We start from the raw sequence: 60,948 nt of genomic DNA, 5'->3' as shown, positions 1-60,948 counted from the left end.
AAATAAGAGAAAACAAAAGAAAAATAAAATCAGGCAAATGATGGAATACTGAAAGAAGAAAAATAAATAATATCAATATAAAAGGCTGGATTTCCAACCCCCGCTCATTATGTTTCTCGTCTTCTAAAAAAACAAAAATATATTTTTGTTACATATTGAGTAAAAATCTCTTATTAGTTATATTTATATCAACAGCGCACCACCCCACCCTGACCCGCCTCCAAAAATGTCTCCAAACACATTAATTCATTCACACCTTCATTTCCCAGGGTCCGATCTAAAGGCGGCACATTTATACGCATAAAACAAAAAATAGATGGAAGGCGTCGTGATGAACGATAAAAACGAGCGCACTGCATTCTGTCAATGGTGAGGAATTCTTATCCTGCAGTCCCTTGAATGCATGACAAGACTGATGAAACTTTTAACTCCTGTTTACATTTCCAAACGAAGATGTTCCGATTGTTTTTTTATTTTTATTTTTTTTAATCTTATTATGTGATCCTCTTTTGTATTAAACAATTTATTTCTTAATTTTTCACTTATTATTGAGACTGGGGTTAATATTTTGTTCTATTTTTTCTAATTTTCTTTATCATATTTCCAAAGGTTTCTAAGTAACTGTTATTCTCAGCTGTGCATTTTTGATTTTGCAATTTTTGGTTGATTTTGGTCCTTTTTCCCTGGGTTTTCCCAGAATTTATAGGTTATTTATTTTCTATATTATGATAAAAATAATTAACATAAATATGAATGATTCTTTATGTCAAATATAACTTTTTTTCTTTAGGTGTGTGTGTGTGTGTGTGTGTGTGTGTGTGCATGTCGGGGGTTCTCAGGGAAAAGCCAAGAAAAGACAGAAACAAATACGGCCGATCCCTTCTGGAAATGCCCCTCCTTTAAAACCCCGAATAAAAACTATAATTAGACGGGGCCCGTTTAGGCTGAAGGACCAGCCTATAGCAACCTGTGTGTTTATGTGTGTGTGTATGTGCGTGTGTGTGTGTGTGAGTGTGTGTGGTTGGGGGTCACACACTCCTTTTGGTTCAACAAATGGCGACGAATATAGATTGTAGATGTTTAGAGAAAAAGAGAAAAAGGTCTAGGACACATATGATGCCCGGCAGCCTATAGATGCCTTGTGAGTGTGTGTGTGTGTGTGTGTGTGTGATCAGGGCGGTGTCTGGTGGAATTTTTTATTTTTATTTTTTTTTTTATAGCGATATGTATCAGGATATCAGCTCAGGCGTGGTAAACAACACGTCAACACGTGCACGCTTTCAGTAAACGCAATTTTGGAGGTATATTTAATTCTCATTTTTTTTGGTCACCTCTTTTATCTGGCTGATTTCTTGCTTTTATTTTGCTGATTTCTTGCTTTTATTTTGTTGGTTTCTTGCTTTTATTTTGGTGATATCTTACTTTAATTTTGGTCAATTCTTGCTCTTATTTTGGCAGTGTTTTACTTTAATTTTGGTATCTCCTAGCTTTTATTTTGGTACTTTCTTGCATTTATTTTTGTAATTTCTTACTTTAACTTTGGTTATTTTTTGCCATTTTTTTGTTGTTTCCTGGTAATTCTAAAACCCTTTCAGAGGATTTCAGATTATTTCTTTATGTTGATTTCTTGATATTTTAAAATAAATTCTCTATCTGGTTTTGGGGTTACTGGTCTGAGAATTTTAAGGGACTTTCTGCTGTTTTTAATAAATATTTTGGAGCTGAATTACTATTAAATAATATTTACTATGTAAATTTATTTATGCATTATCAACATTTTTTGGGAATTTCATGCTGATTTTAAGGTAAATTGTGTATCACCTCCCAAGGTCATTCTATTTTCAAATAATCCAAAGATTTCTTATAAGTTTCACTGCATCGTCTGCGAAACGTCAAATCTTTTTCCTTGTTGTCGCAGACTTGACTTCAGCGAATCACACACACACGCACACACACACACACACACACACACACACTTAAAATTTCTGGTTGATTTTAATGTTTTTACAATTTAACTCTTTGTTCTTGCAAAGCTGACATGAGGTAAAGTTGTTTGGTTTAAACCTTGCCAGTAATCCGGGTTAATCCGGCAGTTTGTGTGCGTGTGTGTGTGTGTGTGTGTGTGAGTGTGTGTGAGGGGGGGGGGGGGGGGCACGGTGGCATGTTGCGGCGGCGGAACCGCCCGTATCAGTGTTTGCTCCGGTCACATGATCAGGGTGAAGGTAAGGTCTGCGACACGCGCCGACTCGCACCCTCAGCTCCACAGCAGCGACACACTCAATCGAGTGTGTGTATTTGCTTGCACAGATGCATGATATGATCCATGGAAAAATGGAAATAGTTAATAAAAACAAAACAAATAAAATAAAATAAAACAAAATCACCATAGACACAAACAGAGGGAGTCAGGACTGGGAAGTAAAATAATATAAAAAATACAAAAGTTAATAAATTAAAATATCTGTAGACAAAAAAAAAAAAGGCACGAACAAATAAATCTTTATAAATTAGAGTAAAATAAAATGACCAGAGTCATCAACACAGTGAGTTAAATTCTGGGAAGTAAAATGAAAAGACACAAACAAAACAAAACAAAATAAAATAAGAGAAAACAAAAAGAAAATGTCTGACAAAAAAATCAGTTTAAAAAAACGACTGAAAAAAAAATTACATTTTTAGCGTGACCTATAATAATATTGATAATGAAAATCAGTAAGGCAGTTACTTAAGATATACTTCTGAAGGTGTGCGCATGTGTGTGAATGTGTGTATGTGTGTGTCGGTGCACATTTGTACATATAAATACAGAAAAACTGATTAGATTTGGCATGACAAAAATACTCATTATAATAATACTGACATTTTAAAGAGATACTTGCATAAGTGTGCATGTGCACATTTGTACATACTAATACAGAAAAAAATGTATAAAAACAATAAGTAGTGGTTACTTGAGAGATGCCTGCATAGGTGTGCATGTACATTTTTGTCAATATGTATATAAAAACAAAAAAAAACATCAAATGTTTTGCATATAGGAACAACAAAAACAACAATAAGAAGTGGTAGTTATTCAATGGATACTTGCATAGGCGTGCTTGATGTGTGTGTGTGTGTGTGTGTGTGTGTGTGTGTGTGTGTGTGTGTGTGTGTGGTGTGCATGTAAAAAAAAAAAAAACAAGACAATTGTCATTATTATATTTGATATGATCAATCTTGTGATTATTTCCCCACTTCCTCTATAACACGCTTTATCCTCCGGACCTATTTTCACTTCTTCCGCTAACGCTTTGTTCCTCATCAACTTCCCTGTTGCCACAACAAGACAATAAAGAACACACACACACACACACATACAAGTACTCCGTGGTCTGAGCGTGTTGTGAGTAACTTCTTCCAGCCACTGAGGGCTTTTTGTATCATCTGCACATTCTGTGTATTTTTTTTTGTTTGTTTTATTTGGGGGGGGGGGGGGGGTGTTAATAACTGACCTTCTCTAAATTGTCATTTCTTGCAAGGCTGATTTTTATATTTTATTTTTATTTTTATGAATTTCCCAGCTGACAGGACAGAAAGTCAGATAAAACTGGTTTCCACCCCCGCCCCGCATTTCCACGCAGACAACCCATGTGACCGCCCCCCCCCCCCCCCCCCCCCCCCCCCCCCCACACACACACAAAAACAAACAAAAAAAAAAAGTAATGGAGGAAAAGCAGCCTGTCGACCTGACCTACGTCACTGAACGCATCATCACCGTCCTGTGCCCGCCCGGCCCCTCCCCGGACACACACTCCTGCGTCCTGCAGCAGATTCTCCTCATGCTGGAAACCAAACACGGGCAGAACTACCTGGTGAGACCCATGACTGCATGTTTTACGCCATTAACAGTTTTAATATCGTCATATTTCAATGAATAAATTCAGTAAAATGATGGAAAAGTTCTGGTAAAATGTGTCGCGCCGTCTCTGGTTTTTCCCACAGCTCTTGAACGTCTCACGGAGGAACGACACCCTCGACCGGATGAACCTCAGGGTAAAAACGACGGCAGGTCATGTGGCCTGTCTGGGAGTGCGATCTTTAACAACCTGTGTGTGTGTGTGTGTGTGTGTGTTAGGTGCTGGACACGGGTTGGACGGACCTCCTGGCACCCAGTCTGGATAGGATCACCAACGTCTGCGCAGCTATGGAGAACTGGCTGCAAATACATCAGAAGCACGTCCTGGTGCTGCTCTGCCAGGTCTGACCCCCTCCCCAACACACACACACACACACACACACACACACACTTTTACCCTGAGGTCTTCACTGGTTTTATTTGTGTGTGTGTGTGTGTGTGTTCTCAGGGAGATGAAGGCCTGGTTGGGGTCCTGGTGGCCTCTTACATGTTCTTCAGCAGCATGTCAGACAGGTAACACTGATGGGTTGGACTCTGTAGGAGTGTGTGTGTATGTGTGTGTGTGTGTGTGTGTGTTGTGGGGATGGATTTGTGATGTGAAGCTGTTAGCTTTTAGCTGCTGGCTAATGGTGAATGCTTAGCTCGAGATAGTAAAGCTAACCTGGCTTGTGCTATCAGTTGAAGTCATGCTGATAGCATTAGCTTGTATGCTGAAAAAGCAATGCGTGAGCTCATGCTAAGCAAATGTTAGCATTTAATATCACTTCCTGTTTCCGCGGCGCTGTTGGAGCAATGGAAGGAGAGATGACGGATAAAGGGAAATTTGAACCAGTGCGGCGGACGCGGAGGTCACCCGACGTCATGAATGGAAGTCGACTTCTGAGCAAACGCGGCGGTTTCGGCAAAATCGCGGCCTTTTAGTCACGGGAGGATGTGAAAGAACGATTGGGGATTTTGTCTTTTGAAAAAGAGGAAGATCGCTGGTGAATGAGTGGCGCTCCTGCGCTAAACGCTGACTCACCGCTGCCCCAGCAGCTGACTGTGCGAGTAGGGGGTTCACATGGCTCTGGCGCCGGTATGTCCGAGCTCTGGGTGACCTCTGCAGTTTGGAGGTCCATCTCTCGACTCCGCCCCTTTTCTGGAAACCCTTGGTCCATGAGGTCATCCAATCTCGGGAGACTTCTGGCCAGGTGGCGATGAAAAAGATTGTTCGCCGGTCGGTTGATCTCCCGTTGGGGAATGGAAGGCGAGGCCAATTTGAGCCCTTACTGGTCGATGACGACTCGATGTCACTGCTCCGATTTTTCGGAGATGTCTTTAGTTGCCCTGGATGTCTTCACAAGGGTGTCACTTGGACATCTAGTTGGTGTGCTGGTCTCCAAGCGCCGTTCAATCGACTCCAAGATGCTTGTTGGCTCCTTCGTCCGTTTTTGGTCACTCCTGGCCTTCCTGATCTCCTGGAACACCTTAACCTTCCATTGATAGGAGTAGCTGGTTATTGCTGATTGGTCAATCTTTCCTTTGCCACGACCTTCCCAAAGACCACCAGGTTCTGGTACCTCTCTGCCACCATGGGTTCCCTGCCGTCCTCCCGACAGCCCAAAAAACAGGTTCACTGTAGACTCTATACTCCAGGTGTCGGATGTCCAAGGAGTCCTACTGCAACCTCAATGGGGTCATTTCAGATCAGCAGTTTTGACACCCAGTTCCTGTTCTTTCCTTCCTTCTTCTCCACCAAGAAATGACGTTTTGCCTCCTTGCCCGACTCCTTGTTCCACCCTCCACCCTTGTCCAACTTTATGAGCATCGCTTCTCCATGTTGGCTCTGTCCTTCACGCCCTCACAGGGGGGTCTCAGCCCACGCCCTCCCCCCCATCGACTCCACCCTTCGTCGAATGGTGGACGAGGGGTTGTGGTCCCCCCTCCACCCGCCCGCCCACATCACGGACTTTTTCCATTTATACCCAACGAAAGGCTGGGAGGTCCCAGAATAGAGGCCTTTTTTCGAAACGCAAATATTGCAAATGGCAATTAGACCTTCCGCTTTCGACGCTGAGTGGTCCCGACAGAGCCGTAATTTTGGTTGGCATCAAAGCGAGACGATTGAAAGGCCCCCGGGGGGAGCTGGGATGTGGGGGGGCCTGCCAGCGGACCCCGGGGGAGACGTTGGCGACCGCTGCGCCAGAAAAATGAACTTTTTCATAAACACAATGTAGTATGTGAATAATTTAGACCGACAGCCGCGTCGCAGCAGGAAGAGAAAGACAGCGGCAATAATGTCCACAGACATGATGCTAACATTAGCGGCTACTCCTGGTGTGTGAACTTGTTTGGATGTCAGCTACATTCGTGTCTTCAGCTACCGGTTGATCACTGTGCCAACCGGTTACAATCTTGTTTGTCAGGCGGATCCATGATAATATTATTATTGTTATTATTATTTTCCCATCAGTCTGCTACTCAGACCAAAGTCTCTCTTCATCATGTTCCTTCCCATTTGTTTTGGGAACAAATGGGACATTTGTTTGGACATTGTCTTTCTTGATGGCAGTTCATAATTCCAATTAGCCAAATCGACCCTTTGGCGCCTCCTGTAGGCGATTTGATTAATTGATTTTGATTGATCGATTGGTTGATGTTGACTGGCAATACTCTGTTAGCTGGTACTAGCAATAGTGTTATCTGTCACGGCGAAGTCGGTATAAGTGACCTAAGTGCCAACAGACTGGAGGGGTTCCTGCGCTACGCTAACTCCTTCCCATGTAAAGCTTGTTGCTACTTTCGTTGAAAAGTGGAATCTGTCTCCCCCGGCGCAAATTAAATTAATTTTCTTCCCCAATAATTTTTTTCTGATGCTAAAAGTCCCAACCCTTACAATCGTTATGTTCCTGGAAAGTTTACATTTTTCCTGAAAAAAATAAATACATCTGCATTTGCACTCTCCCAGCGCAGGCCTTTCCCTCGACCACTTTGCCATGAGGAGGTTCTACAACGACAAGCTCTCCGCTAAGATGTCCGCCTCCCAAAAACGGTAAGCACCGACAGATTAAAGTTTGGGCTCTGATCGTCGGCGGATAACAACAAATGATCCGCCGTGACCTTTGAACCCCAGACTGCCATCGGATCACCTGATTTGTCACCGGGTTAAAGAGACACCGTTATTGAGTTTGGGATTAAATGATAAGAGGGAACTTTCTGAAGGGGACAAAGAAATCTGTCTCATCAGACAAAGTCGGGAGGATGAAGTAAAAAACGGTTTGCTAACGGTCAAACATTTTCGGAACCAGTGAGTTCAAAACAAAAGGTCATACTACTTCAGTTAGCAAACCGCTAAGTGTAAGGCAAAGAAGAACCATCTAGATCTTCGTCACTGCGGCATCCCTGATTCCTCTCCGTTGTCCAGGTACGCCTGGATGTTCGGGAGCTTATTAAAGGGCGGACTGAGGATGTGTCCATCTCCATCCTTCCTCCTCTGCATCGTTCTTCACGGCCTCCCCAGAATAAGGCCAGATGGAGGTGAGCTAATCATGACATAGTTAGCAATTATAACAAAACAAACTCTAGTAGTAAGTGAGCACATCTCAGTTTATCCAAAAGCGACCAAATGACGTCTAGCGGCGAAGCTGCAGGCTGCGACTCTGAACATGTACTTCATCCGAGAAACTGAGTGACATCTTACATCTTAAGAAAACTCGAAAATCCCATCTCAAAATATTAGAATATCATGAAAAAGTAATTTTTGTTTTTTTAATCGCATCACAGAAGATAAAGAAGTTAATCACAATATTCTAATTTTCTGAGACAGTCCTGCACAAGCTTGTTTGGAGAAGGTGAACCCTTCAACTTGATAACACTGCTTTCAAAAAGGGCAGGGATGTTTTCGTTTTGCTGGCTCTGCGTTTGCGAGGAAAGCAACAACGGCCTCTGTGGAGGCACCCCATTTTAGGCAGTACTTACTCTGAGCTGCTGAACACCATAGTTGTAGCTTTATTAACCTCTAGGGTAAGGGAAGGGGGGACAGAAGGAAGCTAGAATCAGGTCCTTGTTGGGGGGAGTCGGGGTGGCTGCTTCTCGGCGGCCTAACGCCTGGAGTCCATCGTGGACAACGCGTGCATCTGGAAACTAAAGGATGTTCCCTTGTCCGCATCGGCTTTTGTACTTCTGAGAACAACAGTTGCAGTTTTTCTCCCGGCAATCTTCAACTTTTGTTGAGGTCAACCCCGAAGCCGGGAGCGGGCCTCCTGCCCGACACATGATTTGATCACTTTGCACATGGTCTGTTTTCAATATCAACCTTCTGGCGTTCTTCCTAGAGTGCTGCCTCTTCCTGCGAGTCTACCAGAACCTGCAGCCTGTCTGCACCTCAGCCGTCTAGTAAGAAATACTTCATCCGCCCTCCCGCTCGCGACAGCACGATCACGCCGCGGGTTGTTACGTAACGGCAGGTAATGTGTTCCCGTCCACCTCAGCTGCGCTAACGTGGTTCAGAGTGATCGGCTCTACATGGTGCTCCAGCCGGCCCAGCTGCTCCAGGGCGATGTCATGGTGAGGAGAAGGCCAAGCTAAAAGCTTACAGATAGCTGTAGTTGTTGCCTGATCGAAAGAGTCGCCTCCATGCCGGCATCAGGCGGACACTCCTCCGGTACTGCCGAGAAACGTCCATTCCATACGCCGACTCGTAATCGTCAGCCCTGAAACGCAGCCCCGCTGCTTCCCGGCTAGCTGCTTTATCGCTAGCTAACACTGATTAGCTGAGATGTAAATACTAATAAGTTGCAATTGTATCAGTTTATGTGAAGTACTTTTACGCACCTTTTATGTATGCCAAAAGCGCGCTAGCTCCGTTGTCAACGCTCGCCTCCTCTGCCTCCCCCCCGATCGCAGGTGGTTTGCTATCACAAGAACAACCTGCTGCTGAGACGCCAGGTTGTCTTCCGCCTCCAGTTTCACACAGGTTTCATCCGTCAGCACACGCTCACTTTCACCAAGGCGGACCTCGACTGCGCCAGCAAAGGTATTTATTCCGCCGGTTACACATTAATAACCGCCGTGTCGTGAGAAAACTGTGCCTGCGTGAAGGCCCGATATTCCTTAGAGACCCGTTATCGGCAGCGCAGGTGTGTTAAACCCGCAGGGATTAACTAGCCAGCTCTCCCCGTTTCTCCGTCCAAAAAACTCCAGATCCCCGATTCCCAGAAGGCGGACGAGTGGAGCTCATATTTTCGGACAGCCCGGAAATGTCAGCAGGTACGTTTGGCTGTTGGACCAAGATAATGTGTTCACGGCGTCCCAATGAAAACACCTCTTAGGGGATTTGTTCAGGCCCGATCAGGATCCGGTTGGTCCAAACGATAGTCATAGCCATGAAATACGCCTCGAATTGCTAATCCACCGAGGGTCGCTAACTTTCTGGCTAACAGACACATTGAAACACTGCCAAAAGTTTGACCCATGTGTCAACTGTTGCTACAAGCTGGACCATCATCAGATAAACTACTCATTCATTCGCAGTGGAGCTGGAGTCGGTCCCACATGCTATGAAGCAAAAAGCGGGGTTTAACCTGGAAGAGGTCACCTGTCAATCACAGACATCCAAGCATTCAACCATTCACTTATGTCCATTTTAGAGTTTTCATTGAACCTACTGACTGCTGGGGTGGGAAGATGGGAAACCGGGAGAAAAAACAGTCCTGCAAACCGGTGCGGCGGCTGCCACTGTGCTGCCCACCCTTAAAACAAACAACATCTTCTATTTGTGAAGGAGTGGACATACAGTGTGTGTTCTGTATTTTACTTTCTTGGTGTAGAAACACTTCTTTAATACTTTGGAGTACTTGGACATCCGTCCTGTTTGGGGATACAAAGACCCGTTACTCCATCAGGTAAATAATCAAGGACTGACGCCCTCTGTTGAGGTTAAATTCTGATCTGTGCAGACAAAATGGTTTCCAGTCTAAAAAATTACGACTTTGGGAAACGGGGACTCTGGCGCCGGGGGACGGCGCTTTTGCAAAAGATATTAACTTTATTTTGTTTTATTTCCAGGCGACATTCGGAATTTGGAGAGAAAAACAGACGATAGGCGAGCGTTGCCGAGTCAAAGTAGAGAGACGGCGCTGAGAACAAATAGCGACGGTGTTATTTTCCCTGCTGGTAGTCGAGCCTCCACATGTGACTATTTGGTTTCCGCTTGGTTCCATTTCAGTTCCGACTGCTGTTGGAGAAGCTCCAGAGAGCCTGTGTCTTTAGCATCTAGCTAATGCTAAAGCTACCCTTGAGTCTGACCGAAACTAACTAATTGAAACCCCTATTCGAAGGGGCCCCAAACAACATTGAGCAAAGGAATGTCATACCCTGAATTACACATTGGGTACATTGTCTTTTGGCTAGCTGGCTACGACTGTATCAAGCTAGCTACGACTGTATCAAGCTAGCTACGACTGTATCAGCACAACGGGGCGGGCCATTCCTTGGTCTTTATCCGCGGAGGCTCTCCGGCACCAAAGCGACCCCAGACGATGGGGATCTGCTCGCTAACCGTTCATTTTTGGACATTTAGCATCCCTGGTCTTTTGGGACTTTTTTGCAGTACCGAAAACCTTTTCAAGAGCCGGGCTGTTTCTTTGAGCTATTCGGAAAGCAGAGGCATCGGGGACAGTGGACCTCAGTCCCTAGAACCGTTCAGCTTCTCCTCCGAGGAAGGGTTTTCTTGTAGTTCTTAGGAACTACAAGAAAACCATTCCTGAAAACTATTGCGGTCACTGGTCGGCTGTTTACTTGTGACGAAAAAAACAGACCGACGAGGAGGTCCAAGCTCCTCAGGCCTGGGGGTTTCCAGGGTTCTCAGAGGAGCATAAACATTCTGGTCAAAATAAGTACAGAGTTAGCTAGCGGTGGGGTACTTCACACGGGGGGAAAACAAAAACAACCCTGCCTCCATCCAGCTTTGTCTTCTCTTGACACTTTCTTGGGGATTAATCATTTTCCTTTTCCGCCAAAGTCAGCTGTTTTCTCAAACTCTTGGTACAATGCTACAAGGCGGATGGTGTTCAGACACCGGAAGTCACCGGGACGAGGGCGGAGTTGCGTCCGAAAAGACGCCCCCTCCCCCCGGCCCTTCAATAGGAACCAGCATGAGGGGTTAAAACACACAGACATGCTTGTACTTGCTACAAGTACTTGTACCCCCCAACATAACAGCCGAGACCCCGGCACCCATCCAAGAAGTACTCGGCCCCATTGCTTCAGTAAAAAAGTAAACACATAATACCATACTTTACTACTTCAAGTACATGAAGTAAAAATAGTCAAATATGTATTACAGATGCCTAATGTACATGCGGTATTCCTACTGCTTGAGGTCAAAAGTTTGAAGTACCGTCATTTCCCGACTGTAAGCTGCAAGTTTTTTCCTACCCTTTGAACACTGTGGCTTAAACAACGATGCAGCTAATTTATGGATTGTTTTTGCGACATAGAAAAAGACGACTTTAACGGTTTCAGTGCCCAAGAGGAAGACCGAGATAGCGATCAGCTGGAACAGGACAAAGCGGGGATAGAAAATGGATGGCCAGATTGTATTATTTATTATTAATTTACCAATTACCAGTACGTATTTGTGGATTTTATGGGTGTGTATTTAAATCAAAATTCAAAAAAATGTTTCTGTGTCTACCTCATGTTACAACGTAGACACCCGTGGCTTGTATGTACGTATATATTTGTTTATTTTTTGCCGGTGCGGCTTATATTCAGGTGCGCTCAATAGTCCAGAAATTACGGTATTCTATTGACTGCTGGGTATCTAGTAAACATACCTGTCACTCACATGCGGTGTAGCACAAATTACCATATATAAGGTCAAAATATATATTCATATATTTTTAGGTGTTAAGAAACAGACAGAATATATTGTCTCATTTTTAATTGCCGACCCCTAATGGACCAATCAGAGACCGGTATACTGACCACAATTCCGTCCCCTTTCTGACTTGCTGCTCGTCACTCAAGTGCACAGCTTTACCGCAGTACTCGAGTACCGTCCTGAGATTAAAACACACAGATCTAAAGTGTGATCTATAAGGAAAGTGAAGGCGCTGCACCCAAGTTGACCTCATCCTGCAGGTGGAGAATCGAAGCGTACGAAAAAAAAAAAAATGTTTCCATTTGAAACCGGACTGGGCACTTTGCAGTCAGCTGATTGTTGTGTGTTCATGTGTGTGTCACCTAACCCGTCTGTCACCTCCACCCCACTCAGGTAAAGAGCAGTGGCACAACGGACCCTCGGTGGCGGTGGACTACGACACCTCGCACCCTCTGGTCCGGCGGGACTCGTATCAAGACGCCTCCTCGACGGGAGCAGGTAAGACATTTCCGGACGAGCCGTACATCCGGGCGGGTTTACCTGCAACGAACCGAATCACTTCGAATCACCTTTTTTTTTTTTTATAGTTGATTATCGTGGGATTTCTGCGGAGCAACCATGATAAAACCTTCCACCTCGAGCGCATTTATCCCTTCCCCCTGGCCACTTCCTCAAAACCCACCCAACTGATTGGCTGCACCTGTTTCTTCATCCGCCCGCCGAACCTTGGTGTTTTTAGCTTGTTTTGTTTACCACAAGCGGCAAAAAAAAAACCCCGAAAACCCTCCTTCACTGTTTTTTTTTTTACTGTTTTAGCACGGCGTGGGTGCAGATCCTCCGCTGCGGTCGGGCCTTTGCGCGCGATTGTTTTCTTGTTTTCGCCCGTCAGGTCGTCGTCTGAGACCTCGCCGGCGTCCTCCCGGGAAACGACACTCATCTGGACGGCAGGCGTGCATCTTCGCCTTGTTTTCCCTTCTCAAAGTTTCCACGCGTAGCTGGGAAAAGCCTCTGCGCACGAGAAAAACAAGCAAAAACGTACACGAGGAGAGGACACACACACACACACACACACACACACACACGTATCCGGACATCTGAGTCAATCACGTGAAGCAGCGGGTTGAGGTCGCGACTCCAGCTGTTTTAACGGCGCTGCTAAATCTGCTCGGAGGCCCCGACGTGTAATTTAGACAGACCCGCTCACAAACGCACTCGCACACGGCTATTACGCCAACCGCCGCTCACACACACACACACACACACACACACACACACACACACGCACGAGAGGAGGTTCGCGGCGAATCGGCAACACACTCGTTGGCGAGAAAGTCGTCTGCAGCCACAGGTGGTTCTACTTTTCCCCTCCTATCGCCGCGTCTCCTTTTTCACCCCCCCTCCCTTCGCTCCAGGTTCAAGTTGCGGGTTGCAATTTGTCCGTGTCTCCTCGTTATTGTCCCGGAACCCCGGCCCCACCCCCGCACACACACACACACACACACACACACACACCAAAAACACACCCCTTGCTCCCGCTTGTTTACATTCCCTTCTCCATAGCTGGCCGACCTCAAGCTTCCCTGTTGTTGTTTTGGTCTTCCACCTACATGCATGTTGATTTGCACACACACACACACACACACACAGTGCTTTCTACCTGAACGCGTCTGGGGATAGGATGCACGAGTGGAGCGCTGGAAGAGGGGGGGTTGAAAACAGCGAAGGCGGGGATTTGAAGCAGCGGAGGAGGAGGAGGAGAGTAGGTGGGCGGACACAGGGGGGGCTGTTAGCACCTTAAGAGAAAGAATTTAGCTTGTTTTCCTGCCCAGGAGAGAGAGAGAGAGAGAAAGAGGGAAAGAGGGAGGGATCGAGAGATCGAGGAAGAGGGAGAGAGTCGCTCCGAGCCTCCTCATCCTTCCCATTCTGTCCTCGTCCTTGCCCTTCTTTTCCTTCTCATCTGTTCCTCTTCTTCCTCTCTCTCTCTCTCTCCGACGGGAGACTCCGGCTACATCCTGTTTCTGGTCTGCAGAGGCGACAGGGAAAGTGACCGCAGGTAACAAAAAACAAGAAGCTTTTTATAAAAACGATTAGCTTTTTATATTTGAAGTTAAGACTGTTTGTGTAGCTTGTTTAAGTGAAGCGTTTTGTGTGTGTGTGTGTGTGTTTGTGTGCACATTCTATCAGACCAGCTGTGTAGCTTTGACCACGCACGTCTGGTATTTGTGTTTTTACAGCCTCTCCGGGCTGGAGAGGCAGCGCTCGCTCCGCTCTTAACTTAAATCAGAGTGAAAAAAATCCCTTATCTTAACATTCTGCCTTTTATTCTTTTATTATTTCACCGTAACTCTCTCTTAGTCTCTTTTTGTCTCGACCGACCGCTCGCTGCCAGTCAGTTAAAGAATAACAGAGTGATTGACCTCAGGTACACCTCTTGACAGACACGTCCTTTACGTGACACACACACACACACACACACACACACACAGACACGCGTGCGCGCACATTCATCCGCCTGCAGCCACAAAGGACCCCTGTGTTATCTACACGCCGTGCGTCCGGACAGGTGTTGTGCATGTGTGTGTGTGTGTCGGAGTGAATCATGCGTACTATGGCGAAGGTATGGAGGCACGCATATCCAACCATGAGGGTGGAATTCGGATTCTTAAGCGTTTTTTTTTTTTTTTTGTTTTGTTCAAACAATAGAGATGAGCTGATAAAAATTCTGCTCAGCTGCATTTGTTGTAAAAAAAAAAAAAAAAATTATTTTTTTTATTTTTTTTGGCCCTTTTTTTTTCTAGCATGACCATTTTTTAGCTGTTTTTTTTTTTTTTTTTTTTTTTTTTTTTTTTTAGCACGACGGTCCTAGTAGTCACCGAAACCCGGCAGATAACAGGAAGTATGTACAGCGTCGACGGGGAAAGGGTTAAATTTTCTCAACTGTCCCAGGAGATCCATTTGTTTGTCGTAAAATTCAATCCTGCCTCGGCGGATGACGATAATCACATGTCGGGCGATCGGACGCTGACGCTGTTATTTCTATTTCCTCTCCGCAGCCTCCTCGCCTCCCGTCCCGGACGGCGGTAGCGGCGCTCTGTACACCCAAGTGAGGAAGAAGAGCGAGGAGGAAAGGCCCTGGTCGCCTCTCGCCGCCGCCAGCAGCGACTCGGGCCTGTCGGTCGGGTCTCGGGACGAGACCAGAGCCCGGCTGAGAGAGGGGGCGGCGCAGGACAGGTGCGCCCAGGTGGGGAGGCCCGTCCCCGGGGTCCGGTTTGAGCCGGTCCGGCCTCTCCTGGAGGTCATGACGGAGCTGGCCGCCGCCGGGAGGGGAGAGGGGGCGACGTCGGGATGCGAGCCCGTGCCGAGACGCAACGGGGACGCTTCGTCCGCCGAGCGGGAGACGGACATATTGGAAGACGAAGACGAGGATGCGCCGATTTCCGGCGTCTGGACGGAGAACCACATCAACGGGGAAAACGGTTCGCCTAGGGTGAGGAAAGAGATGACAGCGGTTGCCCTGGATACGCCGGACGGCCACCGCCCGTTTGGACGCGACAACCACTCCGGTGGCGAGGAGAACTTGGAGTCTCTGACTACCGACATGGACGAGTCAATGGAGCAGCTGAACCAGCTGATTCTGGAACTGGACCCGACCTTCGTTCCCATCTCGACCCGCTGCGCCCCCCTAAAACGGTCCGCCTCCGCGCACCCCAACGGCCTCAGCAACACGGGAAGCGCCCATCAGTCCGGTAAGGCGCCTTTCAAAATAAAATAACGCGGAGAAAGTCACGGGTGCGGCTCTGGAGTCAGGGAGCGGTGCGTTTTACTGCTCGGGATATAAACATTTAAAAAAAAAATTACATAAACAAACCTCAGGTTACCACGGCGACACACAGGCGTCCACTGTGCCGCCTTGACACACACCTGAGTCAACCGGCCCGAGCCTGGAAACGCCGGCTCGGCACAGAGAGCCTTTTATGATTTATAACCCCCTCCACCCGAGTGAGTGAACCGAACTGTGGAAATCTCCACGGTTGCTTCTAGAAGGTGTGTGTTTGCGCGTGGTTTTGGAAGTGTTTGATTAAAACGTCGCGCGGTGTTAGCGGCCGCCGCATGAGGGTTTATTTACCCCTCCGTTTGTCTTACAAGGGTGGTGGAAATCCACGGAGTTGGCGGGACGGAGCGGGGCCGGGCGGGGCCGGGTGACGTGGCGAGCGGCGCCGCTGGTGCACGTGTACGCGCACGGGGCCGTCGGCGAGACGAGGAAAACGTGACGAGGAAAGGCGAAGATAATCACTGCCGGTGGAGATGTGTGGGGATGAAAGGTTCCTCTCTTATCTGTAAACAGAGTCGTCAACCTCCATCCAATAACGTGTTTTTTTTTTTGACAATTCACACCCTGCAGGGCTTCCGCCTCACAGCGAGAACGTACTCCGGGTTCCTCACACCGTCCAAAATCACGCAGGAGACCCCGATAGGCTCCGCCCCCTTCCCCCACGGGATTAGCACAACAGATAATGAACGAAAGAATCAATATACGACATCATCGTCAAGTTTCGTGCCGACTTCGTCCGATCGGCGACCCAGATTCGATCGGATGTCGCTCCGATCGACACGGATCAATTATTCAGTCGTATATAAAATAACCACTCCCTTATCTTTGCCCCGGTTTTATTTATGTCTGCTGTCATAAATAAATAATCGAACCGGCGCCGGAGGCCACAACTTGAACCTGAAGGCGCGACCTCGACGGGGTCGTAGGCGTCCCGGCGACGTCACGGCTCCGGCGGCGTTTCGCCCACGGAGCAGCTGCTCCTTCAAAGCAGCTCCGCGAGGCGGCTCTGGACGCTCGCAGGGGTCGGGGGGCGGCCCCTGAATCATGGCTGTCAAGGGGGGTCCCCTTTGGGGCGGAGGGGGTATTTGACCTTTCACCCCCGTGCGTTGCTAGAACTCGTCCTTCCATTGTGGAAAGTTTAGCGCAGGAAATGGAGCGTATGTAGGTCACTGAGGGTGTCGGTGGGCGGCGGGGAGCCGGGGGTTGGTTCCCCGGGGGCCACAGCTGAAGCACCGGCGCTGATATTTCACAGCTTAGCTATCGTGACAGCCGCTGTTTGTGAGTCTGTTTGTAACATGTGTTTTTGGAGGCGGCGCTCTCGGACGAGGAATGCTTTTGAAGTCGACGTGATTGTTTACTCCTCGCCGCCGCCAGCTCTGTCGTGCTCAGGCAACGCCGAGAACCGAAGATCGAGACGCGCTTTTTACAGCAGGTGCTTTTGACAGATGGATCAGAACCAGCATCAAACATACCACAAGTAAACCCTAAAAATACAGTAAAAATACTGTAAATACCATGGGATTGGACTCTATCAGAAGGAATAAAATGTCTTGTCAAACCAAAAAATTCTGGGAAATATGTTGGACCTGGTTGGCTGGAACCATCGCAATACCAGGGTTAATGAGCTGAAAAAAAAAATAATTAAAAATAGATACCAGGATATTAGACTGATCAGTGCTATCAATCGCCTCTATCGGACAGCTAGAATTTGGTTCCAGGAAGTAGCCTCCTCTGAAGCTTCCTTTTAGTTTTGCGTTCCCCCGGGCAGTAAGGGGCCACGGGAGGGCAAGAGTCTGCTCCGTGCACTTTGAGCACGACTCAACAACAAACTGACGCAAAGAAGAGTACGACGACACGGATCACCGTGGATTATTCGCCCGAAAAAACCCAAAGCTAGCTAATTCTGGATGAATTTTAGCCAAAACGATGTAGCATAGCAGGCCAGGAGACTTCAGATCTCTCCGTAGCTCCGATTCTCGCCGGTTATTTCCATTTACGAAAGGTTTTAAAAATGGCACTCTGGAAGAAGTATCCAATAATGGTTGTGCCTTATGAGTTCCACCAAGTAACTGCGTCACGTGCGTTCCTGAGGAACCGTAAAGTGGTTCTAGGTGCAGAAGGTCCACGGTCCCTGGTTCCTGAAAGTTCTGGAAACTCCAAAATTTTCCTACAGCGCCTGAGTTTTCACCCCGGCTGCGGAATCAACGACTCAGACGCCCGACTTCCTCCTCCTTGTTCTTGCTAACGGAGAATGGAGAATGGACGGCCGTGACCCCGACATCTTCTCCCGAACCGTGGTGCACATTTAACTCCTTCTCTTCCCGCTGTTTTGGAAATGATTCGAAATAAACCAGAGCTGAGCCGGCACATTTCCTGATCGGACTCTGACTTTGCTTCGGCAATAATTAATCCGGTGACACCGTGAACGTGCGGTCGCTAAAAAAAAAAAAAAAAAAAAGGGAAACAAGCCTGTGTTTGGGGTTGGGGAGTCCAACGAGGAAGCGATGTAACCTGCGGTCCGGGGATATCAATGCTTGCTGGGGAAATCTAAAAACCATGAGTGCAGTGGGGTGGAGGGTGGGGGGAGAAGAGAGATGGACTGATTGTTCCGGCAGATGTTCTTCCGAGAATACGTGTCGGCGCTGCGCCATCCGGTCACACCGGCGTCCCGCTCGAGGCCCCGATGATGGGAGCCACGCAAAGCCATGCAGGCGCCGATAGACGCCTTTGTCCCAGGCCAGACGCGGCAAACAACGGGGTAAACTCTTAGTTTTGCTTTCCCGCGGGCGGTAAAGGGCCACGTCTGCTATGTGCACCTTGAGCACTACTCAAAAACAAAAACGATACGGATAATCGTGGACTATCAGACGGGTTGGAGGTGTTTTAACTTTCTACCCTGCACTGCGAAAAGCGCATTGTTAGCTAATGCCGTACTTATTTTAGCCAAAATGTTGATGTTACACTGCAAGCCCCCTCTGGCCAGAAAACCCCGGACCTCATCGTAGCTCCGATTTTTGACGGTTGTGTCCATTTTGTCGCAAATAAAATGCCGATCGGTGGCTGCGGTAGTTTTTAAAAGCGTCCGATAATAGGTGTGACTTATGAGTTCCACCAAGCACCCACGTCAGGTGAGTCCTAAAGAACCGTAATGTGGTTCCGGAAACTCCAGGGAACTCCAAAAATTTCCTACCGCGCCTGAGTTTTTTCCCGTACTGGCTGTTGAATCATCAACTCAGACGGGAGCCACGCAAAAGGAGCTGATAGACGCCTTTGTCTCGGGCCAGACGCGGCAAACAAGGGGGGCGCGGCATCGGCGTCATCCGCCGCCGCCGCCGCCGAACGCGACTTCCGAGAGACAGTGGATTTAATTTCACAGGAGGAGGAGCTGCAATCCTTTGTCTGATTACACTTGAGACGCTAATCTGTCCGTCTCCTCTTCGTGTCTCCTTTCCCCCCGTCAGGCTGGAGGCAGCGGAGGCAGCTCACCGACGTGACGGACTACGCCGGCCTCCCCAGTCCCGGCTGGAGGGCGGGTTCGAATCAGTGCTTCGGAATCTCTCCCATCCACAACCCCACCCTTTCTCCAGCTCAGGTAATCTTCCCAGACAGCAAAATATCGCACTTGGAATGTTCCTACAACATTTTCTGGGTTCTGTTTCAACCGGCCCTTGATTCGGGCACATCGGGGATACATCTCAGAGCGCTTTCGGTTTCGCTTTCACAGGGAATCAACTCGGGTGCAGCCGGGATGCTAATGCTAATGCTCGAAGCAGCCAGAAAACAGCGCCTCTTGGGAGCCTTCGGGTCTGATCTGGGCCTGGAATCTCTATATTTTCAGTGTTCAGCGGGGAGTTAAAGCTGTTTCACGCCGGTGACTTGTAGAAATGCGGTGTGGAGAACGTGGAAAAGCAGAAGAATGCGTCGTGTGACGGCGAACAACACGGGAAGTTTCACAAGCAGGCACAACTCCTTCGCACAGCAACGGCCTCAAAGCGAAATGGTGTTTATCTTGGCTAATCAGATCATAGACTTGATGCTAACACTAGCAGTCGGGCCTTCTCTCTGAATGCTAACATGCTCGCTACCTGTCAGGACCGAAACTCAAGTCAGATTTATCATTGCACAACCAACAAACAAATTGAATAAATCAATAATCTCCAAAAAACATGTCATTCCTGAAATACAGTGTGTGCAGATTCGCCAACAGATCCCCCTCTGCTGGAGCTCTTAGTGAAAAATACCAAGAAAACACATGAAATCAAGTGAAATTCACAAGACTAATGTTAGCGACACAATAGCATCCGGGCCACAAAGTCAACAATTTGACCAGGACATAATGTTTTTTTTATTACGCTTGAAGACGTCGTGCTGTCACACAGACAGCACTTGTTCACTCAATAGCTAGCTAGCTAGCTGTTAGCCACCAGCCGGATTCAGGGTCGAACGCAACCGAGGCTAATTGGAAATACGATTACCAATCCCTCTTTCTTGAGCCGGCAACTCGCCTTTTATTTCCTCTTTTATTTTTTATTTCCGACCAAAAAGTGCGGAACCCTTGTGGCATCCGGCCGTCGCCCAATTATTCGGATGTTTTATTCCCAAACAATTACCTGCCATGGGAATGAGATGTCTCACTACTAATCAATATATAATTAGTTGTGTTTTCTGAGGAGACGCCCGGCGTCTCAGACAGGGGAAACCGCCCCCGTTGGCTAATGCCGTTTGGAAATGCTTGTGGCTAACGGTTGACGCACATACGCCCATCCCATTGGCCCGTTTCAACACACACACACACACACACACACATACTTGATTTACTTAACCGTTACCGACAGCGACGAGATCAACGGGGATCTGAAACGCGCCCGCGGGTCCGGTCGGGTCCGGTCGGGTCCGATCCCGCCGTCACGCGCACAAACATCCTGCGGGGACGAAACTACTTTTCCTCCACTTTTTCCACTCCTTTTTTTGTTTCATTTTTTTTTTAATTCTTGCGTTCATTCTTCTGGCTGGGTGGCATGAGCGGCCCGGGGTGTTTACACCAAAACAAAGGCTGCAGCCGCACACAGATCACAAGACCGATATCTGGTGGTGTGTGTGTGAGCGTGTGTTTGTCACATTAAACCGTAAAAAAAAAAAAAAAAAAAAGCTCAATACATCTCCTTGTTTGGTTTCCTTCTCACTTCTTCCTCTCCATTGTTTCAGAAGCATCAGCAGCTCTGCAAGACCAACAGCGAGAACCGGCACAACGCCGTCCCGCCCACCCCTGCCTTCCCGGTGTCTCCTCCGACGCCGTACGGTGAGAGATGACTCTCCACACACACACACACACACACACACACACACACACACACTTTCCCCCCTGTCTTATCTCCCTCCCTCTTCTCTCCCCAGTGAAAAACTTCTCAGAGCTTTCTCAGCTGGGCGCCGGCGGCCTATGGGACAGCGGCACGCAAGGTACGCTTCCCCTCCCCCGTGTGTTTGTGTGTGTGTGTGTGTGTGTGTGTGATCGTCTATATCTGCGCTTCCCGCTTCATCTGCGAGAAAGTCTTAGCCGAGACGCTTGCTCTCAATGGGGTACAAGAGCCGGCTGGAATGTTCCCCCCACACACACACACACATGCATGCACACACACATACACACCTGGCCGGTCCGTTGTCGCCGTTGGCTAGTTACAGAGGGCACGGGTCTGTTTTTGGCAAATCAAGGTCTTATTAAATGATTCGCCTCGTGCACAGGACTGGGTTTGGACATCCTATCAGCTGATGCGGCTAATAATAGTCGAGGGTGACTAAGGAAGGCCGGCGCTCGCAGGATGTCCACCCGCGTCCTGTTCAGGGAGGGGAGGGTCTTTTGTTGCCGGGACATCCGGAGGGGGGAACGCAGGCCGCGGAGATACACAGCTGCACAACTTTTTTTTTTTTTTTGGCTGAAGTGTGTGCAGGAGGTGTTCCGTGGCCGTCACATTTCATTCAGTTTTTTTTTTTTTTTTTTTTTTTTTTTTGTCATTAAGCACATTGTGCTCTGGAGCCGTGGCCGCGCTCAGAAGTCAGAGGGCTGGGTTTCTAACGTCAGAATCGGGGCGGTAAATGCGATCCGTAAAAGGGAATTTGATCTTGGCAGAACATCAGCGACACCCCTGGGTTTTAAAATCCGAGATGGCCGAGCTGGGCGAGAACACACTACTGTTTATATAAATATAAACCATATACATATATGTATGGGCACTGATTTCTGGTTATTGTTATCTGTAGGCCGTAATCATCAAAACTTAAAATAAATAAATCAAGGCTTGAATTATTTCACTCTATGTGTAATTAAACTATACAATATATAGATTTCACTTCACTGAACTGACAAACAATATTATTCTTATATAAATCTCTATAACATCCTTTTTTTTTTCATGGTGTTAATTTTTCGAGCTGTACCCGTGTATGAAGACGTACTGTCTTCAGACGTGTAAAAAGAATGCCGCGTTCCTGACGTGTAACGCTGTTTAATTTAAAACGCGGCATTAGCATGCTAGCCGGCTAGCGCAACAAGTCTCACTTGTCTTGTAATACTACTTTTCGCCTGAGGGTGGCAGTAGTGAGTCACTGCAGCAACAACAACAACAACAACAACAAAACCAAAAAAAAGAAAACACAGGCTTACTGATGATAATAATTCTTAAGAAAACACTGTTGTTGCTCAAGGGGTTATGTATATTTTCCATAAAAAAAAAACAAAGAAAACCAGGAATTACATAGGAAACACACAACATCCTTCACTTCCGATCAGCCGAAATCAAAAAGTCACACTGAAAACAAAACTAAAAGTCAGAGAAAAAAAAAAAAGAAATCAAAGTTTATCACCTTGTTCTACGTTGTTTTCCCCTTCCGGACGCGCACGTAAGCATAACCATTGACCTTTGCGTCCGGCCGGCTGTTTATCGATAACAAACCCGGCTGATATTCATGATGGTACTATGGTGTGTTTATTGTAAACAAGTTTAAGAAAAGAGAGAAGGCAGGATGGGGACGACCCTAACTTCTGGAAAAACACCTTGTTCTTCCCCGGGCCTGGTGGGGGGTTGGGGTTCAACATCCCACGGCGGTTCTCCCGTTTTTTTTTTGTTTTTTTTTCGGGGTCAGACGGCAGTTTCCTGTTTCCCACTTGAAAGCCAGCCGACGGCCTGGGAAAGAATGCGCCCCGTCGGCGCAGTCGGATTCCTTGTTTCAATTATTTTTATTTGGTGTTTACTGTAATTACAGTAATCACAACTTGACCCGGGGCGACGGGGATTTGCGGAGCGATTGCAGACGGCTGAGCCCGTCAACGTGGTCCTCCTCAGCGTGTGTGTGTGTGTGTGTGTTATCATCGGGCGAATCATGCCAGGCGTCCCGGGGTCCTGGTATGTTGCGTTTGTGGTGTGTGTGCTGTAGTCATACAGACCGAGAGCAAAACAGCTAACAGGCGCTAATGTTTGTTAGCTTCTTCTTGTACCATCTGTCATTTCATAGTTCTTTGCGTTGATTTTTAGCATTTAGACGCTAATTAGCGCCTACGTTGCGAGTGGCTAACAAGGGGTCAAAGGGTTTAACAAATTTTTGTAGTTGAGGATGAGCCCTTGGTGGCACCAGCCTTTGTTGCCATGGCGAGGGCGAGTCATTTTTTGTGTCGCATTATCACATTTCTGGTTCCTTCTTGGGTTACTTTGATGAAGGATTCGGCTTCTTTGAACCTGTTATGGCTTATTTGTGCACACAGCTACATCCGCGGAGGCTCCGTTTGTCCTCTGTGTCTAATTGGAGCGAATTTCTGTATGTTTTTGTGAAGCGGGTAGTATTTGGGCAGAAAACATGTGCTATCCAAACGTTTGTCAGCCCGACCCCGTTGGGTTTTTCTCAAGCAGAGGAGCAGAAAAGCACTTTTCCGGGTTTCTGTCTCGTCCGATTTTACGGACAAAGCGACTTTTCCTACCTGCTCGGAGCAATCCCCTCTCAAGGGAAGAGGGTTGCTGGTTTAACTCCGGTGGGTTAACTTTCCGCTCATGTTATTAATGCGCATCTTGGTGGACGAAAACACCAACACGCAGTTGGTGTTTGACAGTTCGGTCGCTGCCATGCAGGAAAACTAGCTCTCGGCGTGTCAAACACAAGTTGGGAAAATCCTTTTCCACTTTACGATGAGGGATTCACCCTCGGCGCGGCTGTCGACTAGGAACAACAAGACTTCAGAAAACTGTATCTGGAAAAAAAACAGTTTGTTTTTTTTCCCCCCGGTTGCCAACCCCACGACGAACCCCGACCGCCGTCTCTCCGCGGGACGGTTATGTAACGCCGCTTCCGGTGTGTACTCGTGGCCACATCAAAATAAACACGCCAGCGGAAGCAGCTCTCGGCCAGAGGAATGCGGAGAGGCCGAGGTTTTAGCGGGTTGGGAGGAGTGGGGGGGGGGGGGCAGATGGTCCGCCCAGACAAACACTTGACTGTCTCGACCCCGTGGGGGGGGTCAAAGGTCAGGAGAAAGTAACAGAGGAGTGGCCGAGCCCCCGCCGCCGCCCCGTCAGATGTCTGACCAGGTCTCAAAAGGAAAGACGAGGAGGATCTCAAAGGCTACCGATGCGGTTTTGTGTGTGTGTGTGTGTGTGAGTGTGAGTGTGAGTGTGTGTGTGTGTGTGTGTGTGTGTGTATGTGTGTGTGTGTTGGGGATATTTTATAGTTTAATTACCTCCAAACATGTGGTTAACGCTCGGGGGCGCAATCTGTCATCCTAGTGTAAACAAAATGGGCTGGAAGCTGCTGCTACACACACACACACACACACACACACACACACACACACACACACACAGCTAGGGACCAAAACACACTGATGTTGGGGTTACAACTTCTCCTCGCATTCTATTTGTTTTAAAAAGTGTGAAAATACAACAAAAAAAAAAAAAAAATTTTTTTTAATTTTTGGAAATATTTCCAAAGTTTGTCACTGCTGACAATCAATCATCATGACAATCAATACCGGAATCGTCAATAAGCGACTTTTAACAAGTCTAATCGACATTTAATCCAAATACCTGCGATATTAGTATAGCTTTTAATCCTATTAGACATACTGAAGGAGCATGTTAGCTTAGCATAGCTGTTTGTTGACATGGCATTAGCTTTGCTGCGACGTGCATAGACACAAAAACATCACAAAATCGCCCATTTTAGCTCAGCAAGTGGAAATATCATGTGGATTCTTGAACTCTCTGTGACCATGCGTTGAATATTTCACTTATATCACTTTTTAGCTTCTATCAGACCCAGAAGCTCATCAATAGATTTGATTAACAGAACGATTTGGTGCTTGTTTTTTTTTGGACAGTAAACAACGTTTTTAGTTTCCCCCCTCATCTAGAATAAAAACACATTGATAAGAAATTGCGAAATGAAGTAGCAGCGTGGGCGGATGGATGGACGGAGTTGCTCGTTTCCTGTGTGTACGTGTGTGTGTGTGTGTGTGAGTGTGTGTGTAGTCATTTACGACATGCCAAGACGGGACACATGGCCACGGATGGCGGCCGGTGCGTCTCCACATGCCATTGTCTCTGCATTTGTGGCGAGCAGATGGTGGGAGTGGACACACACACACACACACACACACACATAGAGACCCCCCCCCCTACTTTCCACCACCATAAAAGGCCACATGTGACCTCTGACCCCCTCCCTCTCCACCCCGAAGTCCCGTCTGATTGGGTGGAAGAGCTCGCGGCGGCCCCGGCAGGAACAATGCTCAGTGGTCAGCGAGAGGAAGGGGGAGGGAAGGAGGGAAGGAGGGAGGGTAGAGGATGGAGGAGGAAGGGGAGGGGGTCCGTCTCTCCCTCCGTTCAGTCCCAGCTTTCATACGAGCCCAGAAGTCAAACCGTGTCACAACAAACCGGTTGCTTTTTTTTTTTTTTTTTTCTCCCCCCCCCCTCCGCGGGAGGTGGACAGAACCCGGTCCGGCATGGCGGCACCGACGTCCGGCAGCTCCTGAGCGAGCGAAAAAACTTTTCAGCGCCTGGGGAAGCGGAAGACAGGAGTAGACCTAAGAAGGGAGAGGAGACCGAGAGTTTTTTTTTTTTGTTTGTTTTGGAGGTAGGGGGACGGACGACGGGGAAACCCGGCAGGTTTTCTCCGTCCCAGAAGAGTCATGACGGCGTCCCTGGGTACGTACACGTGCCGGAGCAAACTCTTTTGTTCTGCGCTTCTTCTTCTGCCTTTCCTTCATCCCTTCTCTCACCGTTGACCCTTCTCTCTGCATTTCTGCCTCCGCCGCCTGTTGTTTATACAACGTTACCCCCCCTCCCCTCCCATTTAAGGAGTCAATTCATGCTCGGGAACACACTCCTACGTGCCGACTTTCTGGAATTCCTCCTAATTGCTTTCGCTTTTAACAAAACACACACCCGCCTCAGGAGCGCCACCCCGACCCCCCCCCCCCTCCCCCTTGCTTTTAATCATGTTCTTTTATTCCGTTTTTTTTTATCGCCGTCGAGCTAACGGCCTTGGAAACCGCGACCTCCACCTCCAGACATCTCGCCCGGCAAAGACGGTGAGGTGGTTTGTTCCACTGCTGCGTTCGTTTTCATGATCTCATCCTCCTTGCAGGCGTTCTGTTGGCCCGGTCAGGGGGAGCTGATGTATTGGTGTTGATCGCACCCTCGCCTCCCCCTTTTCCTGCACTAATGACCTGAACTGAACCAAAAAAAAAAAAAAAAAAAAACTCTTTGAAAACTTTTTTTTTTTCTCTCCGGTCGGTGATGCTCATACTTCTGCTAGCATAGCAAATAGAGAAACAAATAAATAAACACACGCTCCGCGATGAAATAGCTCCCGGTCGAAGCGCCGGTGCTTTTTCCGGATGAAACAGAAAATAATCTCTCTCTCCGAGTTAGAAAGAAAAGTATAAACTACGATTGTTTTTAAATGCATGTAATAGCTGTGTAATTACACCCTAATTAGCAACGATACCAAAACAAAAATTCACAACCGCGAAACAACAATCCGATCGATCACCTTCGTCGTTCACGACATCTGTGGCTGGAAGGTGTAGAACTCGCTAATAACGATGGGTTAAAGCATTAGCTTCTGACCCGCGAGAGCCTCTGTTAGCGGCTAACGTCCGCACAATGGCCCGTTTGTTGCGGGTCCGGCGGTCCGACGGGGGTTTCTCTCCGCGACGGCAGCTCGGCCAAAGTGAATTAACGCTTCGTGAAAGATGAAAGTGAACACCGAGCACATGTGCGTTTTTCCCTAAGTGAGCGCACGCAACAAGAATGTTTGCAAAGAGTTGAGAAGCTGCAGACCGGCCTCCGAAGGGGGAGAGACTCGTTCGTTTTTTTTGTCGGGCGGGAAGAAAAAAAAAAAAAAAAAAAGAACAATGATGTTGCTAGGTGACAAGATGCTATCCAGTAATAGCATCGTCCATTCATTGAGGGTAAAAAAAAAAAAAAAAAGACTACATGGCCTCAAACACCTGACTCCACTACCCCGAGTCGGACCTGTTTCCTGCGTCCAGCTAGTTTCCCATTGAGACGCGGCGAGCGGCGGCTCATTTCCTGCCGCCGCCGGATTACGGAGGCCTGATGGAGCGGCATTCGCTTCCTGGTGTTTGTTCACAGACGGAGGCAGCTGTTCGGCGGGGGGGGGGGGGGGGGGGGGGCGAAGATGCGGTCGGCAGCTGCAGAGCCTCGTTTGAACATAGATCGGATTAAGAGTCAAATTCAAGTCTGGGAAGACTCAAGCGATGGACGTCAAAGTCCGACGACGTTTCCTTAAATTCTGGAGAATCTGAGAACGTCAAAAAGTTGGCGAGGGTGTGATTGGACGCTTTTGACGCTTCATTTTGACATTCCCGTTTGGATGGACGTTATTTCGGCGTCGGGAGCCAGCTGACTTGACGGTCTCCTGACGGCGTGCCGCGGGTTGGAAGCGCCCGGTGACTCGCGGTGAGCCGAAAAGGAAGCCGCTGTTGTGGCGGTCGCTCAAGTGGGAGTCGGCTATTCGGGAAGACCGCCGTTTATCAAACCGGAGGACGCGCGCTTGGTGATATTGAACTCATAACGGCGTTTTTTAACAGGAAATCCTTCCCGATACGACGCAGTTGTCCGATGACACAGGTCTGGACCAGCGTTCTAAATGATTCGAGCCAGCACTTTTTGCGGGCGTCTTTCCGCCTCGACCCAGACAGAGAACATCATCGCCGTCAGCAGAAATGCGTCTCGTGCCGGTTCAGGGTGGAGGGCTTCCGCAAAAACCCTCGCTGGCACGCGTAGAGGAAGCCGATGGCCGGGAGCGATGGGGATTTACAGATGCTCCGCGGACTGACGCGTAACAACGGCTCGCCTTTCGCCCGGCTGCAGGAAATTAGGAGCCGAAAGAGGCAGGAAATCTTGAGGTATTCTGGCGACGGGAAGCGCTGACATGGCAGAGGGCGCTTTCGGGCCACGGCAAGTCGAGGGGATCACGAGGCCGTGCCGACGCGGGGGCTTAGCAGAACATCAATTGTCTCACCGGCCTCATAAGATCGTCTCTGACATAACCGGGGTCCGGTTCAGCCGGCTGTTACATAACCAGCGGCCCGTCGTTTCTGAGCGGTGAAAAGCAGCCGCGCGGGATCGATGCTATACCTCGGCGGTATCTTTTGACAAGCGCTTCCCATCATGCACTTCCTGCAACTTCCAAGAATATGAATGAGATCTTTTGTCTTATCACTCTGCACTGCGTGGGAAGCGGTGCGGCGCCGCCATCAGATCTGTAAAATATTTACTTTTTTTTTTTTTTTTACAAACCAATCTCATGTTGCAACCTTACCTTACTACTATAAAAAAAAAAAAAAAAGGGTGTTACATAATTCCGGCTTTACCGCCGAATGTAAACATCCGTCCTTGACTTCAAACGAGAGGAGGAAAAAGCGGGAGCTACCTGCGAGCGATGGCGAAGGAACCCGGGGACGGTCGCGATAATGATCTCTTCCCCAGATGGCTTAGGAATGTCAGATCGTCTGCAGTGCGCGATCAAATATCGCAGACATTTCTGCTGTTCTGTAAAGCGTGAACGATATGGTCTGTTTTTTTTTTTTTTCCCCGCCTGTATTTTGTCTGAGGGTAGGGTGGGTGGGGGGGGACTTGGGGCAGATGACATAAAATCAGCGTTTGACAAATGACCTCGTTTTATCCCAGTCGGACCGCCATTAAGCTGTCACCCGGACGCTTTTCGGGTCGGCGATCGCAGCCGCAATCACCTTACGGGTTTCCCGTAAGCGGCCTTGTTTGCCGCCCCCCCCCCCCTCGTTTCTCCCTCTCGCCCCTTTTATCGTCCCTCGCTCCCACGCTAGCCGGCGCGCAGCTCGGCCCCCTTGCTCCCAGCGCGCCGCCCGGCTGTTAAAGCTGTCCGTCCAAACACCCCAAGAGGTCGGGGGGAGGGGGGGGGGGGGGTGCTGATTTATGGTGGACCGCCAACTAAATCCCCTCTAAGTGGAAAATAACAGCAATAAAAAAAAACAAAAAAACATCGCTCACACATTGAGAGGTGGTGAATGGGAGGAGGAGGAGGAGGCGACGCACTGCAGGGGCGGCGGGTGATTGATCGCCATCTCGGTAAAAAGGAGGCGGCCGACGGGATCGCATTCTGGAAGCGGCGGCGGCTGACTCCGGGGAGAAACGGGATTCTGCAGCCGAAGCGGTTTCTGATGATTTTTTTTTTTCCGGGGGGTGGGGGCCGTATTTCATCGCTGCAGCGTCGATTAGCGTGCTAACTGCTACTCTGAAATTCATACACCACTGAGGATTGCACTGCGAGGCCATCGGTTGGGTTGGGAAACAAAAAACAAAGCTGCGACTATTTGAAAACAAAAAAAATAATTTCATTCATCGTCCAACGACAAACCGCCATGTTTTATGCCCAGCTCTTCTTCAACTGATATTTATCAAATTCCAATTCCTTGTCTCTTGTCTGCAACATTTCATCGTCCGCTCGCATCTCCTTTAAAAAAAAAAAAACAAAAAAAAAAACACCCATATCGAGATTTTGTTTTCCCCCTTCCCTAAAAACAACCCGCAGGCTAGGACTACTGATCTGGAAAAAGAAAACAAAAAAAAAAAAAAACGGCATGCAGACCAGTTGAAATGGAAGTAAACAAAGTACCGGCGCCATTTGCGAAGGAGGCAGACAAGCGCGGAGGCCACTTGCTTTCCATAGCGTCCTCACCTGGCCCGTTTCGCCGTTTCGCCGTTTCGCCGTCGCCCGCCTGTCTGTCTGGCCCTCCGGTTCCATTAGGTCTGCCAGTCGCCAGTTTGTTGGCTGTTTTATGTAACAATAAACCCCCCGGCTCATTCACTCCGGGCCAGCTGTTCCCATGCCAGCTTCAATCCAGCATGTGATTTAATGCGACTGTCTGATGGACATCTGATGGAAACGTCCAGTCAAAAGGCTGCGCGCTTCAACACCAAACAAACAAATAAATACTATTATGATGAACTCTGAGCATCGCGCGTGAGTTTTCAACATGTAAGAAAATATCAATAATCTAAAAACAGCAATATTTAACGAAATGAAAAAGTAGCTTAGCACAGTATTGAGAGAGCCTTGCTAGTTTCCTTTATCCGCTAAAAAGGAACGCGACATTAGCTTAACGTTAACTGCGACGTGCGCGGACACAAAAACGTCACAAAATCACCCAAATTTTAGCTCAGCAAATGGAAATATCACACGGATTCTTGAACTCTCGGTGACCGTGAGTTGAATATTTCAGGGGTCGCGCACATTTGCGGAGCCATCTTTTGTGTCCCGCTGCATGCAAAGCCACACAAGACAATGTTTCACCAAAGCCTGACTGAAGTCGAGAGAGACACACATTTGAACGATTGACCCGGGAAGAAAAAAAGGGAAGCGGCGGCAGACGCGAGGTTTCTTGCATGACACGACCAAGAAATTTTGCTGATTGCGATTCTCGAGTTTTTTTGGGGGGGATTTTAGGTGTCATGTACAAAATGCACATTTAATTGGGGAAAAGAAACACATTTTTTTGCCACTATGAATATAAATAGGAGACTTCCTTTTTGGTATCTGACTGGTCATAACAGTGGTTTATTAGTTGCCTACTGGAAGAGTTAGTAGTTGTAGCGCTTGAAATCTCGCGCTTGAAATCCGACCGCTACTTCAGCACATCTGCACGCTTTGACGCGAACGAGTACATTTTTATGTGCCATCGAAAAGCGCCGATGCGCTTTCTTGCCTCCCTGCCGATCAAATCTGCATCTGCAGTTGTGATGTAGGCGGCCATCTTTGTTTTGGGCATAGGGGGGTGGAGGGGTGTATTGACTGAGCAGGTGTACGAATATAAGATCAAGACTTTGGGGTGTTTGCGAGGAACAAACCAAAGCTGTCGGCCGTCTCTCAGCTCCAATTTCAAGCGTGATTGTTCATGTTTCAACCCGGCTGGGAAAAAAAAAAAAAAAAAAACAGGCTCGAAGCCCGAGAGAGCGGCGTGTTTCCTCTTTGCACCCCCCCGCCAGAGAACCTGCAGCCTGCGATCGGCGCGAACAGCTGTAGCTTCCACCAAGCTGAAGACCTGTCATCTGCAGCCCGTGTGTGTGTGTCTGCATGGCCACATTCCTGCGGTCGGTGGGGAGTCTGTAAACACACTGATGCAACTGGAACAGCATCACGTGCGCGTGAGAATGTGTGTTTAGTGGAATGAAGAAACTGAGTGGCATTTTCTTTGGTAGGTTAGAAGGCAACTTCTGTTGCAAAACTACCTGTATGTTTGTGTGTGTTTTGACAATGTGATGCGGGAACTATACATTTGGATCATTTGCTGGCCTTTATGGGTTGATGGGACTCGTCTCGGTACCAAGCATGATGGAATGTATAGATTTAACTCAGAGCCGTGGAACTATCGCCTTCTTTGTCAGTGTGTGTGTGTGTGTGTGTGTGTGTGTGTGTGTGTCTGCGTGAGCACGCAGGCGCTGCTGGCTGGTTCAGCTTGGTAGTGGTGCCCACATGGTTATGTGCCATCTGGAATGGGTTTTGCATGGCACGGCCTGCACTGAGCAGGCTTTGTGTTGCCTCGGAGTGTCGCGAAAAAAAAAACAAAAAAACGTGATTGGCCCTGCGGCGCTCGGCAAAGTAAGCGTTTATCTTTTAAAAAAATGCACCGCAAAAAAAAAAAAAAAAGAAAAAAAAAGAAAAATGTCAACACGTAAGATGGCGATGTTTACTTTAGGTCAGTGGCAGCCGGAAGTTTTTATCAGCTTAGTCACATCCGTCTACATCCGTATCATGTTGGCTGTTGACATTTCAGACTGCATGCAACCGGTGGTCTGACCCTTCCCGACCCCTCGAGAACAGGATCTATCGGAAGGAGCCCCTCGTGGCTGGTTTATGTGTTTGCAAACTGGATGAGCGACCTGCCGAGATGGACGGCGATCCGTAGCCGGCAGGATGATTCTGGATTCTGGCATCTGATTCGTTGGGTGCAAAAGTGGCAACTCTTAATACGTTTCGACAACTTCTATTTACTCGTTGAATACAAAAACTACCGTTGCTGCTCCGAGCTATGGTACACTAGCATGCCAACAAGCTAATCAGCATAGTAGCAGTTGTTTACATCAGTGCTCTACTGTTACAACGCGTTATTTTTTATTTTTTGGGTAAGTTAGCCCCTCCCTCCACTATCACTAACTTAAAAGGTTAGTGATAGTGGTATTAAGAAGAAGCTAAGAATTAGTCGATGTGAAGACGGAAATATATAGCTAAACGTGACAGCTGTGTTGCTGTTACAGATCTTGCTGAATACTTTGACGCGACTAAGTTAAACCTGTACAATGATGTTGCTAAAGGGGTGACTGCGCTAACAAAGGAAAGGTCTCAAGTCTTAGAAGAAGTAGAAAAGTTATTGTTAGTTTGGATTAATGAAAAGCAGCTTCCTGGAGATAGCATGAGCGTTAGCGAAGGTCTCATATGCAAGACAGCTTTCCCGTAATTTAGGGATTTAGGGATTTTTTTGCGGCTAATGAGCTTCATGGTGCCAAAACATTTAGCCTCGTCACATCGGACCAATGAAATTACCGTGAAATTCTGAGGTCGTTCGATTCCGACACCAAAGCAGACCAAGATGGAGATCGGCTGGAGTAGGACAAAGTGTGGATAGAAAATGGATGGATGGACTTTTCCTTGTGTTAATTATTATTAATCTTTTTCATCAGCTGTGTTACAGGAACTCTTTGGAAAAAAAGATATCCAGTACGTATTTAATTAAAAGTAAAACAAAAAAAAAGTTTTGTGTAACACCTTCGGCTTACAGACAAGTACAGCCTATATATGTACGCATATATTTATTTTTAGCCGGTGCGGCTTATATTCAGGTGCGCTCAATAGTCCAGAAATTTCTGTTCTTTTGCTGATTTAGTGAAGGAAATGCTGAGTACAAGTGCTGGCAAGAAGAGAAAGAGCACCAAAAACACAAAATAATTAAGGTTATCTTTAACTCCTTTCTGTATTTTGGCGACAAATAAACCCATAAACAAAGCTTCAGTCGAGTACAGTAAGTTTTTTGTGGCTGGACAACCGATCATTGGGATATAAGTATGTATACAGGACTGTCTCAGAAAATTAGAATATTGTGATAAAGTTCTTTATCTTCAATAATGCAATTACAAAAACAAAAATGTCATACATTCTGGATTCATTATAAATCAACTGAAATAATGCAAGCCTTTTATTATTAAAATATTGCTGATTATGGCTTACAGCTTAAGAAAACTCAAACATCCTATCTCCGAATATTAGAATATCATGAAAAGTAATTTTTGTTTTTTTCAATTGCATTACATAAGATAAAGAACTTTCTCACAATATTCTAATTTTCTGAGACAGTCGTGCATACGTGGTAGAATTGGAGTGCAAAAGTTATTTCTTTGCTCGGAATATTCTTTTAGCGTTGAAACATTGCCAGAAGTTGCCGTCGCTGACTGGGAACTTTCTGTTTTAGTCAGAGAATGGGCCCTTTTTCACGCCTCCTCTTTTGTCCCCGCCATCCACCCCTCGCCAAGCCAGGGCCGGCCGGGCCGCACGAAATGCCCGGAGTTTATTTGCCATTTTGTACATCCTTTTGAAAAAGCAAAAACGGTGGAGCCGAGCGCATGTGTTTCCTCGGCTCCCGGTTAGCTCATGATGTAAAAATAGCGAAAAGAGTCCTGAGGCTGACCGGTGAGACGTGTCGAGCCTCTCGCTCATGACGGAGGACGAGGAGGGGGGGGGTTGAGTCTGACATGGAACTTTTGGCTAATTCTGGACATATGTTTGTGTGCGTGATCCAAAAAAAAAAAAAAAAAAAATGGCAATTAGCGTTCAGGGAATCGTCATGGTTTCGGATTTAGAAAGTTAACAACACAAACCCACGTATTACAAAGGATTTCTGACTTGGCAGAACGGCGTCGGGGCAAACTCACCCCGCCCGGGTTCTTCATCACTGGATGTATTGGGGCTTAAAGTGAGTAGCCATGGTGACGGCGTAGCCGGGGTACGGCGGGTCAAAGGGCGCGCGGCGGTGTAATAACCACCTGGAAGGTCCGACGGAGGCCGACCTGAGCTCGGGGTCGGGGGTCGGGCCGAGGTCGGCCCGGCGCGGCCGTTATTCGTCAGTTCTGTAATTAAAGAGGATGAGCGGCCGCGGCGAGGAGAGCCGGATCGTGGGAAAGGCGAGAGACGAAGGTCAGACGGTTCTGCTGAAGTCGTCCCAGGAGAGAAACTGTGGGAGTGCTTAAGAAATCCTGCCGCCCGCAGAGTTTCCCCATCTCTGTTTGTTTCCATCAAGCGTCAAGGACCAGAGCCCCGATTTAATCATCCCTTGTGTGTGTGTGTGTGTGTGTGTGTGTATGTGTGTGTGTGTGCGCACCTTTGACCCGATTGATGTTCGGGTCAAATTACTTTTTTGACTTCTTCCAAAGTTCAAGTTGAGTGTGAAGGCACCTTTGACTTTCTGGGTGTGACCGGATGGACGAGTCAGAGCCCCTGTCTTTTATCAGCAGAATATTGCAATTCTAAAAAAAAAAAAAAAAAAAAAGTGGTTGGAAAATAAAAGTTAAAATTTTCTTTCAAGCTCAAAAGATGATTTTTCCAATTTTTCAGGCATTTTCTCACAACTTTTTTGCTAATTTCATGTGATTATTGGGCACTATCTCTGCAACTGTTTGAAAATTGAAAAAAAATTGAGTGAAAATATCAAAAAATTTAAATATTTGATGAGCTGATTTTCCCTAAGTTTTCCACACATTTACTTGCAATGTTTTACTAATTTTCTTCCGATTTTCCCCAAATTTTTCAGGCATTTTCTTGTCATTTTTTGACAACTTATTTGAGATTTCTCATGATTATAGGCCACGGTCTAGGTAATTGGATGAAAATTTCAAAAATGTTATGAGTAAAAATACATAAAAAAATTTACATATTTTAAAAAGCTGATTTTACAGACATTTACTTGCAATGCATTACTAATTTACTTTTGATTTTCCCAAAATTTTCAGCAATTTTCTTGCAATTTTTTGCTAATTTACTAGATTTTACATAATTATTTGCTACAATGCAAGAAACAGGTTGAGAAGAATTAAAGAAATGTAACATCACTAAATGTATAATAACAAAATTAGATATCTTTTGACATTATGCAAAGGCATTTTCAGAATAATAGAAGTTATTATTTTGATGATCTAATTTTTTCCCAGATAATTCTTCTCAATTTACATTACAAGCTCATTTTAAGTCCCATAACAAACACTCTGGAAGGTGTTTGCTGACTTATTTATTTACTCTTCCAGCCCTAAAAAAAAAAAAAAAAAAAAAGTTAAAAAAGACAAATCTGCCGCCGTGCCTTCATCGCCTCATCCGTCCACGCATTCCTCCGATGCCACGCGTTGCGTTATAAAAACCCCACTCGTACCATTCGAACGCAAACAAAAGCGGCGTCTCCGAATTCCTTCACCTCGGGGTCCTTGAACGGAGGGGAAGGAGCGGAGCGGGTGGCGAAGGGGAGGAGGTGGGCTAACAAGGGGCTCTTTATAACGCCTGACTCCCTGGCGGTGAGTCATCGGGCTTCAGAGGCCCCGGCGCTCCTGTTCGCTGAATGACACACACTGTGTTGTCAGAATGTCATGTCGGCGTGTTTGGACTTACATGCCATCCCGCCAACATCACACACACATATGCAAACACAGAGTTCCCTGTGGACCCTGTCAGTCCGATTTCAAAAAAAAAAAAAAAGGAGAAATGTGTAGCGCTGAATGTATATCATCCTTGGAAATAAGCATTCCTGATTTGTTTTCTTGCAAGGTGTTGTTGAGCAACACACGAGCCCAAACAATTGTTTTGGAATTTAAAATGAATTAACGTTATTTTTTTTTTTTGCCATTTTTTGAATCCACGAACTGTAGAGAAAACAAAATGACAGTTCTGCATGCAACAAAACATTTTGAGCTTGTGAAAAAAAGATATTGGGTTGAAGGAAATACTCAATGCCTATTTGACTCCTTCTTATATTTATGAAAAAAAATTAAATTATCCACCGGCAGCTAACCAGAATTTCTGTCGCCTCTCTGTGAGCTGTCATCCTTTTACTGCTGCGTGTAAAAAGTGCAACAAAAATATTTTAACCATTTACTTCGACCGCCGTAACCTTCAGATTTATAAATTACATTTTAAAATGAACGAACTAAAATAAAATATACGCATCTCAGTGAATGAGTTAATGGCCGAATGTCATTTACAAACACATTCACGTGTCAATTTCGAATTTTAATTTTCTCGCTCTCATATTTGCGTCGTGGATATTTTTTTTCGTATTTCAAGCATAAAATTTGCTTTTTATCTTAGAAAAAATTGTATATAAAGTGATTTGTACCTTAAAGGGCCACAGTATATCTGTTTATGAATGCGAGTGAATGGTTGTGTGTCTCCATATGAAAGAATGGATATATGATATCACATGCTGAGCGTAAAGAGCTGACCGTATCAGATAAAGAATGAAAGTTGTTAAAAAATGTCTACTACCAATATTTGGACCCATAAATCTTGCCGAGGCGCAAGAAAAAGACGAACTTTACTGGCGGTAAACTAGCAACGACACCCTGCCCTGTTTTCAGATTATAACGGCGTTGCCGAGGATCAGGGGAAGTTGACATCCTAAGACAAAGGAACTTCCCGCCGGTGACGCCACTTCAATCGTTTTTCTTTTTTTTTTTTTGGCGCCGGGCTTTATCGACGTGCGGCGGCCAATCGGACGGGGTCTCTTGCGCAACGGAAGCCACCTCGGGATGAGCAAACACGAGGACCAGAAGACCGTTATTATGGTTTATTACAGTGACACATACTGGGAGTTTTCACAATAACAGTAACTGCCGACCTCTGTGTGTGTGTGTGTGTGTGTTTCCAAGAGCACAGTTAAACACTAACTTCCCCCTTTTTTTTCTGTTTTTTTTTTTTTTTTTAAGAATCGCGGAGTTTCCTGGACAGTGTGAGCCACGCCGGCGGCGCCTCCACAGACGGCGAGCTGTTCAGGTCAGAGGTGACGCCCACTTCCTGTCAGAGGATCTTTGGCTCGGCACGCTCGGTGTCGTCGGGCAGCCCCCTCCCACACACGGACAGGTGCTGAGCCGCACACACACACACACCACCGCCCTTCCAAGTTTAAACCAACCAAACACACACTTTCTTCCCCAGTGGAGACTCTCGCTACTGTATTTTCTGGACTATTGAGCGCGCCTGAATATAAGCCGCACCGGCTAAACGTCAACAAATGAATATATGTGTACATATATAGGCTGCACTTGTCTATAAGCCGCTGATGATATTCACACAGAAACATTTTATTTAAACTTTTAACTAAAAACAGACCCATAACATTCACAAATACATACTGGAAATGCATTTTTCTGAACAGCGGCTGTAACACAGCTGATGAAAAGAGATTTACTCATAATAAATAACACCAGGAAAATCCAGTCCATCCATTTTCTATCCCCGCTTTGTCCTACTCCAACTGATCACTATCTTGATTTTCCTCCTGCGCACTAAATCTACCGAAGTCGTCTTCTTCAGTGTCTGAATTGAACGGCCTCAGAATCCGAAGCTCATTAGCCCCAAAATTCCATAAATTAGCCACATAATTGTTGAAAAAAGTAGCGGCTTACAGCCCAGAAATTACAGAATTTTCAAAAACGCTGTACAAAATCGCATACAGATTTGACTTTTCACTTTTTACGGAATACAGCAGAACCTTGACTTACAAGTTTAATTTAGAATTGAATTTTTAACTCGATTTGCTTGTATATCGAATTAAATTTCCCCATTAAAATGAGCTGAAACGCGATGAATCCGTTCCAGCCCCCCGGTTTATTTCTTACTATTTAATGGAAAAAGTTTACTTCATAAATAACATTCAAAGAATAGAGATCGTACAGAAATAAACAGGTTTTATTAAGTGTATTTTCAGTGAAGAAAAAGGAGATGGGCGAGTTTACTTAACTTTGCTACATACTTTATGCTACGGTGTGTTGCTAAATTTAACTTGCACGCTTTGCTACGCTTTACCACTAAACTTAATTTAGCTTCCAAGTGAATGCTGGTGCTCTTTTTTTTTTTTATACTGATCAAACCATCGCCATAAATGTCTCTCACAGATGATGCTCTTGGTCACGGTATCTAACCGGCAAAGACTTTGCCATCTCTTCATGCACATGTCAACGACACAAAACATCTTGCTCGTGTTTTTCCATGATTTTCATTGGGTTTCCTTCGTGACAGCCGGCGTGTCCAACTGGTTTTAAATGCCAATTTACAAATGGGAGTGCATGTGTCAAACACTCATCCTGCTTGTTCCTAACTAAGATCTCATATAACAAAACCGAAAATAAAAAAAATGATCGAATGATGGCTCATACATCGGTAAACCAAGGTTCCACATAACAAAGTTTGAAATCATTCAACAGCGAAAACTGTCAAATGCAATTTACCATAAGGTATATTGTCTCTTTAAATGTCACTCTTACTTAGTGACGCGTTTTCTTTGCTTCCTGTAAAAGCTGCATTTGCAAAAATTGAATTAAACTGGAAATGACAAGAAGTCTGAAGCCTGATTGTGATGATGGAGCCGTGTTGCCGTTTGCTCAACGCCCTATTTTGGTTCGTTCGCAACCTAAAAACAACAACGCGTCAGCTTGTCGCCAGGATCTCAAATCGCACGTCCTGTCACTGAGGTCATGACCTACAAAACGTCTGGACAAAGTTGGTGTCCAGCTGATCGGACGTATTGATCTGTAACAATTTCTTCCAGTGATGATGCTTTTAAAATCACGGTGTTGATTGGTGTGTGTTTGTGTGTGTCCTGCCTTCTCCTCTGCAGCTCCACGCCGCCCCCCGGGTGGCACGACCGTACCCCGGACTCCCACAACTCCCCGCGGGCCTCGCCCCCTTCCAGCCTCAGCACGCCCAACGCCCACAGCTCCCCCCGGGGGCCCCCGAAGGGCCTGGGCGCCCGTCCAGGCATCTGCATAGAGACGGGCACCACGGAGTCGTCCCTGCTGGCCAACGGCAGCCTGTTGGAGACCATGGATGGTCTGGGGGGTCTGAGCCTCGGGAGCCTCCCTCCCCTGCTGCCTGAAAAGAGGCGAGGGTGCGAGTCGGGGGACCTTGGCTCCCGCTCCCCGTCTCACAGCGGATTTTCCAGCCCTCACAGCGGTAGCAGCCTGAGCATCCCTTTCTCGTCCTCCATGACCCCGGAGCCCCTCAGAGGACTCGGTGGGACGCCGTCCCCCGCAGCAGGTAGCCAGTCCAAGATTCATGAGAGGCGCCGCCTCCGTTCCGCCATTTTTGAACCGTGATTTCAAGCTGTAGGGGGGAGATGGTGAGCGCGGCTTCCACTGCAGTGATGGCGTTCCCGTGACGATACTCGACACAACAGATGAGCGGAGAATGGGGGCTGAAATTATTCACCCGCTAACACTCGGGGCCGAGGCATTTGCGTTACCGTGGCAACACAGAGGAAATTACATCACTGGTTGGATTTGGTGGTGACGGTGATTGGGGGGTTAGCTAACACTCCTGGGACAGGACGCAGGTGGCTAGGGTAGATTGTTTCCATGGGAATACTCTACTGCCATTTGTAATTTCCAGCTGTTCGGCTATGGAAACCAGGCCGCGTACCTGACCTGCTGCGTCAAAATCAGATAGGCCTGCTTCTGCTGCTGAGGTTTCTGCATTGGTGCTAGTTTTTAGTCAAAACTCACATCAAAACAAGACAAAACTCAATCCCGGCTGGCTGATGGCACGTCTTCTTATTTGAGTGGTCCGACCTCATAAAAAGTGTCTCTGTCTTTCTTTCTGTTTTTTTTTTGTTTTTTTTTTTTTTTTTTGTAGAGTTTGGCAGCAAGCAGTACACGGTGAAGTTTGTCCAAGACACTTCCAAGTTCTGGTACAAGCCTGACATCTCCAGAGAGCAAGGTACACATTGGTGCTGTAACTCATAGTCCAATGGCTGCCTCCTGGCAGATAACGCTACACCGCCCTGAGAACTCAGAGTCTAACTTTAGCTCTGTATCTCCGCGACCCTGCTCTGGATAGCCATCTCCGTGTTGAAGGACAAAGAGCCGGGCTCGTTCATCGTCAGAGACAGCCACTCCTTCCGCGGGGCGTACGGACTGGCCATGAAAGTGGCCACGCCTCCTCCGTCTGTGATGCAACAGAGTAAAAAAGGTGGGTTTGAACTCACTATAACGTTCGGATACAATGTTTTTGAGTTTTAGCTGCGGAAATGTTAATACTCCCAACGCTGTGTGTCTGCAGCAGGAGACCTGTCCAACGAGCTGGTGAGACACTTCCTGATAGAGTGCACCCAGAAGGGAGTTCGTCTCAAGGGCTGCCCCAATGAGCCCTACTTTGGTGAGAACATGGTGTCCAATAATTGCTGCTTTCTCTGTTTACGCTTTTGAAAAAGGGATGCATCGACTAAATTGACCGTTTTTATCATGTAGCTCATGGATACCACTGTCATTTTATATAAATACACAGCCTATGGCCTTAATACCAGCACTCTGCTGCCCTCTAGTGGCAAAAAAGAGTGAGGCGCAGACTGGCTCTCACCGTTTACATACTGCTGATTGGTTTGTTAAATGCTCCAAAACTTTGTTTCTTTTTTTTTATTCTTTGGCAGGAAGTCTCACAGCACTAGTGTGTCAACACTCCATCACCCCGCTGGCTCTGCCTTGTAAACTCATCCTGCCTGACCGAGGTAGACTATTCAACCGGTCATATTGTATCCACTATGGGACTGTTGGGACACAAACTAGGATCATGGAGACATAGCAAACTAGTTTAACATTGTGGCGTGACATCATGCCACAATGTTAGACTCTAGAAAAATAGAAATGGCTAAAGGAGATGCCACTGTGTCTGCATATTATTAATACTGACAATAAATAACAGCACCACATTATTTCCCTCCACATGAGGCTGCCACAGGCAATGTTAGCAAGTCGCTATGTTGGCTAAGGTTAGCTGAATTATATTCCTCTGTAAAAATGCACCAGCAATCAATACGAGCATTAATGTGCCACAGGCAAATTTCCAAGATTCCAAATTCACATTTAGTATAAATGCACTAACCACTTATGGCAGGCAAGAAAAGAGTTTAGTTGAGGCAGACATGGAAACCAAAAAGTGTTGGTTAATTCTGTCTGCTAAGGCACTTGAAAGAGGTCAATGTTAGCTTCATGGCGTGATACATAGATTAGCGTCGACAGTTCACGCTAGCTGAGCACGAACACGTTTAACTAATTAACTTGGACACCTAATGTTAGCTTTGCTCTCGTTGGCTTAGCCACTTAATGTTAGCTGTGCACTGACACATTATTCTGGTTAATTTAGACACAAGGTTAGCTATGCACTAACATGTTAAACTGGTTAGCTTAGACACGATATGTTAGCAGTGCTCAAACTCTATACTCCAGTAAGTCTAGATACAAAGACAGCTGTGCACTATCACATTAAACTATGTAATTTAGCCACCCCGTGCTAGCTGTGCATTAGCATGTTACTTAGCTGGGACATTTCAAGTTGGCTGTGCATTAGATAGTTATTCCTGTTGAAAATTGCTCTGGTTAGCTAACATGCGAGTTATGTGCAACCAGGCAACTGTTAGCGAGAGACATAAATGTTTCTTACCGAAAAATAACATCTGCCAAACGTCAATCTATCACAGCACAAGCTCTTATGTGATTTCAAAATGAAAAGCTGCAGATGCTCAATTGCTCTTGACGTGCGTGTTTTGCCTCCAGACCCCGTGGAGGAGCTGAGCGACTCTTCCGCGCAGACGGCAACGAATTCGGCGGCCGAGCTTCTAAAACAGGGCGCAGGTAACGGAAACACAATTCACACTGCAACTATTTCTACCAAAGGAAATTCTGCACGTCGAGCAAAAGATGTAGGGGTTCACTTATGATGGCGTATGCTACTGAGAGGCTAACCCCCCCTCCTCCTCCTCCTCCCCCGCGTCACGTAGCGTGTAACGTTTGGTACCTGGGTTCCGTGGAATTGGAGTCTCTGACGGGACACCAGGCGGTCCAGAAGGCGACGACGCAGACGCTGGCCGCGGATCCGCCGCCGGCATCCACCGTCGTCCACTTCAAGGTGTCGGCGCAGGGCATCACTCTCACGGACAACCAGAGAAAGTGAGGATCCCGTACAATCACGCGTCGAAATCCCGCGAGACCACGCGATGGCGCTCTTCTGATCTGGTGTTTGTCGTCCCCACCGCAGGCTGTTTTTCAGGAGACACTACGCCGTCAACACCGTCATCTTCTGTTCCTTGGACCCGCAAGGCAGGAAGTGAGTGATGGAGCTCCGAGAAAACCCCCATCCTCGTCCCAGTCGTTGATTTTCGGATCATATTCACGACATTCTGGTCGCAAACGGGATCCTAGGACTAGCATCCCGGCTAGCGTAGCAGGGGCACTAAGCTAGCAGACACAGCACGAACGATAAGCGTCAAATGAACAAATCCGCTGCCGATTTTAATTCATTTGGAAACAGATGCTCACAGTCGTCTTTCTTTTGAGAACACGGCCACGTTTACGCCAAAATATCCACGTAACGAGTTGATGATACGGCTCATGTAGTTTTCTATTCGAGCCGCCACTTCGCGCTGGTTTGTTTTGGTCACGTGATTAATACTTGTGCTGATGGGAAATGTAGTTTAAATGCGTGTTTTTATGTCCCGCAGGTGGGCGAGAGGCAGCGCCTCCACAGCAAAGTGAGTGTTTGTCTCAGCTTTTTATTAATATTTTATATTTTAAATGTACTTGGGATGCAGGGGGGGGGGGGATTCGAAATATTTCATTTTTTATCAAGTACAAGCTCCTTCATGCCCTCAGACAGCTTGAGCCCAGATTTTTCTATAAGATTTACATTACGGGAAAGAGTAATTAAACTCCCATGTTTTCACTCGTAAAAAAGAACTAAAAAAAAAAATGCAATTTTGTTTTTATCTGCCTCCTGATCATTCCTTCATGCTTCTATCAGGATCTTCGGCTTCGTGGCCAGGAAATCGCAGACTGAGACGGAAAACGTATGCCACCTGTTCGCCGAGCACGACCCGGAGCAGCCAGCGAGCGCCATTGTCAACTTTGTTTCTAAAGTCATGATCGGGTCACACAAGAAGTGACGATCACATGGTTCCCGGAAGTCACAAGAAGCCAGTTGGTGACGTCAGAGACAAAAAGGCTACTTCAGGCGTTCCCTTGCAGACGACCGACTGCACTGCGGGATCTCGCCACTTAGAGGGAGCCAGAACACAGGAAGCCTGATTCAGCTTAATTTTTTTTTTTATTATTATTAAAAGGACACAGCTGAGGATTTTTTGTACAAAATGGATTTTCACACACTCATTTTTTTCCTCCCCTCACAGTTTATCGTGTTTTTATTTTTTTTTCTCAATAAACTGTTACTTCGTTTGTAGCTGGATGTCGCACCGGGCGCGAAGATTAGATCTCCCGCACGCGAGCGTAGCATGACGAGGTATGGTTATGATTTTATCTTGGAAAAGAAGTGTAACAACAACAACAAAAATAACTATTTTTAATGAATTCAAAGAAATGAAACCTGCTGTCTGCAAGGCCAGTGTCGTGGTCGCCTCGCGCTATGGATGTTTATATGTCTCTCAAAGTATTTATCCCTTTTTACGGAAGTGTAAAAGTCTGTTTTTAAGTCTCTAAATATATACGTGTCCTATATTTTTGTACATTAACACAGACTGTACATTAGGATGATAAGTCAGCGTACCTCAGAGAAAATGTCACGTGTTGTATGGATTGTAATTTGTACATGAACGTATCAAACTGCTTCATCCTGTTGTACTAATATAGATGTTAATATGCTCCTTCATCAATAACGTCAATACAGATTCGTGTACAGTTACCGCGGTGTGAAGTCATTTTCTAAATATTTATATAGTTGTCCAACAACCGACCATGTGTTTTATCAATTTCTGGGCTTTTAAAATGCTCAGACTAAGGAAAGAAAGATCGTATACTTTGCTTTATTATTATCATTTTTTTCAATCTTGCATCAGAAAGACGGGGGGGAGGGGAAATCCTCACAGCAACTAATTGTAAATGAGTTTGAAACTAGGCGGTCGGATCTTCAGCAGCACTGCCGCGGCAAGAAGTCAATGTGTTCTCAGCCGAATAATTCAGCAGGTTCATCTGATGGCAACTAGTTTTTATTTTCAATAATCTGCTGAGTAGTACGGCGGTGGTCCAGCGACTTGTTATAAAAAGATTCCCGTAATGCACTACATATCTGGGCAGTGATTTCTAATGTTCTGCAATCAGTCTGAGGAACGGTCAAATGCATTTTTTCCATGAAAAAAAAAATCATTGCGAATTTACATCATTTGCCTGTTAAGAAAAGAAAGTTCACTTATAGACTCACAGCACTTTAAGTGTCAATAATTAAATCTAAAGCATATTTTTTGCCTTATTTAAATGCTTTTTTTTAGCAGTTACTGTTTTATTAACGTTGCCATGTCTGCATTTTTCACGTAAAGACAGACGTTAAAATTAATCAAACATACCTGGCAACTTTAAACATGTGCTTCCCTGTTTGGCCACTAGATGGCAATGATCTGCAACTAAATGTCACTTTGCCCGTCGCGGAGTGTCCAGCAGATCTCCAAGGTCTCTAAGCCAAACAATAGGAATAAACAAAACTAATCAGTTCTTGGGCTGGATTTAATTTTGAGTAGGAGATGAACGGCCGAAATCATCCCACACCCCAGGAAACAGCTCCTCACACAAGAACGCGACGCAAACCCAAGTGTACAACTGAGCATGTGTGTGTGTGTGTGTGTGTGTGTGTGTGTGCCTGACGCACCATCTTGATGGTCACCCGTTCTCCGTCTCCAGCGAGGTCTCCCTGGAACGGGACGTGGGACAGAGATACGCCGGGGTCTGGAGAAAGAGGAGACAGCGTGAAGTGTAGGGTGGAGGGGTGGTGTGTGTGTGTGTGTGTGTGTGTGTGTGTGTGTGTGTGATTTGGGGGTTGGGGGTTGTGATGGCGGCGGTGGGGTGTCGTTGCTGGATGACCTCACCAGTTCGGGAAACTTTCCCACAGCCTGCACACAAAGAAAGGCCGTCAAAAGGTAAAAAGGATGAGAGAGAATAGAAATTGAACACACTGGAAGAGAAAGAGAGAGGAGGCAAAGCGAGGAGACGAGAAGCGAGGGGAGTCCTCTTCCTTTTTTTAGATTTCCAGCTTCCATCCGAGGCCGACCCGTGATCTTCACGGCGGGTCGCGTCCGCTTGCGCTTCCTGTCCAGGATCCCCCCCCTTTCCCCCCCCTGCTTCCCCTCCGCCGCGCACCACGTCGCAAGTTACCGCCCGCTTCTTCTGACGCCGGGCGACATCGCATTCCTGGCATTGCTGGCTCAGAATGGGTGTTTGGAAATCCAGCGGCCGGCTTCCGTTCGGGAATGCCTCCCTCACAGAGTCCCTCTCAGCCTCTGATCCCCGGCCTCCTCTCACTTTATTTGAGTTAGCTATTTAAAGCCCGCGCTAAGTGCCGCTGCTGCCGCTGCCCCGACTGCGCGGGGGGAGCAAACACACACTCCGTCTCACACACTAGAAAACCGCAGCGGCCCACAAATAATCCCTCGCCTATTTTTAATTTTCTGGGCCGCAGGGGCGCGGACTGCCCGGGCCCGCCGCAGCCCGGAGCAGGCGAATCGATTCGCTAGCTTTTCCTTTTTTTTTGTTGTTTTTTTTTGCCGTGATGAGCCGTCGGGTCGAGTGCGGCTAATGCTAATGTTCCGGGGGATTCCGGAGAATAGGGTTTTTATCAACGGGAAAAAGGCTCAAACGTTGTTTCTCTCGTTCCACAAGGAGACGCAGAACACGGTCCAATCCGAAACGGTTACCTGGACTCGTGTGACGAGTTCCACACGTCTTTTGGGTCTAAACTCAAAGCAGTCGTCGTCTTACAGTCACGGGAAGCTAGCGAGCTAAAGCAAAGGGGATGCTAACATTAGCTAACATCGAAACATGGGGCGACCCAACCCAAACTTCAGATGACGCCCAGTATCCGCTAGGAGCTAAATCTCTCCGAAGCGCCGCCATGTTTCTCCTTTTCGCGACGGATCTCCAGATTTTTTTTTTCAACCTCTGCGATCGTTCCCAAACAGCGTCTGGTTTCTGGTCGAGCAAAGCGCCAAGCGACTGACCTCGCCGTCCAGTCAGAACTGGAAAAGGCGGAGAACCTTTCCAGAGAGCTGCGCGGGTTAAATACTTTTTTTTTTTTTTTTTGTCATGGCTGTCTTTGTGCGCTGAGGTTTCTCCTGGAAGGAGGAAAACCTGGAACCGGTTCGGACAGCGGGAGGTAAAAGCGACACTCGTCACGGCGGCTAACGGCTAGCGAAAGCGCGTAGCGATCGGCTTCGTCTCAACAGGCATGGATGAAATCAGTTTTTCCGGGTCGAGGCGGGCAGACGGGCGGATTGATACGAAACACCGTGCCAGGCAGACCTACATTTGAGCTCCTGTAAACGCAATTCCAGTTTTTTTTTTTCGAAAACCCATATCAGGAAAACGGTTCTGGCTTCGGCGGAACATGTCGGCGGTGACTGATGCTGGAACAGAACCTATGAAATCACCGCCTTCTGAGAAATCAATTGTCTCGGAAAATCACGTCACCGTTCCTGGAAGGTCCCTCGTTCCTGGATTCGAGTCCGCTCTCCAGTGTTCCAAGTTTTTTTGTTTCTCCCCCCCCCCCGTCCCTAATTCGACGGCCGATTTTCGCCATTTGCGACGGGGGGTTGTGAGGGGACCCTCGGGAACTATTTTCTCCATCGGACAACGGATCCGAGGAACCGATCCAGTTGGAGTTGTTAGAAGGTTGCGGGGGGAAAAAAAAAAAAAAATCAAAATTCCACATTCCACCTGTAGCCTCGCCTCTCGACGCACCCGCGGCGCCGGCTCCGGTTCCAGGTGGCGCCGGCGGTCCCAATCCGAAGGGGGGGGGGTTCAGGATCACCTTTCCAACAGGAGCGGGAAGGAGCGGAGGTGCGTTCGAACGGGGACGTAAAATTACTTTTGGAAACAAAGAAAAGACGACACGGTGTTCTTTGTATCAGTGTGTGTGTGTGAAGCAAGGGGAGCTAGCCTTCTCATACACACACACACACACACACACACACACACACACACACAGGCACAGCAATCAAGATTTCAGGCGTACGTGCTCTCAGGCACATGCTGAGAAAGCAATGCCTTTATGGCCCATTTATTCATTGTATTGTCTCTGGTATAACTGGCTGAAACATGCGGTCTCTCTCTCACACACACACACACGCACACACACACACACACACACACACACACACACAAAAGGCCCTGGGTACTTGGGTATCAGCGTCAGTCTTAATAAACCTGTCTCCAGGGGGCGGGGCCGGGGTAATGTCCCACACAAAGAGCTCCCGCTGGGCCGGCGAGCCAACCAGAGGCCAACAGATTAACTTGCATTACATCAGCATCCCCACAATACACCTAATGAGGGAGGGATTATGTGTGTGTGTGTGTGTGTGTGTGTGTGTGTGCGTCCGCTCCCATTCCATTGCATCACTAATTAAACGTGATGACTCATATTTGCTGATTCAGACCGCGTACGGCAGCGTGAGCACGGATGCACCGGACGGGAGACGTAAGATGTAATCTGCACCCCCCCCCGAAAAGAAAAAAAATTTTTTTTTTAGATAAATCATGATCGGAAATTGATTTTTTTTTTTTTTTTTTAAATGATGCAACAAGGTGTCGCGTTACCGTGGCGATAACTGGTGGCGGAAAGGGTGATGTTATCTGCAAACTCTGAGCGTTATGAATGAATGAATGAATGTTCGTATCACGTGAAGTGATTCATTCGGAGCTAAATTGATTTTACAACCTGGATTCGTCGGTCGGCCATGTTGGCGTGCGGCGGTCGGCGTTGTTTCCTGCCCCCCCCACTCAGGTTCATGTGGAATCGGACCCGACGCGGCGTCGGCTCCTGTTTCGACAATCTCGTCCCATCTTCAGTTTCAGCCTCATTCTTTCCCTTTTGTTTTCCCTCTCTCTCATTTCCTGTCTTTTGTGTGACAAAAAAAAAGCTCCCGTCAAGACAGGCTGTCTGAGTTTAAGACCCTTTTTTTTGTTGTTTTTTTTTTAAATTTTTTTTTATTTTTCTCTGTATTTGACGTTGCTTCCTCCGTGGCCAACGGGAAGGCAAGGCTTTTTTTTTTTTTTTTTGGAAGACGTGACCCAGATTTGTATCAGTCTGCCATCAGGAAATGATGGCGGGGCATTAAGGAAAAAAAAAAAAAGCTGGGGGGCGGGGAGGTGGTGTGTGTGTGTGTGTGTGTGTGTGTGTGTGTGTGGAGGGGGGGGCGTGTAGGCCGGGTAAATCCATCAATACGCAAAATCATGGAGGAGACAGAATAGAACGTGGCAAGACAGTGCAACGTGCATCCGTCTGACGTCGTCTCCGCGGCGACCAGCTCCCACGTAAGAGGAGGGTTCACCGCCCCCCAACAGTAAAGTCACGCGGCTTTCAGACGTAATTTCCAGTTTTGGATTTGAAAAAACGGCCTCGAATGGGACGTCTTGTTTCATAGCAGTTCCTTATCCCATGCTTGTATAAAAATGCCGGATATGCGCCCCTAGTGGCCAAGCTGTGTAACTGCATGTAAGAATAATAAGAATAATAATAAGAGTAATAATAAGGATAGTAGTAATAATAATAATAATGATTATAATTGGAATAAAATAAGTAATCCATTTATTTCTTCCAATTTAAGTGCTGAATGACTGAATCATTTTCATCTGTGTTCGCGTAGAGCTGCCACGAGGGGGAGAAGGTGGGTTCGTTATCATTTTTCAATAATGTTAAACTTTACTCTCTGCCAAGACACTTATAATAGGTAAATAAAAAAATAAGAATAAATATTAAATAATATAATAAATATACGGTGAAATCTATTATGCGGTTCTCGGGTGCTACACCTTCACACCAAAAGCAAGTTTACAGGGACCTCGAAATGAAGTTTATAGATTGGCCATAAGAATATCGAATTAGCCTGTAGTTTTCATGACCTTTTCACACACTTTTCTTTATCCCTGGTGTTTTCCTCGCCGGTGGAGGGCCGACGAGGCCTGAACAATCAGCCGGGGCCACCCGTCCGTCCGTATGACTTCCATAAGAGGACATGTAAATTGAGGGGCTTATCTCGCTACTTTCCGCTAATATAAGGGATAATTAGAATAATGGACGAAAGTAAGGGATTAGAGGCCTTCTCTCTGGTCTTCTCTTGATGCTAACTCAATAACGCCGCCCTTGTGAGACGGCTGCCATTCCCAGCGGCTAAAATCTGTCCGCTTCCCGGAATCCGCCTGGGGGGGGTGTTTTGTTGATTTTAATTTTTTTTAATTTTACCTGGAACATCTAATTGCGTCTGATGCGATCTCACGGCCGGCCGTCTCACTCTTCTCATGACGGGACAGAGGCCGTCATTGAGGCCGAGGAGGAGGTGGGGTTGGGGGGGGGGGGGCAGTCTGCACGGCCTCTAGACTCCAGGGCTGCATGATGTCATGCTTGAGGAGGGGTGTGTGTGTGTGTGTGTGTGTTTGGGGTGTGTGTCAAGGGGTGGATTACGCGGGGGCGGGATAACAATGATGGCCGAACCCTTGACCTCTTGGTCGTGACCTTCCACCGAGGAGTCACCGGCTGGGTGAAGCCTCTCAGCCGCGGCGGCAGCGATGGGGGGGGGCTCACGTGGCGGCCCGCCTGCTGTTAGCGTTAGCATGGGCTAATGGCCCAGAGGTCCCGACCCCTGGGGCGGGGGGGGGGGGGGGGACCTCTAGCTGACACCTCTTTTCTTTTTTTTTTCTCGGTCACGCAGGTGACCACGCTCACACACACACTTTTTCGGACCATGCACGTGAACATGCACCCAATCCCATCCAGGTAGGGTTACCTCCGACGTAAACATCCACCAGGGACGGCGGCACGCCCCCTCGGGGGAGGCGTTCCTTTCTCGCCGATGATAAGCGTCTCGTGTGACGACGGCGGCGGCCGAGTCGGGGCCGATTCAGCACCTGGGAACCCCTCGGCCCCTCGTCCTCCACCCCTGTCCCGGGGAACAAACCCGGCCTTGTGCGGCGCCCAACAATGTCAGTGACACTCTACACTGCCCCGTTCTGCTAATTGTTAGCTCACAATGCTTCCTGGTATTGTGCGTGACAATGGCGCCGCTGAATAGAGAGTCTAACCTACTTGTATTGTCGCTAATTGGTTTCTTGAGAGAAGGAAAAAAACGGGGGGTGAGGTGGGGGGGGGGGTGGGGGGGGCGAGGAGAAGCTGCTAATGGACTGCGGTTTCGCCGGAGTCGCCAGTAAATGGAGTTCACAAAGGGCTTTGTGGGGTCGAGGGCCGGGGGTCGGAGGTGAAGAAGAAGAGGTGCACCTGCGCTCTCCACAGGCCCGACAATGAGCTCATTCAGACGGCGGAGGACACACACACAAACACACACACACGAGGTTAAACAGCAATAATGGGGGGAGGCGGAATAAACAGGCGCCCGGTATCTTTTACACCTTAAAGTGATGCAACTCCGACCGCTTTTGTTGCGCCGTCGTAAATGTCGGGGGGGGGTTAAAATGTAAGACCGTGTGGCGCCCCCTGCTGGTCCGGAGCGGCACTGCACCCGGCGCAGCCCCGAAACCTGCGAGCTCATTGTTCACTCACGTGCCGTGCGCAGCTTTCCAGCCAAAATGGGAGTCGAGTTCCGTCGTGCGGAGCGTGCAGGGGTTCACAGGATCAGATCGGAGTAGCTACGTCCGCGGGAACCTCGTGAGCTGGATCTCCATCAAGCCGCCCGACGTTCATCCAACAGCCACGGCGGTCTCCATAATCCTCCGTTATCATTCAACGATCTGACTTCCCCGGACTTTTCCAGCGACGCACGTGCGGCCGACGCTTTTCCGAACGGAGCCGTCTCAAACCCTGCAACGTTGGCAGATTTGCAGACGCTGTGGGAACCCATCGCGGAAATCTCCATGTGTGTCACTGTCTGATGAGCAGCCACACGGGACTCATAGACTGACTTTTATGAGTCTGCAAAAGGGAAATCCTAGATGAGTAAACGTTTGCTGCTCTTACAGACGTGATAGAAACAATACCAGGACACGTGCTTAGCACACACACACACACACACACACACACACACATACACTGACAATGCATTCATTTGAGTGAAATTGAAAGCGCCGCGGCGCTTTTACTTTCCTCGTCAGGCACTCGCCGTCTGACGGGAGAACAAACAGATGCACGACAGATGCATATCCACGGAGAAACCTTGACTTTCGAGTGAATCAACTTACCGATTTTCCGCGACACGGTCGATTTCTTGCTTTACGATGCGAGCCGAGATCCGAGTTCCGAGCGAGACGATCTCCTCCATCACCGCCGCCATCTTCATGGTAACCGCAAAGAATAAAACCGGTTTATTTCTTTACATTCACTTTTATTATGTATTGTCATGTCTTTAATCATTATATGTTATTTATAAAGTACATTTTTCTCATTTAAAAATAAGGGGGGGGATGGAGTTTTAATTCATCTTAATAGGGAAATTAAATTGATATAAAATGAAATGATCTTAAAGAAAATTGAGTTACAAGCTCACTCACAGATATTACGCTCTCTCCATAGACGTATATATGTATACATATGTGTATGTATCTATGTACACAGACACATATTTGTGTGTGTTAATGTATTTATAACAATACACACACACACGTGCATTTACATAACATTGACTTGCAAAGTCAGGCATGTCCAAAGTCCGGTCCGCGGGCCAAATGTGGCCCGTGTTCAAATTTATACCGGCCGGCAGCCTCTCTCATAAAATCTTAAGAGAGTCATAAAATCTTAAGCCCGTTTTACTATTTCGGATTTTTGATCTTAGCCTAAAATTAATAATGAATAACACTGCATTTCTCCTTTTTAATAGCAACTAATACAAGGATTTATATGGCCCTTGATGTTTGTACCCCTGAATAATATCAGTTAGTGTTATTTCCTGTTCACACATTTTGAATTTAGAAATTCATAGTGAGCATTTAATAGCGAATAATATCTTTAGATATGTTTAATCTTTCTGGAAAAAACAACTTTTTCCTCATTTTATGTGGTTATTTGAAATGCTATCAGGCTAGTATGCACATTAGCCTTTACAGAAACGTCTTGCTAAGCGCTTCTGCCTCACGGCGAGAAGGTCCCTGGTCTGATTCCGACAGGAAGCCTTTCTGTGTGGAGTTTGTACCCCCTCCCATACCAAATTCACTAGTTTATATACTCAGTAACCATGGAAACCAGGTAAGCCATCTGCCGCCGCTGACACAACAGAGAGATACGACACAAACTGGTGAGAAAACGTGGAAACCACCCGCGATGACGGGTTGCACCTTTGATCGTCCTCCTCAGCTTGCGGCTCCGATCTCCCTGACAAGCAAGGGTGTGTGTGTGTGTGTGTGTGTGTGTGTGTGTGTGTGTGTGTGTGTGTGCATGGGGGGTTCAGGATCTCCATCCACTCATCAAAATCCTGGTCTTCTCCTGTTTGAAACTCCACTGAACAGAAACAAAGTAAGACACATTCGGTCCCTTGTCCCTTGTTTTCTCACACACACACACACACACACACACACACACACACACAGTGATGTTGTGTATCCTTTCTTTTCCATTGTAAAGGGTTAAATTATTATCTGACTCAGTGACGCAGTTCAACACACACATTGTGTTTCTCACACGCACGCAAACCGACCAAAACAGGAACGCAACCAGTTTCTGATGACGGTTCTTCTGCGGTTCAGACGCCAACTCCCGCTGTGAGATTTTAAGAAAAATATTATGGTCTGGACTCGGGAGCCTCTGCAAAGGTCGCGGCTGATCTTTATTTATTTACCTTCCCCGCTGTGTCACCGCTCATTCCGACCCGCGTCAGAGGCCTGCGCCGCATCAGGGCGTGGAGGGGGGGATTCCCCGTCCCTCCCTCCCGATTGGCCGGTTTCTTCAAAGATGGCCGACATCGAGGTCGGCTTCGGGGTCACGGTTCCGGATCTAGTTGCCCCGTGTAATATCTTCCGCCAGGTGCGTCGCGGTTGACCGTGTTCCTGTTTGACAGTTTCCTCGGGGTTCCCGATCCGTCGCACCCTGTGACGGAACCGCATCGGACAACGGAACCCCGAGGCCTTTTTTTTTTGATGAATCTTTGTTTGTATAGCAGGAGCCGACCCTTCCCCGTCGTCGGATCCAACGTCCGAAAGCGTCCACGCGGAGACGTGACTTCTAAAGGGCGAGTCCGGCGGATTCAGCTTTTCTTGGCCGAGGCGGAAGGCGGTGACTCAGCCCTCCGCGCAGACGGGGGAAATAAAGCGCTGTCTCCGGTCGCGACGTCCCTCCGAACGGTGATCTCCGCTGACGGGATCGGTCCGTTTTGTGGGAACCGTCGTGACGCACGCCGCCCGCCCCCCCTCTTCGACTAACTCCAGCGGAAAAAATAAAGAATAAACCCAAACAAAAAGAAAAATCAAGCATGCGATATTCCCTCGGCTCCAGGTCACGGCGGAGCCGAACAAACTCCGGGTTCCGTACCAGGGAGGTTCAGGGGAACGTTCCTCTTTTCTCTCGCCGTGGGTTCTCCGGGTCTTCTTCCATCCGTCCAAAAACAACGTGCAGGTTCACTGAGGTCGATGAATTGTCTGTAGGTGTTGGAGGTTGGAGGTCTCTGTGTGTGGCAGGTGATTGACAGATTATTCATCCATGTTAAGCCCCGCCCCCTCGCCCCAGTGTCAGCTGGGATTGGCTCCGGGGGCAAGCAGTGCGGATGATGCCCAGGTTCCTCAGGGCTCTCCGGGCTCCTCAGGGTTCTCCAGGTTCCTCAGGGTTCTTCCGGGCTCCTCAGGGTTCTCCAGTTTCCGCCGGGTTCCTCAGCGTTCCTTAGGGTTCTTCAGGTTCTCAAGGTTCCTCTGGATTCCTCCAGGTTCCTCAGAGTTTTCCGGGTTCCTTAGGGTTCTATGAGTTCCTCCGGGTTCATCTTGGTTCCTCTGGATTCCTCCGGGTTCCTCGGGGTTTTCCGGGTTCCTCAGGGTTCTCTGAGTTCCTCCGGGTTCATCTGGGTTCCTCAGGGTGCTCCAGGATCCTCAGGGTTCTCCGGGTTCCTCAGGGTTCTCAGGTTCCTCACGGTTCTCCATGTTCCTCAGGGTTCTCTGAGTTCATTCGGGTTCCTCTTGGTTCCTCAGGGTTCCTCAGGGTTCTCCAGGTTCCTCATGGTTCCTCAGGGTTCCTCAGGGTTCCTTGAGGTTCCTCAGGGTTCCCCGGGTTCCTCAGGGTTCTCCAGGTTCCTCTGGGTTCCTCAGGGTTCCTCCAGGTTCATCTGGGTTCTTCTGGGTTCCTCAGCGTTCTCCGGGTTCCTAAGGGTTTTGCATATGTAGATTTGCATCGGCAAATGAGCGGGTGATTGGTTGAGCATCAGTATCAGGTGGATGAATGGTCGTATGTTTCTGCAGGGATAGACCCCCCCGCCCCCCCACAGTAACAGTCGGTGCAGGATAAGCAGTAAAGATAATGAATAAATAAGTTAAAAAAAAAAAAAAAAAAATTTTCAACTTGCTTCTTTCCCTCTTCCTCCCTGGGCTCCCTGCGCCCTCTGGAACGCTAAACAGTGAATTATCCCTCTCAGCCTGCCGGTTTTGATTTCCAGAGCATGTTGGAAAACGTCTAGACGCCCCCCCACCCCACCCCACCCCCTACACACACACACACACACACACACACACACTCGGCGGGCGGAGGGTTAGAGCGAGCAGCCCTTCACACCTGCTGCACCCACAGCTGTTTAATCCAAATTCAGCAGTTTTCAAAGTGTGCAGAGGTGGGGATGAGGAAGGGTGGGTGGAGATGGTGGGTGACAGAGAAGATCCAGCAGGAGATGTCAGGCCGGGCAGGGAGGCAGAGATTGAAAAGGCGGGGCGGCGGGGGTTGCTATGCGTCTGGGAGTGAGACGGCGGCTGCATGAGATAGCGAAAAAAGCAAGTGGAAAAAAAAGAGCGGGGGTGGGATGGAGGAGCGGGAGGGTCATTTTTTTTTTTAAATAGCCTACGTGGAACACCAAATCCCCTCGGCAGCGCAGATCAGCTGACTGATCCGCCACTTGCCAAAGAGTTGGAGAGGGGCGGCGAGGAGGAGGAGGGGGCTTATAACTCTACCCTGTCTAAACATAGACCTCCTGGTGGACCGGTGGGGGAGGTGGAGGTGGAGGTGGAGGGTTGGGGGGCAGGGGGGGGGGGGGGGGGGGGCGGCGGAGACGACTGAAATGAAACAAAATAATAATAAAAGCGGGAAAAGACAGGAGGGATCAGCTTTTCTGCCAGGGATTGAAAACGTGGTGTTCGATAGCCTCTGCACCGCCGCCCCCTCGGCACCGACTCCCCTCGAAACCCCGCTCCCGTCGTCCAACTCCCCCCCCCACCCCCCTCCCCGCCCCCCATAACCTCCACCCGGTGTTTATTTCTGTCTCGCCGCGGTGAAACTCGCGAGGAAATCCAGCGACAGGCCTGAGCTCTCTCGACGGAAAGAAGGCCTCGAAGAAGGGGAAGACAAAGAAAGTTCGTTTTGTTTTTTATTTTGCGCTAAAAAACATTCGGGCAAGCAGGTCAGGTCGGGTAACGGGTCGGAAGCCCGGTTTAGCACGCTAATGGATCGGTCGCTAGCCGAACCCAAAATTCCATCTCTTCGAGGCGACGGCTCTGATTGGCTGGGAAGGGCATGGCGAGTAGAGAAGCAGGAAGTGGGAGCAAAACGCACTCATTTCAAAATAAGACACAACAAATATCAGCTCCACTCTTATTTTCAGCTTAGCTTAGCGTTCGTTGTACCCGATGCTAATTGGCTCCTTTGTTTACATTTGCTGTGCTTGGCCTGTGCTTGGCGTGGTCTGTAGGGGGCGTGGCTTGGAGGGGCGTGGCTTGGAGGGGCGTGGTCTGAGGGGGCGTGGCCGGAAGGGGCACATGGTGTATTCGCAAAGAAAAGGTCATCCAGGAGCTGTTTCCTACTTCCTACTTCCTGTCACTGATCCGAAAAAATCCAAATATTTGAAAATGAATAGATTAATGGATGAGGTTCAGTTCGAGCCCTCAAATCCAGTTCCAAGATGAGACGGACTAAGTTGTTTTTCCGTGATTTTCAGCCACACAACAACAACAAGGACGGCGAAAAAAGAAGCTGGCCGGGGTCGTCTTTCTCGTCGGCCAATAGGATCGTCCATTTCCGCTGAACAATGAAACAGAAGCCCCCGTGTTTGTAAGCTACGAGCGATGACACAGACGGCAAAGGCTGATGGTCGCTAAAGATAGCATCCAAACACTTTGATATATAGCGGGACAGCTGAGTCTGCCGCCGCCGCCGCCTGGCCCTCCCTCCAGGAACCGCCTAAATTTGAGGAGCGCCCGTATTTTGAGATTTAAGGCCGAACTGGGCGGGGACGGTGATCAGTTAGCAAAGTTGACATCCAAACTTTAGCCCACCGCGTAGGAGGAGGCAAGCTAGCCGCGTTAGCATCACGTAGCTAGGCATCCAAGGTGGAATGGCGCCATGACGGTTCATACTTCCTGTCCGCATGCCTGCCCTTCCGCTTATGACACCACGTACATTTTTACGTCACCTCGAACGCGGCACGCCTCTGTCGGCTAGCTCTGGATGCCAGCTAGCTGACACTAGCAGCATGCTAAACACAACAAGAGCCTCTAAATGGAAGGAGGGAACAGGAAGTGGAGACAAAAAATACATCCGGGCAAATAGAAAATAAATACAATTATAAATATAAGATTATATAAATATATATATGTAAAATTTCCTCTGAATGTATTTTTTAATTTTTTTTTTTTTAATTTGAATTTATTATTTGAAAGATTCTTTTCTCACCTCAAACGCGCCACGCCGCTGTCGGCTAGCTATGGATGCTAGCTACAGAGGCGGCTAGCTGACACTAGCAACATGCTAAACACAACAGGGGCCTCTAAATGGAAGGAGGGAACAGGAAGTGGAGACAAAAATTATATCAGAGGAAATAAAAAAATGAATACAATTATAAATATAAAATTATATAAATATATATGTAAAATTTCCTCTGAATGTATTTTTTAATTTTTTTTTTAAAATTTGAATTGTTATTTGAAAGTTTTTCTCCAGCCAGCATATCTCCCTTTCGGCGCCCTACTCCTTCTCAGCTTCTTTTTCTTTCTCTCATTCTGCCGGGGGTGACTAAGATCTTGGAAGACCCGTCTGGAAAGAAAAGAGGAGAAGAAAGCGTCAGAGCGCCGTTTAACGAGTGTGAGAGTCGGGCGCGTCGCATGTTTGTGATTCACATCCTCTGTTATCTCAAGAGGCCCATAAACCTGAGGAGAAACCTGGACAGACGCTTTGGGGATTTTCGTCCGGGGCGACTCGGGTCGACCGTGTTTTTTTTTTTTTTTTTTTCTTTTTGTGTGGACGTAAATGCATTTAATTTTAAAGTACAATAAAATGCGTCACAGTGCGACCTTCGGGTATTTATGGCGCCGGCGGTATTGTTTCCCTGTGGTTAAGCGGCGGCCCGGTGTCATTCCTTCGTGGTTATTCAGCCAAGAGAACGAGACAGAAATCATTAGGTGGTCTCTCGGGGAGGGGGGGGGGTCCTGAATACATCATGGCCCGACAAGTAGGTTGTGGTGTTCAAATGCCTCACACACACACACACACACACACACACATACACACACTCCCCTGCATCCAATAACAGCAAGATAATAATATTGTCGTCATTCCTTAGATTTTGCCGATTTTTAAATTCAATTTGCCGCATAGTTACATTATTTTAATTTATTTCTAATTTATCATTGACTTTTTAAAAATTATCATTTCTATTCGTTTACTCGTTGCTGAAATCAGAATCGACGCTGTGAAATTAAATTGAATTAGAAGCGACACGGCTGCAGTCGAGAGATGTTGCATTTCGGTAGGTTCATCAGGGGGTCGTAAAACTCGGTAGAAGCGGATACGAGGAACTTAAATGTTTCTCCGTTTTCTCTGCCGTTAAACCTGTTGCCGTGGGTTACGCCGGGCTGATGTCATCGTAGAGTGGGCGGGGTTTAACCTGCTCGTCACCTGTCAACCTCACAGAGACGTCCAATCTTGGGTTATCTCGGAGACGTGTGATTGGCCGGTGAGCGAAGCAGGTGATTGGAGCGGCGGTCTCTTCCAGGAAGTCCAAGGACGTCCTGTCCACGTCTGGTAGATCACATGACAGCGGCGTCTGATGATCCCCCGTCCGCTACCGCCGATTGGCTGAGTGGCGATCGATCAATCAATCCATTTGATCAAGCCATAAACCAGCCACATTCTTCCAAATCCGGCGTCTTCTAAAATGATTGAAAATGATTTTGTTTCGGCCTTTTTTTTTTTTTTTCTAAAAAACTTCAGGAGCTCAACGGCACCATTTATTTTAACTTTTTTTTTTTTTGAGGGAAAAGAAAAAAGTCCTTAAGTTTTAAGGCCCCTTAAGACGGCGGCTGAGTCATCCGCTGAAGCTGCACACTCATGCCATGAATGAGAGGAATGCACACACACTCATCCGGACGTATACACACACACACACACACACCGGGCGAGTGAGTGGGATGACGTGACGGGTAAGGATTGCAGCACACACACACACACACACAGGCATACACACCTCCCCCGCTGCTGCCAAACATATTAAAACCCACTTTGATTAGCTTCACCCGTCGCCGCTCCGAGCCCACTCGCCGTTCCGCTCGCCGCCGCTCTGCTTTCCTCGGGGAGGAGGGCGGGGTCACGTGGGTGGTATGTGTGTGTGTGAGTGTGTGTGTGTGTGTATGACTCACCCACGACACATCCCTTTGATCTCCGGTGACTCGCCGGACCTCCCAGCATCCTTTTTTTATTTTAACGCCCCATCTGCCTCTTGGCGGCGAAGGGTCGGCAATGTCGGTGTCGTCGTCTGTACATGATCATGTGTGTGTGTGTGTGTGTGTGTGTGTTGGGGGCGTTGACCCCGTCTGACCTCAGGCCCCAGGTGGGTGCTGATGTCAGAGCGGCGGGGCCTTGCATCACCCGGTGCCTCAGGGTGACGCGCTGCGTTCAGGCGCTGCGGTTCTTTCCAATGACGAGCCTCCAGGTGGCGTCTGGGGTCGAAAGGAAACCGATTCCCGGATTCAGTTCAGATGTAAACGCTACGGATCAATATTAGATATCGATCGCAACATCATGTTGCGTTCAGGTGCATTTTTTGTCTGGTGGTTGTGAAACAACCTTGAACGACCTTGAACGCAACATATGAATTCACTCATTTCCTGCTTTGTATTTGGGGGAAGTTTAGCTCAATTCTATTATCGCTTTAAATTCATTTGTATTATAACATTAATTTTTCAATTTTTTTGGATGATTTACAGATCATTATACATATTTTTCCATCATTCTTAATTGACTTTTTATTTTGGAAGTCATGGATTTTTTTTTTTTTTCAATTTTTAATGTTTTTTTTTTTTGTTTCTTATATTTACTTCTCTTTCAAGGGAAATTAAGGAGAAAGGAACCTCAGATGCCCTGCAGACCATAATAATACCAAAAAACACCCAGATGGTTGCCAGCAATCAGCAAAAGACCTGTGAACAAATAGAAAATACATTTAATTGAATTAAAGTAAGCTTACCTTGAAACCTCCCCGTCGACTGGCTTCGTGGAAATCAGCAAAAACTGGAAATGAGAAGTGGGAATGAAAGACACACACACACAGACACACACACACACACACACACATACTCACAGGCACGCACACACACATCATTAAAAAAAAAAACCTTATCCACCACAGGATTGAGAATTGGCCAAAAATGTACTTTGTGATTGTACAAAATAGATAAATAAAAAACCAAAAATCAGCAGGAAAAGGAAATTGTGGCATTTTAAAATAAAAGTTAATTTCTCCTTCACACTAAAATCATATATATTTTAAAGGGTGGAAGAAACAAAAAAAAAAACAGATGCCGATGTAGATGTGAAGGAAGCATGTGATCCGTCGACACCCCCAAAACAAACAAACAAACAAACAAATAAATGAAAAATATAAACGCACAACTTTGCATCAGAGAACAGCTGAAATGGAAACAATTGAAAATGATGAATGAATAATTGGGGAGGCAAGATGCTCACTTTGGACTCACTGTGTGCGTGTGTGTGTGTGTGTGTGTGTGTGTGTGTGTGTGTTTGAACCTCCTGTCCTCCCCTATTTTTGAATGTTTCATTGCTGAAGAGTCTGGAAAAAAAAATCCCCTCTTTTCCTGCGACTCCCCGTCAGCTGGTCGGGGGTTCTGTTAACCCTTTGCCTGCATGTGCACAGATCTGGTGTGTGTGTGTGTGTGTGTGTGTGTGCGTGGGGGGGTCTCCTCTCAGCTGTGGGGGGCGGGGAGCACATTGGCGAATGCGGCGGTGATTGACAGGCGGCGTGCCATTGGCTCGCTGAAACCTCCTGATCAGCCTCCACCAGTCCGCGGCAGTCAGGTGACTGTGACGCTGCGAGGAGGGAAAAAAAAAAAAAAAAATCAATGTTATCAATCTGGCGTCCTGATCGGCAGCTGGACGGGGAGGCGAATCAGAAATAATCCCCCACTTTTTTTTTTTTTTTTTTTTTTTCCTATAAAGGAGGCCAGTTGA

General features: G+C 47.5%; 1 protein-coding gene and 1 long non-coding RNA gene across 2 annotated transcripts; one reads left to right on the top strand and one right to left on the bottom strand.

Moving 5' to 3' along the window:
* The first annotated feature begins 3,701 nt into the window (after nt 1-3,701).
* On the top strand, nt 3,702-44,067 carry tns3.2 (tensin 3, tandem duplicate 2). Its single transcript, XM_086144510.1, has 26 exons — nt 3,702-3,851; nt 3,982-4,032; nt 4,115-4,237; nt 4,344-4,408; nt 6,843-6,926; nt 7,299-7,411; nt 8,209-8,269; nt 8,365-8,440; nt 8,780-8,909; nt 9,077-9,142; nt 12,153-12,257; nt 14,813-15,505; nt 19,053-19,183; nt 20,797-20,890; nt 20,986-21,048; nt 37,092-37,245; nt 39,002-39,420; nt 40,015-40,098; nt 40,219-40,350; nt 40,441-40,536; nt 40,808-40,885; nt 41,931-42,008; nt 42,155-42,323; nt 42,412-42,480; nt 42,875-42,904; nt 43,174-44,067. Exons 1-26 carry the CDS (start codon nt 3,702-3,704, stop codon nt 43,313-43,315), a joined length of 3,456 nt encoding a protein of 1,151 aa, XP_086000636.1. The 3' UTR covers nt 43,316-44,067.
* Nucleotides 44,068-55,845: 11,778 nt separating this feature from the next.
* On the bottom strand, nt 55,846-59,066 carry LOC147237137 (uncharacterized). Its single transcript, XR_015105922.1, has 2 exons — nt 58,949-59,066; nt 55,846-58,631 (listed from the first exon to the last, which is right to left on the bottom strand). It is a non-coding gene; the product is annotated as an uncharacterized LOC147237137 (long non-coding RNA).
* Between the last annotated feature and the right edge of the window lie 1,882 nt (nt 59,067-60,948).

Source organism: Fistularia commersonii, chromosome 1 (genome assembly GCF_037954325.1).
Source record: "Fistularia commersonii isolate RoL2024-O1a breed Wild chromosome 1, RoL_Fcom_v1.0, whole genome shotgun sequence".
Lineage (NCBI taxonomy): Eukaryota > Metazoa > Chordata > Actinopteri > Syngnathiformes > Fistulariidae > Fistularia > Fistularia commersonii.
This window is presented reverse-complemented; position numbering and strand designations above follow the sequence as displayed.

Bases quoted from the DNA above. Each gene is read 5' to 3' on its own strand.
- tns3.2 (XM_086144510.1), top strand. From the start codon at position 3,702: ATGGAGGAAAAGCAGCCTGTCGACCTGACCTACGTCACTGAACGCATC. The intron at 8,441-8,779 runs GTGAGGAGAAGG...CCCCGATCGCAG, and splicing joins TGCTCCAGGGCGATGTCATG to GTGGTTTGCTATCACAAGAA. The intron at 42,324-42,411 runs GTGAGGATCCCG...TCCCCACCGCAG, and splicing joins CTCACGGACAACCAGAGAAA to GCTGTTTTTCAGGAGACACT.